Source organism: Phascolarctos cinereus, unplaced genomic scaffold, assembly GCF_003287225.1.
Source record: "Phascolarctos cinereus isolate Bilbo 61053 unplaced genomic scaffold, phaCin_HiC Scaffold_4;HRSCAF=312, whole genome shotgun sequence".
NCBI lineage: Eukaryota > Metazoa > Chordata > Mammalia > Diprotodontia > Phascolarctidae > Phascolarctos > Phascolarctos cinereus.
In genome coordinates, this window is record NW_027555847.1 from 286231036 (window position 1) to 286303124 (window position 72089).

At 36.1% G+C, this 72089-nt stretch overlaps 1 pseudogene; it reads right to left on the reverse strand.

The window, feature by feature from the left end:
• Positions 1–21981: 21981 nt before the first annotated feature.
• On the reverse strand, positions 21982–56859 carry LOC110222117 (pleckstrin homology domain-containing family A member 3 pseudogene; annotated as a pseudogene).
• Positions 56860–72089: the final 15230 nt, after the last annotated feature.

The window sequence follows — 72089 nt, forward strand, 5'->3', positions numbered from 1 at the left end:
AGATTAGGAATCATTCATATTCCTATGCCATATGGGAGTTTTTTTTTCCCAGACAGTAGTAATGTACGATTTGTAGTCATATGACATGAAGAAGAGAATATTGGTGAAAAGGACTGTTGCTTCTATAATCATTATATAAGCACCTTGTATTTATGTAATGCTTTACTGCTTGTAGGTTGTTTTACATATATTTTCTTACATGACCTTCACAATAATGATGGGTAGTGTGAGTATACCTATCTTAGAAAAAGGGAAAAAAGTGAAAACTAGTGAGACTAAGTGATTGCCAATGGACATGTAGCTCATGAGTGGCAGAGATGAGGTTGGAACTCAGATCTTTTGACTCCTAATTCTATACTCTTTTATGGCACAATGCATTACTCTATCCTTGTGTGAGAAATATTGAGACAAAGCTAGGGACTTAAGAGATGCTATTTGATAATGGTAATAATGAAGGTCCTAATGAAACAGATTTAGTGTCATGGTAAATTGTCATTACTACAAGAAGGAGTCAAGCAATAATAAACATTGCCCTATACCTGTAACTTTGGGAAGAAAAAAAAAGGAAGGAATAACAAAGATTCTAGGCCCTCCCCTCTACCAAAGGTTTAGGATTTGGATAACTGTCCATTGGAAGCTATGGTACTTTCAGTCTTGATTAATATCTTCTATTTTACCACACCAGTCTCTTTATCTTCCTGGACCCCATCATAACTCATTCTTGTCTCATTCCACAAGCCTGAAGTTTTCTCCCTAGCCAACTGTTTTCTTACAGCCAATCTTTACCTATTTCTTCGTCCTCTAAGATAAATGAAACATCATTAGAGGACTTTTAAAAATTGTTTTTATGGGGTTTTTGTTGTTTTTGAGAGTTGGCTCTCAATTTCACCTAGGCTGAAAAATCCTAACATTGATTAGTACAGAAGCTTTATTCTGCTCTATTTTTCTTACATGGGCCTTTTGGGCCTTAGGCAATCTGGTGGCCCTCTGCTCCTGGGAACTCATCATATTGGTGCTGAACTTTGTATGGAAACCTTGCAGCCCTCCTACAGCTAAGAACTGCTAAAGTCAAGTAATCCATCAGCCTTAGCCTCCCTAGCCTTAGCCTCCTTAGCAGAGACTATAAGCATCACCACCAAACCTGGCTAAAATTCGCTTTCATGGTGGAATATCGAATGATGACTGAATCAGTCTAACCTGCACAATGCCTTGAAGAACAATGACATAGGAAGGTGCTATCCAGCCATTAAGACTGTTTCTGATTTTGTTTCATCTTCATTTAGCATAAAAGAAAAAAAAACTAAATAATAAATTAAACATATTTAAACTTTATAATAAACTCCACATTTTACTGACTTTTCCTTTCTTTTTTTGTTCTTTGTACTGGAAGAATTCTAAAAAATACAACAAAACATGCAAAAAATGTGAGTTACTGAGGGAAATGTTTCATTTGTATAAGAGTAGTTTGCCTGGCTACACAAAGACTCTCTTTCTCTCTCTCTCTCTCTCTCTCTCTCTCTCTCTCTCTCTGTGTGTGTGTGTGTGTGTGTATTCTTCTGTGAACCACTGGCATGCCATTAGATGGTTGTGTTTAATTGGGCAACAGCTGGTGATAATTGTCTGTGTATGGAGTGAGGAATTTACTGACTGATTTGCTTTCTTTACATTGTGTTCCATTATCTTTGTTTTTGCCCTTTCAGCTTTCATTAAATGCTATAAAGAAGTAGGAGTCTGGAGTCTGAGGAATGAGGGACCTAGGAAGGGGTAGAAGACTCTGATTTGCAAGATGTGCAAAATGTAACATTACCAAACTTAAAACTTTCATCAAGAGGTTTCACAGAATTTTTTAAAAGAGAGAGAGCTAGGAGAGGTTTAAGGATTCAATCCAATCCAACAAGGATTTATTAGGTGCCCACTATGTGCAAGGCACTTTAGTTTCAAAGACAAGGGAAAAATAGTCACTTCTTTCATAGAGTTTGGCCCAAGGACAGGGCTGGGGTGGCAGGTAACGGTTAGTCCTGGAGCAGTCAGAACAAACACATTTTTGTTTGTTGTCTTACATGAGCATGTTACAATAGTAACATCAAAGATCACTGATCACAGATCACCATAATAGGTGTAATAATAATGAAAAAGTTTGGAATATTGAAGGAATTACCGAAATGTGACACAGAGACACAATCTGATCACATGCTGTTAGAAAAATGGTGCTGATACACTTGCTTGATGCAGGGTTGCTATAAACCTTTAATTTGTTTAAAAAAAATGCAATATCTGCAAAGAATAATAAAACTAGACATGCTGTAATAGAATATGGGTTTGGGGGGAGGAAAGGGAGAGAATTGCTCTTTTAGATTTATTTCTTTTTACTCTTGAATGGCCTCATTGCTTGTTGCATCTTAATTGCCCTTGCTACCCAGATAGAAATGTAGTAACAACATCTGTAATTCTTTACTTCCACTGTGATATTTAAATTAGTTAGTGACTTCCTATTTGCTATTACAGTTTGACCTCTTTATTTCAATATATTAGTTATCTTGGATATAAAATATAAATGACAGTATTAACTTTGAAATTTCATTGTCACTCATGTGTGACTGGTAAGGAGATTTGCTAGCCTGATTCAATGAAGTTTGATGCTCTAGTTATTATAAATCTCCAGTTCTGATAAATGTCCATTTTCACCCAAATAACCAGGCAAGTGAACAGAGACTGGTGATCTTAATGTCATCAAAGTGTGTTATTCATGCTATAAAACAATAACAGAACATTTGAGGGATAACTTTACCCCATTTTTGCACAGTAATATATTAGCATTACATTCCAACATTTTCTACTAATGTACCACTCCAGTGCCTCATCTTAACACAAGGGTGACCATGAATTTTCAAAGGCTATGCCACAGGAACAAAAGCTTAGGCAAGACTTGTCAAGCAGTAAAGGATTTAAGTATATGCTAAGTGATGGATTGTCTAAATGTCATCTGAAGACCAGATTAAGTGTGAAGAGGCTTATCACTGAAGCTTTGGCCACCAGGTGATTGGTTTTGACCATAGCATTTCCTGAAGAACATCTACCTAGATTCTGAGGAATTATATTCCGTACTGGTAGAGTCTGTCTATTATTTCATAAATGTTTTGAGGTGTTAAAGCATGTTTAACATGCATACTCCATTGAAAAGTAACCCTTTTAGTTTTTTTTCTTCAAATCACTGTGCATTTATTTTATATATTTTCTGTGGTTACTTACAGGTAAACATATTCTATCTCCCTAATAGAATACGAGTTCCTTTAGAGTAAGGACTGACTTACTTTTGTCTATGCATCCCAACTTTCTAGAATAGTGCCTGGCAGCCGCATAGTAGGAATTTAATAGATGCTTGTTGTTTGATTGTTTGTAAAATGATCAAATCTACAATTATGCTGTTATAATATGCATGAGGAAATTATAATACTCAAGGGCACTGCATTTATCATTAAGATCTTCAGTGATATTAAAGCCAGGGACAATCTTTAAGCAACTACTAGTAATTTTAAGAGAGAAAAAAATTACCTGTTCAGTTACTACTTAACATTCAATGCATTGCATCCTTGAGATGAGTTCCCTTGGCCTTATGTTATGACTGTTTAACATGTGTACTTTATATCTTTGCTCTTATGGCATGTCACTGGAACTTACGGCACCTTATGTTATTTTTAGACATCTCAGTAATTTTGTCTAAAATGTAATTTTTCCTCTCAAAAGCGATATATTTCTGTCTATATGACAAGTGCTGTATAAAGTCTGTGGAATTGAAAGCTATATTCCTGATTTTATACTCCACATTTTATTGAAGTTCAATGGAATGAGATTATATTTTCTTTTAAAAAAATCAATATCTAATTTAATTTAGATTATATTGTTGTGTGCCAAAAGTATTGCTCATAGTCTAATCTGAATGCTTAATGACCCAGGTATTTATTATCAGTCAATTTATATTTCCCACCACTAAAAATGGTCTATAATACACTTTATACTGGATTGCCCATAAACATCTAAAACTCAACATGCAAAGCAGAATTCATTATTTTCCCCCCAAATTCCATTCCTTTTTCAGCTTTCCCTATTTCGAATCTAAATTCACAAGATTGCCATTAATTTATTGTCCTTTTTACAGTGCTCAGCCTTTGATCTTTCTGCAGTCTTTGACACTTATGATCACACTCTTCTTGATACTGACTCTTCTCATTAGATTTTCATGAGACTAATCTCTCATAATTTTCCTCCTTGACCATTCCTGTCTATTCTCTTTTGCTGGATCTTCACCCAAGTCATGCCTGAGGAATCAGAGGTGTGCTGGTAAATATTTAAAAAGAAACAGTTCTATACCTCAAAAAAAATCTATGCATGACACACTTTTAAGTTTAATTTACATTGTTAACATTTTCTCCATTATTTTCTTAAATCTAGGCAATCAACAAAATAATAAATCAAGCCCTGAGTTATGGTGTTTGCTGATTTCTGACACGTAGAGCCTCACACTGAAAATTTTAAAATCTGCTCTTACAAGGATACAAATTAGCTTCAGCAACCCCTGACAGTAAACATGAGTATCCTCTAAGGCTTTGTCCTGGATCCTCTTTTTTCACTCTATATGATTTCACTTGGTGATCTCATCAGCTGTCATAATTCAATTATTATTTCTATGCAGAGGATTCTGACATATATTTATCTAGCCTTAACCTCTCTGCTGACCTCTATTCCCATATTGCCACACATTTTGAATCTTAGACTCAATACACCCAAAACCGAATTAATTATCTTTTCCCCAGAATCTTCTCTGTTCATAAATTTTTTAATACTGTCCAGGTCATAACCATCTTCCCACTTATCTAGGCTTAAACAGATGTATCATTCTTAACTCCTCACTCTCTTATATACAATCTGTTGCCAAGTCCTATCAAGTCGGCCTTCATATTATCTCTCCTATAAGCTTCCTTCTGTCCTCTGATACCACCACCATCCTGGTCCCTGTCCTCTTAACTTCACTCCTAGATTATGACAGTAGTCGATTGCTTGGTCTCCCTGCCAAGCATAGATTGGATTATGTCACTTTCTAGTCCATTATCTCCAGTGGCCCCTATTACCTTTAGTATCAAATATAAAATCTTCTGTTTGGCTTTTAAAAATTCCTAATATCCTGGACTCTTCCTACCTTTCTAGTCTTCTTATATTCTTTCTGAGACCAAAATAATTAGCACAACAATTGGTTATATGGTCATCTCCATGTCATACTGAGTTTCTCACCCTACGACCTTTGCCTCTAATTAATTAACATTCACCTTATCTTGCACAGACTGAGGTCCACCATGGCACTGTTTGGAATAACCATCTATCTCTTCCATGCTGGGACATTCAAGCTCTCACTCCTTCTAACTCTAGCTCTAAGAAAAAAAATATTAGATCAATACTACCATTCTTGGAAATGACTCATCAAGAATTGCCTTATGACTCCAGTCACTATTCACTGTGACATCTCTATTCAAACCACTACTCCCTAGACACTATTTTTTCCCCTAGTGCAATGCCTTCCCCTATTATAATATTATTTCTATGAAGGAAGGCACTATCTTGCTCCTTTGCATTTGTATTTCTACTTATCATTAAGCACACTGCCTAACATATAGTAAGCACTTCATAAAATTCATTCACTCATACTTTGCTTAGTTGGATAACTTGTCAAGCTTTCTTTAAATTGGAGTTTCCCGATAATATTTCTTTCTGCTTTAAGAACCAAACTGCTCATAATCATTATCTTTCCATAGAGTATTTTATAAATTACTTCATAGTCTAACCAGTTGTTGCCTTTGGCAATTCCCTCTTTACCCTTTCTACAAAATCTCTAGTATTTCAAATATTTGCTGAACTAAGGAGCTTTCTGTGATCTTTTGAATGAATGAAAGAAAAGGTATTTGAGTGCTTACTAGGTGCTAAGTTCTATGCTAAGAGCAAGAAATACAATATAAGTGAGCAAGACAGTCCCTGCCCACAATTAATTTATACTGTTGGTGGTGCAGTGAATAGGGCACTGGGCCTAGAGTCAGGAAGACCTGAATGTTCAAATCCAGCCTCAAACACTTACTAGTTGTATGACCCTGGGCAATTCACAACCTCTATTTGCCTCAATTTCCTCACCTAGAAAATGGGGATAAAATTAGCACCTACCTCCCAGGGTTTTTGTGAGAAACAAATGAGATAATAACTATAAAACATTTGGCACAGTGCCTGGAACATAGTAAGCACTATAGAAAAGTTAGTTTATTGTTATTGTTATTATTATTATTATTATTATTATTATTATTATTATTATTATTAAGAGGAGATAATATAAATTGGGCAATGGTCTCCAAGGAAGATTATTTTGATAGTATTGATTTCATACTAATTTTAAGAAGTAGAATAAGAAAGAAGAGAGGGAGTACATATGCAGCAGGATGGGATGAAACTAGTTTGGGAATGAGGTGGTTTGTATGGGTTCAGGCCAGAAATGGTAGACATTCACTGATCAGACCCCAAGGTTACATGACCAGAGCTTGAATTCACTAGATGGAGATGGTGGCTAGAGCAAAGAAGCATGAAAATAGCTGTTGTCTGGATTCCAGCATACATGTGATGCCTTTGAGATGGCAATTAATTTATATTGGTGAAAGTCTATGTAAAATTATCATAGATGTCAATGCTATTTCTGTTATCTGTGTCCTCTTTTTGGTTATAAATTGTTTGTTTAAATAGCTCAAGGTTATATAGCTTCAGTTGCAAGCCCCATCTTTCTCATTATTATTACTCTTGGTCTTTACCCATTCTGATCTTTGCTGTGAGGAGCCATTTGTCTGATTACACAGCCTTTGCATTATCTTTTTTTTAAGGGGCTCCAAAGTAAATTGTTTAAAAAAAAAGTAAAGTAAATTAATTTGCTAAGTAAATTAATAACAGAATGTTTAAACTAATTAAGAAAATAAACCGATTTCAAGTGCCCTCAAGCTTTCAGGCATAATGAATGTACTTGTTTACCTATAATTGTTTTGTGAATTGTGAAGCCTTCTTTTCTCTTCTTTGAAGCTAGTGCCCCCAAAGACCTCTAATAGACAACACTTTGTTAAACTAGTTTCAGTTGTTCTATGTATTTTAAAATAGTGAAACTGTATTATTTAAAATTTAAAAAAACCCTACTGTTAAATGCAAAAAAGCCCAAATCAAGAAGCTTTTATGGTATGACTAATAGTGGTAATATAGAAGTCTATGATTTGATTTCATACTGGAAAAATTTTGTGGCTTGGTGATTTTGACTAGAAATGACAGTAAACCAAAGACAAATGATGTTCCAGAAAATAAAGAACAGGGTTTGAATCAGTACAAATATCCATACCTTTCTTCCTTCCTTCCTTCCTTCCTTCCTTCCTTCCTTCCTTCCTTCCTTCCTTCCTTCCTTCCTTCCTTCCTTCCTTCCTTCCTTCCTTCCTTCCTTCCTTCCTTCTTTCCTCAAGCCTTCAGAGATCTACTAAGAGGATTCCTTTCCATTTAAATCCCACTAAACACTTATTGATTTAGCATCTATTATATGTAGATACCTGTGACCACCTTGTAAGATACTCAAAGTTTAGGAAAGATATAGAAGCAATGATAAACTCTTAAAAAACTAAAATTAAAGGGTGAGAAAGAGGGTTCCTCTGGGAGAAAGGAGAAAAGAGAGGTAGAATTGGGTAAATTATCTCACATAAGAGAGGCAAGAAAGAGCTTTTACAGTGAAGGGAGGGGGGGTATTGGACAATGCTTGAACCTTACTTTCAAAAAATTTGACTCAAAGAGGGAATCACATTCACACTGAAATGAGTGTAGAAATCTATCTTACCTTACAGGGAAATAGGAGCAGAAGACAGTAAGAGAAGGGGGGAGGTGCTGATAAAAAAAAATTGGGGGAGGCAGTAGTCAGAAGCAAAACAGTTTTGAGGAGGGATAGAATGAAAGGAGAGAGAGAGAGAGAGAGAGAGAGAGAGAGAGAGAGAGAGAGAGAGAGAGAGAGAGATCGAGCACAGGACAAAACAGGGAAAACAGGTTGGAGGGACATACAATCAATGTTAATAATAATAACCATAGAAAATTTTTTATAGCAAGTGCCTCTGATAAACCCTCATTTTTCAAATATATGGATAACTGAGTCAAATTTATAAAAATAAGATGGATTTTCTAATTGATAAATGGTCAAAGGATATGAAGAGGTAGTTTTCAGATGAAAAAATCAAATTATCTGTAGTCATATGAAAAAATGCTCTAAGTTACTATTGATTAGAGAAATGCAAATTAAAATGACTCAGAGGTACCCATACCTATCAGATTGGCTAATATGATAGAAAGGGAAAATGACAAGTATTAAGAGGGATGTGAGAAAGAAAATTAGGACACTGAAAGTATAGTTGTTGTGTTGCGGGCTGAGAGGTTGAGAGGTTGTGACCCCTCAAAGACCAGAGTACAGGACGGGCCGTCTGGAAGGAATTCACAGACTAAAGCATTCTTTAATTCAAGGTGGCAAAGATTTATTGTTAAGCTTTTCAGTGGGCAAGGATTCTTAAAGGATCCTGCAACCTTAGAGAGGTACAGTTAAAGTTTATATAGGATAAAATACAATAAAACATGTTCCCAATATGCTAACTAGGTGAATCGGGGTAGGATGAGAGAGTGGTTAAGGAGAGGTTAGTTCTCAGTTGAAACTCAAGATAAGAAAAATCCCATTATTCAAGAGAGTATCTGGTCCCAGACATCCTGGGCCCAGTGATAACAAACAGGAAGAATACTGATCAGCTCTATCTGGTCCTGGAATTTGCTTGACACAGGAAGGGGTGTTTTTAGTTCACTCAGAACTTAAATGATTATCAAGGGACAGTGTTTCTGAGGCTAGGGAGAAATTGGGGTCTGAGTACAAGCACCCAAACATAAGCACCTAAGCATAAGCACCCAAGCACCCCAACAGTTAGACTTGTAAATTGATTCAACCATTGTGCAAAGCAATTAGGAACGATGCCCAAAGGGCTATAAAACTGTGCACACCCTTTGACCCAGCAATAACTCTACTAGGGCTATATCCCATAGAGATAAAAAAAAATAAAAAGACCTATATGTACCAAAATATTTCTAGATCTTTTTTTCTCTTTTGGTAAAGAATTGGAAGTTGAGGGGATGTCCAATTGGGGAATGGCTGAACAAATTGTAGCATATCAGTTCAATGGAATACTATTGTGCTATTAAAAATGGTGAGCAGGGTGGTTTCAGAAAAACCTGGAAAGTCTTACATGAACTGATGCAAAATGAAATGAACAGAACCAGGAAAAGAGTATATACAGTAACAGCAAAATTTTGCTATGGTAAGTTGTGAATGACAGTTATTCTCAGCAATGATCCAAGAAAATTCTGAAGGACTTATGATGAAAAATGCTATTCACCTCCAAAGAAAGAACTGATGGAGTCTGAATGCAAAATGAAGCAAACTTTTTTTTGAACTTTATTTATTCTCCTTGGTTTTTTTTTGTTTTCTTTCACAACATCATATATGTAAATATTTTCCTCATGACTGTACAACCTATATAAAATTGCTTATCTTCTCAATAAGAGGGGGAGGAGGAGGGGGAAGAAAATTTGGAATTCAAAAATTTTTTAAATGAATGTTAATTTTTTACATGTAATTGGAAAAATTAAATATTTAAAAAAACAGGGAGTGACCAAGAAAATAAAGCTCTGTAATGTGAATCAACTTGGAAGCTTAGAGAACTGGTTATGATATGTTGAACACAAACATTTTTACCTGTAAGTGCTGAAGTTTGTCCTCCTGGACATTCTGAGATAAGTCGTATAACTTAAATAAAAAAAAAATTTGAAAGAGAATATAAAGGAAAACAAAAGAAGGAAAAAAAAAAGACACAGAGATATGCCAGTCAAATGGGAGTGGTGGTGGTTGTAGTGAGAGATACAGAGTACTGATATTCAGCTATCTGTAAGTTAAATTATATGAGAAAAATATTAGAGAGAAAAAAGTAAAGTGCCTTGTAAGGTGTGAGGGAACATTATTACCAAAAAGGCATCAGGAAAGACTTAGGTGACTGTGAGGATTGGCCTGCTGCTAGGCCCTAGCAGATAGAACTGCTCCCATGTTGACCACTAATTGTCCTGCCTATTTACTGGGAAGTTCCTATGTACCCAATAACAAGATTAGTCAGTTTCATGTAGGCAAGAAATTCAAGAGGCCTTTGATCATAATCAGTTTAGCAAAATTTTTCCAAGTTAGCAAACTTTGCTAGTCACAATGCCTTTCTAATGAATAAGAGAAGATATGGTCTAAGCTACCGGCTGACTGATTATTTCCAATGTGCTCTCCCCAATTGGTCTCTTTAAACTGGCCCAGAAATAACTATCATATATAAGAGTTCTGTAATTTCTATCAATAGGGGTATCCATCTCAGTTATACTGTGCTTATTCATGGAACTGAAGAGCTTTTCAGCTGTATGCTTGTATGTCCATGACTAATAAACTGCCTGCCTTGTGAACATTGAACATGTATGTTCCTTTTTTGGTATTTCATTTAAATTTCCTCACAGTGACATTTGAGTTGCATTAAAATGATTACTAGGCATTCGTTAGGTGAAAAGAAGACACAAAACATCCCAGACATATGGAAAAGTATAAGAAAAATTAAAAATATATAATTGTGGGATGTGTTTGGGTAATAGTCTTCTGGTTTTTCTAGAATACAGTACATGGAGAGAAACATAATATACAATCAGGTTTGAAAGATAAGATAGCACCAGATTGTAGGGGGCCTCAGTGTCAGACAGATGGCTCTGAACTTTACTTAGAAGGCAATAAGAGCTATTGAAGATTTTAGAGAATGAAAAGGAAGTTTCTAAAACTAGAGATATAGTATCAAGAGTGAGGAAGAGAAGAGTCTTAGTGTCCTTCTGACACAGCCTTTCCAATCTATCCTTTACACCAATAATTCTCGAAGTGTGGTCCAGGGATCCCTGATTCCTTGGTTCCCAAGATGTTTTCAGGAGATCCAAAAGATCGAAATTATTTTCATAATAATACTAAAACACTTGCCTTTTTTAATTTCATTCATTCATGGTGTACAGTGGAGTTTTCCAGGAGCTATATGAACTGAATTAAAGATTTAGCTGGAGTCAAGATGGCGGAGTGAAAGCAGTGACTTGCGTGAGCTTTCCCCAAAACCCCTCCAAATACTCATAAAAAATGGCTCTAAACAAATTCTGAAGCAGCAGAACCCACAGAAAGACAGAGTGAAACAAATTTCCAGCCCAAGACAACCTGGATGATCCATCAGAAAGGTGTATCGTACAGGGCTGGGAGTGGGGCACAGCACAGCGTGGGTGCGCAGGCCGCAGCAAACCTGGACTGAGGACTGAATCGCGGGCAGCTGTGGAGCTTTCCAGACTCCTCAATCCATTAATGCCAAAGACAACTTAGAAGATCAGTGGGAAAAGTCTGTTTCTGTCAGTGCTGAGAGAGGCAGGTGGGGTCTCAGTTCCATTCCCCAAGAGCGTGGCCTGAGGGGTGGGGCAGCTGCTTCCTGAGCTTCCAGCCCACAGACTGAGGCGGAATCCACTGGCTGATCAGAGAGGGATTGCAGGGATCTCTTTGCCAGTGCTGAGGCAGGAATCTCTTTCTTTGCCAGTGTTTGGATCTGGGTCACAGTTCTGGGCAGTGATGCTGGGGTGAGGAGGAGTGCTGGTGTGGCAGAGCTTGTAGTGGCTGTGAAGAGGCACCCCTCCTCACAGTTACAAAACAGAAAGGAATACTTGTGGTCACTGGCCAGGAAAGGAGTAAACACCTCGCCCCTTATCATACCACCTTGGAAGAACTGAAAATTTACAAGTCCCTACAAGCATCTCTGAAAATATCTCTACAAACCCCTGAAGCTTGGGACAGTACATTCTCCACATTGGAAGAAGACTCGTACCTTAACAAAGAGTTTAAAACTCAAGTAATTGGCTGGGATCATGAGCAAGCAGTGCAAAAAGAGTCAGACTATATTATCTTACTTTGGTGAAAAAGAAGATCAAAATATACAACTAGAAGAAGACAACAAAGTCAAAACTCCTACATCCAAAGCCTCCAAGAAAAATATGAATCACTCCCAGGCCTTGGAAGAGCTCAAAAGGGATTTTGAGAAGCAAGTAAGGGAAGTAGAGGAAAAACTGGGAAGAGAAATGAGAGTGATGCAAGAAAATCATGAAAAACAAGTCAACAGCTTGCTAAAGGAGACCCAAAAAAATACTGAAGAAAATAACACCTTAAAAATAGCCTAACCCAAATGGCAAAAGAGGTCCGAAAAGCTAATGAAGAGAAAAATGCCCTAAAAAGAAAAATTGACCAAATGGAAAAGGAAGTCCAAAAGCTTACCGAAGAAAATACTTCCTTAAAAATTAGAGCAATTGGAAGCTAGTGACTTTATGAGAAATCAAGACACTTTAAAACAAATCCAAAAGAATGAAAAATTAGAAAACAATGTGAAATATCTCATTGGAAAAACAACTGACCTGGAAAATAGATCCAGGAAGAGAATTTAAAAATTATTGGACTATCTGAAAGCCATGATCAAAAAAAAGCCTAGACATCATCTTTCAAGAAATTATCAAGGAAAACTGCCCTGATATATTAGAAACAGAGGGCAAAATAGAAATTGAAAGAATCCACAATCCCCTCCTGGAAGAGATCCCCCAAAGAAAACTCCTAGGAATATTGTAGCCAAATTCCATAGTTCCCAGGTCAAGAAGAAAATATTACAAGCTGCCAGAAGGAAACAATTCAAGTACTGTGGAAACACAGTCAGGGTAACACAAGATTTAGCAACTTCTACATTAAAGAACTGCAGGGCATGGAATGTAATATTCCAGAGGACAAAGGAGATAGGATTACAACCAAGAATCACCTACCCAGCAAAACTGAGTATAATCCTTCAGGAGAAAAAATCATTCAGTGAAATAGAGGACTTTCAAGCATTCTGATGAAAAGACCAGAGCTGAATAGAAAATTTGACTTTCAAATACAGGACTCAAGTGGAACATGAAGAGGTAAACAGGAAAGAGAAATCATAAGAGACTTATTAAGATTGAACTGTTTACATTCCTGCATGGAAAGATGATATTTATAACTCATGAGACTTTGTCAGTATTAGGGTAGTTGGAGGAAAAAAATTATTGTATGTATATAGATAGATAGATAGAAGGCACAGGGTGAGTTGAAGAATAAGGGGTCTTATCAGGAGAATAAAATTAAGGGATGAAGGAGGATTATACTCGGAGAAGAAGAAAGGGAGAGGTAGAATGGGGTAAATTATCTCACAAAAAAAACAGAAAAGAAAAGTCTCTTACAGTGGAGGGAAACGGGGAAGGTGAGAGGGAATGAGTGAATCTTATTCTCATAGGATTTGGCTTAAGGAGGGAATAACATACACATTCAATTGGGTATGGAAATCTGTCTTACCCTACAGGAAAATAGGGGAGAAGGGGACAAGAGAGCAGGGGATGATAGAGAGGAGGGCAGATTGGGAAAGGGGTAATCAGAAGTAAATACTTCTGAGGAGGGACAGGGTCAAAAAAAAGAATAGAATAAATGGGAGGGCAGGATAGGATTAAGGAAAATGGAGTTAGTTTTTCACAACATGTCTACTATGGAAGTGTTTTGCATAACTGCACGTGTACAACCTATTTTGAGTTGCTTGCCTTTTCAATGAGGCGGGGTGGGGAGGGAGGAAGAGAGAAAATCTGAAACAAAGTTTTAAAAACATATGTTTAAAAAAATGTTTTCACATGCTGCTGGGAAATACAGGAAATGGGATACAGAAGTCTATCCTGCCCTACAGGAAAATAGAAGAGGAAGGGGATAAGAGAAGGAGGGGGAAAGAGGTAGAAGAGAGGACAGACTAGGGGAAGGGATATTCAGAATGCATGCCATCTTGGGGGGGGCGGGGTGAGATGGGGTGAAAATTTGGAACTCAAAGTCTTGTGGAAGTAAATTTTGAAAACTAAAAATAAATAAATTTATATTAAAAAAATAAATATTTAGCTGCAAACATGAAGTTTGAGTTAATATCTCATCTGCATAATTCTATTTCTGTTTTATAAATGAGATTAAGCTGCAGACATGGCTAGACTTGTTTTGCTTGTATTCATTCAGTATCAGCACCAACTAATTCTCCGAAAAAGATCTTATTTAATATGAGATCTTGGCCACAAACACAAGTGATGATGAAATGCTGAAAGTATTGAATAAAATCTTTTTTTAAATCTCATGGTTTATATTGCAAAACTGGTGACATTTGTGCTGATTGTACAAAAGCAATGGTGGGTAAAACTTAGTGTCTTAGCACAAATTCATCCAATGGCATCAATTGTACCAGAGGTCATTGTGTTCTTCACTTGCTGCAAAAAAAAAAAAATGCTGGTTTCACCTAATATTGTTCTTGATGTAGCAATTAAAATATTAATTTTATTAAGTCTGAGCCCTTCAATACACATCTTTTTTTTTCTCTTCTGGGTAATAAAATAGGAAGTCCACATACAGTACTTCTTTTGTTTATGGAAAGAAGTACATTGATTGTCTTGAGGAAAAACACTTATATAATGCTGAGTTCCAAGCTGAACAAGCTACTAGTTTTCATCAAACATGGAAGAACAACTGAAAGGCTATGGTTATTCAGACTTGGACGCTTGGTAGACATTTTCATAAAAACTAAACAAAGCAAAACACAAACCATGCACCAAGTGAGTTTATCACTGCAGGGAAAACAATTAAAATATTTGTTGTCAATGAATAAAATTCAAGCTTTCAAATGAAAATTAAAATTTTAGAAAACTTGTGTACTCCACTGTGAACTTGACAGAGTCCAGATATTTCAATATTTTTTTTTCTGATGGCATTAATGATAATATTAACAATTGATTTTTAATATTGTATCATTAAATATCTCAACATTTGGAAGATCTGCATAATATAGTAAACCAATATTTTCTAAATAACCAATGCATGATGTTGCATAATCCTGAATGGGTAAGAGATCCATTCAAAGTACAAAACAAATCAATGAATTTTAATGTAGCAGAGTATGAAAAGTTCATTGATATGGTTTCAGATTTCAAATTTCAACTAACCTTCAAAAAACTACCACTTGTTGAGTTTTGATGTAGTATCAAAGAAGAATATGGACAATTACTTGTAAAGGCTGTTAAAATAGTCCTCTCTTTTTCACCTACCCATCTATGTGAAGCCAGATTTTTTTCCCCTATACTTCAACTGAAACAACCTATTAAACAGACTAGAATGCAAAAGAAGATATTAGAATTTGAATTTCTTCTATTAAGCCAGACATTAAAGAGATTTCCAATAAAATAATGTGCTGTCCTTGCTTTTTTTGTTTTGGAAAATATAATTATTTTTTGTGAAGTGTTATTTTGTTAATATGTGATAGGTTTATTATTGTTATCTCAAAATGAATCAATACATCTTTTAAAATATTATCAATTTTAATTTTTCATGTATTAAATACAATAGATATAACCCCCATAAACAAAAGTTCTTTGGAGTCCTCAAAAAAAATTAAGTATATATAAAGATCCTAGAGCTAAAAACTTTGAGATCTGCTGCTCTACAGAACTGCCAAAGTGATATTCATAAAACACAGGTTTAAACATGTCATTTCAAACTCAATAAACCTCATTCGCTCCCTATTTCATGTAGGATCAAATAAAAATTCCTGTCCAGAATTTAAAGTCTTTCATTACCTGGCTTTAATATGCCCTTTTAGACTTGATTTACATCATTCCCTTTCAAAGACTCATTGGTTTATCAAAACTGGCCTTTTTGCTATTCTTCATAAATGACATCCAGTCTCCTTTCCCTGTGCCTTTCATTGGCTATCTCCATGTCTGACCCCCTAGTTTCTTTCCCACCTCATATCAGTGCCACCTACTAGATGATGAGGCCTTTCCTGATCCTCCCACTGCATCCAGTTCTGAGAATCATATTTCAACAAGGAAACTGATTAGCTGTAGTGCATCTATTGAGGGCAACCAAGGTGTTGAGTGAAGAAACTGAGGGAACCAAAAAACTACACGAAGACTAGTTAAAGAAAATTGGAAAATTTATACTGGAGAAGAGAAAATTTAAGCAGAACAAAATAGCTATTTCCAAGTATTTGAATTCAGTCACTGAAGTCAGATAAGACTTGTTCTACTTGGCCACAGGGGTGCAGAACTAATAACAATAGAGTAATATTACAAATAAGTAGAATTTAACTTGATGTTTTGGAAAACTTCCAATTAAAGTTATTTTAAAGTGAGATGGGTGCCTTTTGTTGGTAGAGGGTTCTCCCTTGATGGACATCTTCAAATGGAGGCTAGATGACCTCAATCAAGGGGATGGTACAAAGGTCGTTCTTATTCAGGAATGTGTTCAACTACATGGACCCTGGGTCTCTTCCAACTCTGAGTTTCTGCAATATTCTTTTCCCACTATCCTTTTAAGAAACTTTCTCACAATGAATTGCTCCATAGTGTCAACCAGAAGAATAACATGATATTTGGGATCAGGAGCAAGATAAGTGTCATGTATTACTATAGAGTATAATAGAAAATTATTTGGTAGCTGATAGACTGGAAAAATTGCACACTTAAAGGAGGATTCTTAGATTTTTCTTTTTCTTTTTTTAACCTGACCTGATTTCATTGCCAAACACTTTCTTTAAACTTTTTTGATTACATACTGAATTAATTAATTGAGTATACACCCTAATATGTGTATATTTTCTTAATTATAAATTACATGACTGTACTACTGTGCAAATAGTTACACACATTATAACAGTTATACAAAAATATAGATAATGATAGACAGAGACAGATAAACAGAACATTTACTATGTCTCAGATACAGTTTTAATCTGAGAGCATAGGTGTGAACAAACCAGCAAAAAGACAGTCCCTACCCCACAAGAAATTTACATTCTGTTTGGGGGAAAGATAACATATAAAAGGGAACTGGAGTGGAAGAAGATAAAATAAAGACGGAATAATGTTTAATTCTAAAGACAACAGTGAACCAGTAGAGTTTACTGAAGAGGGTGTTGATGTGAGCTTTCCTGAGCTTTAGGAACATGACTTTGGCAGCTGTATTAAGTATGTATTGAAGTGAAGAGAAGCTTGAAGCAGAGAAAAAAATGGAAGTCTATTATAATTGTCTAGGTTATGATGTCCTAGACCAAGGTGGTCAGTCAGTCAACTCACACTTATTAAATCCTTCATTGTGTGCTGAGCACTGAGCTAAAGCATCCATGTGAGTATAGAGGAGTAAGTTGTTAGAGAAGCAGTAGAGATAAAAATAGCAAGATTTGATTTGATTGGATATGTGGGGTGTTGGGATGAGGGAGAACGCTGATTTAAGAATAACAACAAGGTCATACAGCTGAGTACCTCAAAATATAGTACTGAATTGAAAGAAGGAGGATCCAGAATAGAAGTGGGTTTGAGAGGCAAGTTTTCCTAATGAGATATGTGATACAACTTCTGTTGTTGTTTTTCTGTCATTCAGTTGTGTCTAACTGTTCATGAGCCCATGGACCAAGGCTTGCCATGCCCTTCTATCCTTCACTATCTCTTGAAGTTTGTACAAATCCATGTTCAGTGTTTCCACGACACTATCCATCCAATCCTCTGCTGTCTCCTTCTTCTTTTGCCTTCAATCTTTCCCAACCTCAGACTCTTACAATGAATCCTTTCTTCTCATTATGTGGCTAAAGTATTTAAGTTTCAGCTTCAGTATTTGATCTTCTACTGAATAGCCTGAATTAATTTCTAATCCATGCCAAAGAGCAATGGAGTAGGAGTTAATTGACATGGGGTCAAATTTGCTTATTCTGTGCAATTAACTTTGTACCACACAAAACGAAGAGGAATGTGGCTGTTAGTCACTAGTCAAATGACTGGGCTACAATTTATCTACTGCTAGACAATTTGTATAGCCACAAAATCTGGGGGAGATGTGTTTATTGAGCGGAAGACAGAGAATTTGGCTTGTGATGCTGCCATTGGATTTTACGTAAGGTCTAACACCCTGAGGGAGCAATATTTAGTAAGGCAATATTTAGTAAAGAGAGGTCAGTGGTAGAAAAGAGAGGCATGGGGAATGTAAAGTGGGGGAGTGTTAAGGCAAGGATAGGGAATGATAAAAAGTGAAGGGGGTGATGCATTTGTATTGTAGATAAGCCTATGATTTGCTATCATGGGGAGGATGAAAAGTAATCCAACTTTCCACCCTTCAGTTGGCATACCCCCGGGATACCCAATACTGTCCCTTGGGCCATGACACTTTAGAGACTAATGATGAAGGTAATTCTCTGTGAGGTAACTTTCTTTGCAGATCAGCAACTATTTCAAGATTTAGAGAGCTCCATTGAGGAGTTAAGTGACTTGCTGAGGATCACTCCACCAATCTGTGTCAGAGGCAAGACCTGAACTGAAATCTTACTGTCTCCAAGTCTGTATCTCTATTCACTATGCCTTAGATGTTGATAATGTATTTTATCTCTCCTGTGCATATAAATTTTCTTTGGGAGAGGGCTTATGAGATAATAGAAGATTGTTGGATATTTTATTTACAGTAGTATTATGGAAACAATTGCGTTACCATGGAAAGAGTATTGGATTATGAGTTAGTTGACATGGGTCAAATTTTAACTAACATTATTTGATCTTGAGAAAGTCACTTCACCTCTACAAATTTCAGTTTCCTCATACACAGGCAGTGGAGTGCTCTTCTTGGAGTCAACTAAATCTGACTTCATTCTTGACTCAGACACTTACTAGCTGTGACCCTGAGTAAGTCACTTAACTAGTCTGCCTCAGTTTCCTCATCTGCAAAATAGGGATGATAATAGCACCTACATCCAAGAATTGTTGTCTGGATAAAATAAGATAACATTTTAAAGTGCTACATTAACGCTAGCTATTATTATTATTATTATTGTAAAATGAGGGAGTTAGACTAGGTAATCTCTAAGGTCTCATTTAGTTCTAAGAGCCTATAAATATCATTTTTACCCATTTGCTTTTCTATGTTTAATACTACACTTTTCATATTTTTCTTAGGTGAAAATTAAGGTTAGTCTGAATTGTAGGAATTTGTCACTCTAGAATTTTTTCACTCTAGAAAAGTGAAATGATTCTCAATTATCTCATTAAACTTTCACCTTTTCTGGTTCTTTACCATATAATGATGTCATTGTCAGCAATGACAACAGTCTTGGGAAATTTGGAATGAAAAGAATGTCTTCTCTGACTTGATTATTTATCATCAACCCTGAAGGCACTTAATTGCTGGAATATATTCTCAAAGTGAAGTGAAACCAAAAGGTCATGTGAATTTCCACTGCAGTAGTAGAGATTATGTGAGTACAATATTCTCTTTTCAGGGGGACTTAAATGTTCAGGAATGACAAGACCTTTTCACTCATAATCATTTCTGTCTATAGATGGTTTTAAATCTTACTTTCCCATAGTATGAGTTTATAACTCCACATATTTGTAAGTCACACACAGCAAGTTGAAATATTTTGTAGATGACAGAGGTTCAATATATACTTTAAAATTATGTATTATTAGAACTGGGATGGAGATTACAAATTACTAAATGAAATCTGCTTAGTCAGGGGTAGTGAAACTATGGCCTTGAGGCCACATGTGACCCTCTAGGTTCTTAAGTGTGGTCCTTTGACTGAATGAGCCACAAAAGGCCACTTGAGGATCTAGAGGACTACATGTGGCCTGAGGCCACAGGTTCCCCACCCCTGTTTAATAGCAGGGATGGGTGTAGGGCAGGGGTAGAGGGAGAGATTCCTTTGAAAATCTCTGATTAATTAAGTTCCCCTCAGTTTCCTTGAAGAAATCACTGGAGTTAAGATCTTGTAACAGAAACAATGAGGTGTTAAAGAAGTGTTATTTACACCTTTTAAAGGGTGGACCCCTTTCAGATTTCTAGTAGATTCTTTTTACCATGTAAAGGGTACACCTTCAGTGGCTCACATCCAAAGACAACTGTTCATAGATTATAAAGGATGTTTACTTTGAGTGGCCTCTTAATAGCTTGTAAAGGAAGTAGAAGCATTTTTCATAGTGTAGTCCCTTTAAGTGATATGAAGAAGTTCCTCCCCAGCTGCTATGATAAGTCAGTCTATAATGTCTGCCAGAGAAGGAAACACTCAACTATGAAGTAAGACCTGAGTTCTTGAATACTCTTTCATTTCCAGCAGAGTGCATCAAGGGGGGGTGGGGAGGAGGAGGAAATTATTCTCCTCTAAATGCCTCATCAGCAATTATTCCTTGGAGTAGAATAACTCTCTGATAGGAGGTGCTGCATTCATTAGACAGCTGTTGTGGGGGGTTCTGGTGGTCAGGAGTCTTGAAATTCAGGAATGAAACTGTGAGAGGAACAAACACTAAGACTTGTCCAGCGGGGACATTGAGTCCGGAAGGTGAAAATGAGAACACCACTAGGAGAGAGGTACATCAGGGACCTTCAAGGGCAGAGATGTGAATTGCCTTGGCCAATGGTTAGGTGTGTATGTGCATTTCTACTACTATATACTCTCCTTGGGTCCGCTTTTTCCACTGATGTTGTGTGTATTGACAAGATAGTAAACTTCATGTTTATAGAGTGATTTTTTTAATACTCCTGTTCTTGCTATGCCATTTTAGTCTATTCTATTATTTTGAGTTATTTGTATCAACTGACGTACTATTGAAGGTAAAACCCATAAGTGGGGGGTCATGAATTACAGTTTTAAAAATGTTGACCCAAAGAGCACTCTGATCTTAGGTCAATTATCCCCTCAATGGCTCAGCCTGCAATTTTTCCCCCCCACAAAAACATAATTTTATTTCTCTCTTTTAAAATCAACAAATTCACTGCAACATTAACTTCTTTTTCTGCTACAATGCAAATAACAACAAATGCATACCTTAAATTTGGTTGGTCACAAATGAGAATGCTATCTTCTCTTTTTGATGCAGCAGAAAGTAATAAATAAATGGAAATTAAATACTTCAGATCAACAGTTTGGTATCAACAATTCAGGAATGCCATTCCAACATCTGAATGACAACACAGTCTGGGTTTATTAAAAAAAAAAAAAGATACTTGATATTTCATGCCACTCGGGCTAAAGATATGTTAAGATATTATTATTTGTTCTTTTTTGTCTTCAAGGAAGACAATGTGATTATTGCCCACTGATGTCGGTAATACGTTTTTAATGGGGGTAAGTAACTAGTTGGTCCATGGAACAATAATATATTTCATACCCCTGTCAGAATGAAACCTATGCAAAAGGCTCCATGTTTATAAAGCAACAGTACAAACTGACAATGCCATCAGTCCTTCACACTTATTTTTAATCTATATTTATCTTCATAAATGACTAATCGCAGGTGGGGAGCCTGGGGCCTAGAGGCCACATGTAGCCCTCTAGGTTTCAAGTATGGCCTTTTGACTGAATCCACACTTCACAGAACAAATCTCCTTAATAAAAGAATTTGTTCTATAAAGCTTGGACTCAGTCAAAAGACCACACCCAAGGACCTAGAAAGCCACATGTGGCCTCAAGGCCACAGGTTCCCCAGCCCTGGTAAATATCAAACCACCACTTGTTCAAAGAAAGAGATACACATTAAAATTGTGAAGTTATTAGGAAAATACTCTTGCAAATAAATTATATAAAGATAAAATATACTTCCAAGGTTTTTTGTAATTTTTTTTTGCATTATTCTATAAAGTGCAGAGAAATCCTTCTAATTAAAGGGGGAAAAATCTTACTCCCTATAACAACAATATAACTACAGCAGCTCTTGCATAGCAATACTTAGAGAAAGTTGGACATTTCAGTTTCCTCAGGAAGAGAAGGATGGAAGAACATTTTCCAATTCAGGTCTTTTTTTGAACATAATTCTGTTTTCTTCAGGAATGGCTGCTGATGCCAAATCTCCATTGAGAATGTTTTTGGAACAGTGAAGAAGAGTTCAATGATACTCTGTTTACAGTAGCTTCTTCTTCACCTTTGGGACATTCAGTGAAGTGAAGGCCCTGGTTCTTTCACAGTGCGACTACTCGTCTCCCAGCTGTAAAGAACCAGGGTGGCTGATGGAATGTTTCATTATTTGAACAGATGAAGGTGATAACAGGAAAAACTAAAGGATCTAGATGAGGCAAGTGGAAACATCTCTGGTTTAAACTTGGCATTTGCTATCGTCACACATTCTTTGAGTGTGGCAATGAATGTGTTACATGTGACACTAAGCAGAGATGAAGCTTTGTTCACGTTCTCTACAGTGGGGGTTGAATGAATGTCATCATGATGGACAAATTCTTGTATGCTATGAACTTGCTGTATTAAGAGGTCACAGTAGAGGCAAACTTCAGACATTTGGGTTTTCAGAGAATCATTGGTTTCACTTATTTCTTTTTCCTTTTTTGCTCTAGTGTCAGTCAAACAAGCTTTCACACTGCCCAGACCGACTAGCCCTCTGCCTCTCAGCGGCATTCACAGCTTCCACGTACAAATGCTGCTCCACCGGAATGATTAATTCCGTTCTTGAATTGTCTGCCGGGTGGACTTTAATTTCACAAACTGCCATCTATCTGCTTGCTTTGCTCCCCTTGCACACATCATCCTGTGAATCATAAGATAATATCCCATCATTTAAAACAAACCAGCGAGGTTGCCAATCTGGGAGATAATTGCTCCACTTGTACTGAACCCCTTCCACCCTTCAGAGCCCGGGTGCTGCGCATCCTCCTCGCAGGGGCCCTGGGCTCGGCCTGCTCCTCTCCAGGCACTGCTGTTCCCACTCTGGCTGCCCCTCCCCGGGATCTGTACCTTCAGTTGGGGCAGAAGCTGCCGCGATCAAAGTTAACCTAGCGCACTGGGAAGGTCTGTGCAGTCTCGGCCCCCGGCAATAGCAGCTGGGCAGCAGAGGGGCGCTGGCCTCATCATTCCCCTCCGTGGCTCGCGGACTGTGGGCAAGCAGAAACCTGAGCCTGCGCACCACTGCTGCCGCATGCCCTGAGCCAAAGTGCCCTAGGCGCTTCCCTGCCTGCCTGCCCCTTTCCCTTTTTCCTTCCCAACCTGCAAATTTGAAGAGGCAGCTCTATTAAAGAAGTAGAAAGTTGCATTCATATTTTTCTTGTAATTTTCATATTTTTAGTTTAAAAATAAATTTAACTTTAAAATTGAAGGGGCAGGTAGGTGGTTCAGTGGCCCTGGAGTAAGGAGGACCTGAGTTCAAATTCGGCCTTAGACATTTACTAGCTGTGTGACCCCAAACAAGTCACTAAACTCCAATTGCCTCCAAAAAAAATTAATTGAGAGGTTTATAGTGAACAAATGAACTTCCTGTTCCACTATCCCATAGTTGTGGGAGACTAGAGAAGTAGAACACAGACTCCAATTATAAAGTATGTTTTTGCCTTGAGAGGGTGGGGGGAGACGACTTTTGCCCCAGATTCCTGTTGCAGGAGTAGGACTCCACCATACTGATTGATGACAAGACCACAAACTATAACATAAACTAACCTCATTTCACATTTTTATACCAGTATTGGATTTATAAATCATGAAAATGACATTACAAAGTATGGTTGGACTTCAGAAACACGTTTTTACAAGGTCCCTCATGATATCATTGTAGACAAATGAAGAGATGTGGGCTCAACAATTTTAGGGTTTGGAAGGTTTAGAATGAGTTGAATTGTTTCATCCAACGAATGTTGAATAATCAATCAATGTCAGCCTAAAACTAGGATTCCAGTAGATACTTATTTTTGGCTTTTTTCTGTTCAACATTTTGATCAAAAATTTTGATAAAGACAAATTTTTATTAAATTTTACATGATGCAAAGATGAGAGGGATAGCTAATAAATGAATGATACTAGATATAGGATGCCAAAAGATTTTGGCTGATTTAACCAATGGGCCAGGTAATTTCCCTTTTAATCTATTTTCTTGCTATCTTTTGTTTTTCTTTTATCTTCATTTCTGAGTTTATGAGACCTCCCCAGTACAGCAAGCCATCAGTTGTTAAAAATGTTGTAACACTAGGTGCCACAACAGGTTAGGCTTGTAGTTTGATGAAGGCAGATGAAAAGCATAAATTTGTAATAATTCTGATCTTGGGAGTGTTGTTATCAGTATGAGTGGCTACTTTGAGAAAACTCTCTAATAATGGACTGGGGTTGGTTATTCCAGCCCTGCACTAGGGAAGGTTCCAATCCTCTATGTGGCTTCCAGAACTGTCTCAAGCCCTGATACAACAATCAAAGAGACACAAGGAAATGCGCAGGATGAGGTCTGCCACTGGTTCCTCCACATTCCCCACAGTGTATTATTTCTTTTTTTTTTTTTCTCAGAATTCCTTTTGGGTAGATGAGTGGCCCTAACTAAAAAACAAACAAACAAAAAAAAGTCTTTTTGCTTGCCACTTTGCCCCTTTAGCTTTCACCTCTCAAATTCCCTTTGAGGCATGAATCCAAGGAAGGAAATTGTTAAGCTGCTATCACAAAGCTGACTCCTGTAGTCAGCATCATTGCTGCCAATATGGCTGGGGGCAAACACTGACACCTCCTTCCTATCAGTATATCTTCTCCCTCCAATTACTCTTTCCATAGTTTCTTACAACATTTTTAATTGTTTCTATAGAAGAAAACTTTTCTCTCCAATTCTTATTACAGTAACAGTTTTCTGTCTTCCTGAGTTGAAGAGAAATATGCCTCCCAAGGACTTTAGTGACACACAAAAAGCAGTTCAAGCCTTGCCATAAAGATAATAGAAGAATAAAAAAGAAAAGGGGGAGAGGGGAAGCTAATCAGTATGTCAATTGAGTCAGATAACATAAACAATATTCCAAACCTATAGTCTACCACCTCTGAAATGAAGTTACATTTTAATTCTTCTCCAGAGCCAAGTTTGACCATTATAATTAAATAGCATTGAATTTTATTTTACTATATATTGTTATTATGAATTTTATTTTGCTGTTTATTTATTCTGCTTACCTTTTCTAGTTATCACATATCTAGTTTTCTGTGTTGGGCTTACTTCACTCTGCATAAGTTTATAAGTCTCCCCATATTTCTTTTAATTCTTCAAATTCATCATTTTTTAGGTGCAATAATTGTGTTCCATTAAATTAATGAACCACAAATCATTTAATCCTTCCCCAATTAGAGGACATCTCCTGTGTTTCAAGTTATTTGCTACTAGAAAAGAGGTGCTATTAATATTTTGGTGTATATTGGGACCTCATTTATATCTCTGACATTTTCACATATATTTACATCTCCTTGGAGAGGTATGTCTGACGGTGAAATCTCTGAATACAAAAGTACAAACATTTTGGTACTTTTTTCAGTATAATTGAAAATAGCTTTCAAGAATGATTGAACTACTTTACAGCTCCACCAACAGTAAATTAGAACACTTTTGTATCTAAAGCCCCCACAATATTATTTATTTTCATCTTTTTGTCATCTTTGCCTCTTTTCTGGGTATGAAATAATACTTCAGTGTGGTTTTGATTTGCATTTCTTATATTAATAGTGATTTGTAGAAACCTTTCAAACAGTTAAGAGTTTGCAATTCTTAAATTAACCTGAAATTCTTTTTTGAGAACTGTTAGTCCATGCCCTTTGACTATACATTGAGGGATGCCTTTTACACTGGGTCTTGCATATTTCTGTTAGTTTGTCTGATACATGTAGTGTTCCTTTGAGACTCACTCTTTCAACTTCACAAACACAAATCTCAGAGATTTAGCTGCATGAGGAACAAATGAGCTACTGCTTCTTAATCACTTTGTAAAGCTTAAAATTCTATATTAATGTAAATGGTAATTATTATTTCTGATCAAGCATCAAAGACTTTTCATCTCTCCTTTGCTCATGTTTGTTCTGCCAGGGAGCTTCTCTTCTCCATCTCTGACTATCAATCACATCCATTTTCATGACCCTTCTCAAGTGTTACTGCCTCCCTAATACCTATCACCATCATCAAATTTTCCTTCTTCTGAATCATGAACTTTTTGAGAATAGGGGCTATATTTGCTCATCTTCTTATCCCCTGAAGGGCCTAGCACATATTTAGTTAATTCTTTGCATTGGGTACAACATGAGGATACAAGATGGACAGGATGCAATTTTCCACCAGCAAAGAATTTATAATATAATAGAAGTGTTAAGACGTTAACAACAACAACAACAAGACCTATGGGCATACAAAAAAGTACCTCTCAGGCCTCAAATGGGTCATATTTACGGATTAAAAAGCCAAGTTAAGCAAGTTGAGGTAACTTGGAATTGTTTTCTTGACATTTCCCCTCCCACTGTCTTCTTGAGAGAAAGGAAGAAGCTTAGGATTTGAAAATTGGGGCACCTTAAAACTCAAAGCTCTTGGGGGCAGCTAGGTGGAGTAGTGGATAGAGCACCAGCCCTGAAGTCAGGAGGACCTGAGTTCAAATCTGAACTCAGACCAAACACTTTACACTTACTAGCTGTGTGACCTTGGGCAAGTCACCTAACCCCAATTGCCTAAAAAAACCCCAAAAAACCCCTCAAAGCTCTTTAGTAGGTAATGGACAAATAACTATTATCTCTTTTATAGTCTAGCCTTCAGAGACCATTCATTCATTCATTCATTCATTTATTTATTTATTTATCTATTTATTTATCTATTTATCTATCTATCTATTTATTTATTCATTCATTCATTCATTCATTCATTTATCCATTTATTTATTTATTTATTTATTTATTTTCTTGTTTATTTATTTATTTATTTATTTTTGCTCTGAAGTGGTATTGTTCATGGAGAGTCCAAGCCCAGAAACCAAAAAGTTTAACCAAAAGAAAATATGAAGCCTAAGGGCACTAATTAGCTAGCTGGGAAGTTTCTGCTCTTTGATCTGAAGATGTTCATCCCTGAGTCTGAGAATCTCCTGTTGGGTACATGAGAGTCTTTGAAGCAGCAAGCCAAGAGACCCCAGTGGGAGATTTTTTGCCCAGGCAAGTTCTCCACCTAAATTGTTGTTCCTCAAAGACCTATGGCAAGAAAATTCCTTTTCATCTAAATCCAAAAAACCTAAACCTAAAAAAAAGTGGAGCAGAAGTAGAGTATACAACCACCCAAGTCTGATCCAGTGTAACAGCGTCTGTCTCTAGTCTCCCATGGAAACTCTAAGACTGGTGAAAAGGAGGCAGGTCTAATTGAGGCAGCATTATGACATCACTAGAAGACAGCAAAATCCTGCAGCATGGAAAGTGCCATTTAGCTTTCTCCAGGTGTGCCCTGTTCCATTGTATTCTTCTTCATATGTAGTCTAGCAACATGTGTTCCTCGTATCTGTACCCTTCTATGTCTGCTTTTTATGTCTGTCTATTTCCCATTGATATTTGAGGGATACTGCATCCCATTTTTGTGGGGGAAATATGTTGTTGCTATTTTTCTTAATTATGTCATTAATTAAGTGTCTTTGCTTCGAAATAATTTATCCGCTGGCTGACTATTAAAAGTAAACATAATGCGAATACAATTTTAGAGGATGCAAACCCACAAAGTGCCTTCAGTCTAAGCAAGTCATTCTCTGGGAGACCAAGTCATGTGACGTGGGAGTGGTGGTCACTAGGCACAACATATAATAGTAAAAGGCAAAATATGAAAGGTATGTCATGCAAAGATCAGTTAATAGAAGTAAGGATGTTTAATTTAGAAAGGAGAAGATTTAAGAAGGTCATTAAATTTGACTTCAAATATTTAAAGGAAGGGCTGTGATATGGGAAAAGATATTAAAGTTTTTGTTATTGGCCTGAGGGGGTAAGATTAAGAGCAATGTTTAGAAGTTGAAGAGAAGCAGATTTACATTTTTAATTGGAGGAGGCAGGGCAAGGATTCCTAATGATTAGAGCTGTGCAAAAATGGGTTGTACTACCTCAGGGTGTAGTAGATTGTCTCAGCTAAGTGTAGAAGACATTCTACATGGTAGCTAGATGGTGCAGTGGATAGAGTAGAAGACCAGAGTTTTAACATGGGCTCAGACACTTTCTAGCTGGATGACCCTAATTAAGTCAACTTTTTGTCTGCTTCAGTTTCTCTATCTATGACATGGAAATAACAATAGCACATACTTCCCATGGTTATCATGAAGATAAAATGAGACAATATTTGCAAAGTACTTAAAGTGCTGTATAGACGCTAACTGTTGTTATTATTATTAAGATCAATGTTGGTCTATTATAAGTTAAGCTTGAGGGCCTCTGAAATCCCTTCTTACTTTTAGGTTTTGTGACACTTTGGACACAGTTTTCTGTGTCTAAAACTGGAGACAGTTTTCTCTTAAGAAATAAATTTCACTTGATTAGAATTATCCAAAAATGAATTCTCAGATTCATAAGGTAATGAGAAGCCATTACTTCAAGTGTTAAAAGAGAAGCTGAATAATTACTATCAGGTAGTTTGTAGAATGGATTCCAATATTGGGAAAGATGTTGGCTATATAATCATTAACACTGTTTCCAGTTTGTGGATGACTTAAAGTTGGAAAAAAGAATTAACACAATATGTAACAACTGACATCCAAAAATACCTATGCATCATAGAAAAATGGTCTGAATCAAGGAATAAATTCACTTGCACTTCAATACTTGAAAGTTTAATGGTTTTGTAAATGTAGCTACTTTTTCCTACTAGTGCAGGCTAGTAATATTCTCAATGCCTTAGGGGACAGTTTTCATGAATTTTTTTTACTAAAAAAATCATCATGTAATGGTGTCTTGGTAATGACCTCCTCAAATTCAACTAGTCTTGTTTTATGACAGTAAGTATATAGCTTGTAGCTATGCTTATAGGTGAAGGGATGCCAGTTTTGTGCAACCTGTCAGAATTTATGCTTGCTTGGCATACACTTTATGAATCAATCTCAAAGTCATACTAAAGAAGAAGGGAAATGTATGAAATTTGATATAGGGATAAATGTAAAATCTTCCACATGGATTCAAATAAAAGATATGGTTATACAGCTATTCATCTGAACAAAGACCTAGAGGCTGAGGAGGTGGCAAACTCAACATTATCATTATCAGCCAAAAAGGCAATGAAAACTTGGACTGCACTAAAAATAATGGCTCACATTTACTTATGACTTTTGGGTTTCTAAAGCACTATCTAAACAATGAATCTCTGAGGTATGTATTACAAATAATATCCTCATTTTGTTGATGAGGAAACTGAATTTCAGAGAAAGTGACTTGCTCAGGGTCACACCATTAACAAGTATCAGAAATAGAATTTAAACACTGTATTTTGATAACTCCAAATCCATTTCTCTTTCCACTATACCACTATGAATCTCTTAACTTGATGACCAGAATGAGATAGGTTTTACTGTATTATAGGTTTTGAAGTATTATGTTAATTTCTCTAAACCACATTTTAAAGCCATTGATAAACTAGGGTATGTGTAGGATCATAAGTTCATAAATCTAGAGGTGGAAAGGCCTTCAAGGATCATCTAGAACAACCCTCTTATTTGATAGATGAGGTTAAGTGTTTTAGTCAAAGTGACACAGAGAAAGTGCTCTGTCCACAAAAGGGCAACCTGTTTTGTCAGGGTATCCAAAAGCACAGCATGTAAGGATTGTTTGAAAGAAAAAGAAACAGAAGAAGTAGAGTCAAGATGGTGGAGAAAAGGCAGTGACTCACTTAAGGTCTCCCTCAAACCCTCTGAATACCTTTCAGTAATGCTATGAAATAATTCCTGGAGCAGCAGAACACACAAAATGATGGGGTGAAATAATTTTCCAGCCTCAAACAACTTAGGAGGTGAGTAGGAAAGGTCTGTTGCAACAGGATGAGAAGGGAGCACAGTCCAGCACAGGCCATGCCAGCAAAGATTCAGCCCTAGCAAAACAGGAGCAGGCCTTGGGAGTCACTGAATCAGCAGCAGCAGCAGTTGCTTGTAGAACTCTTAGCCCACAGATGATAAGGGGGTCAAACACTGGTCAGAAAGAGATTAAAAGGGTCTGTTTGCCAGGACTAGATACTCAGATCCAGGTCACATTCGTGGGTGGTGGTCCCAGGGTGGGGAGGAGCACTAGCAGACCAGAGCTTGTGGGCCACCAAAGAGCTCAGGTTCTTATCACAGTTCAAGGATGGAAAAGAATGCTTGTGGTCACTCATAGACCAGAGCATAGTCCAGGACAGTGGTAAATGCAACTCTCCTTAAATCATACCACCTTGGAAAAACTGAAAACTTATAGGTCCCCAGAAGTATTCCAACAACAGTTGCACAAAATCTCTGAAGCTTGGGACTGTGTGCCCTCTACCCTGGAAGCAGAACCCTACCTTAACAAAGAGTTAAAAAGTCAAGAAATAGAGTGGGAAAATGAGCTAACAGCAGAAAATATTCCGTCCATAGAAAGTTACTATGGTGTCAAGGAAAATCAAAACACACACTTAGAAAAAGATAACAAAGTCAGAGATCCTACATCCAAAGCCTTTAAGGAAAAAAAATATGAATTGATCTTAGGCCATGGGGGAGCTCAAAAAGCATTTTAAAAATCAAGTGAGAGAAGTGAAGGAAAGTTGGAAGAGAAATGAGACTGATAGAAAATCATGAAAAATGAATCAACAACTTGGTAAAGGAGATACGAAAATTACAGTAGAAAATAACACCTTAGGGGCAACTAGGTGGCAGAGTGGATAGAGCACTGGCCCTGAAGTCAGGAGGATCTGAGTTGAACTCCAGCCTCAGACCAAACACTTGACACTTGACTAGCTGTGTGACCTTGGGCAAGTCACTTAACCCCAATTGCCTAAAAAAGAAAAAGAAAAAAGAAAAGAAAAGAAAAGAAAAGAAAAGGAAAGAAAAGAAAAGAAAAGAAAATAACACCTTAAAAACAGACTAGGCCAAATGGTAAAAGAGGTGAAAAGCCAACGAAGAAAAGAATGCTTTTAAAAGCAGAATTGGCCAAATGGAAAAGGAGGTACAAAAGCTCACTGAAGAAAATGATTCTTTAAAAATTAGAGTTGAGCAAATGGAAGCTAATGATTTCATGAGAAATTAAGAAACAATAACAAAACCTCCCCAAAGAACTGAAAGACAGAAGACAATGTGAAATATTTCATTGGAAAAACAAGTGACCTGGAAAATAGATATAGGAGAGATAGTTTTAAAATTACTGGAGTGCCTGAAAGCCATGATAAAAAAAAAAAAGGAAAAGAAACTAGACATCATCTTTCAAGAAGTTATCAAGGAAATCTGACCTGATGTTCTGGAACCAGAGGGTAAAATGGAAATTGAAAGAATCCAGTGACCACCTGCTGAAAGAGATTCTAAAATGAAAACTCCCAGGAATATTATAGCCAAATTCCAGAGTTTGGAGAAGCAAGGAGAAAATATTGCAAGCAATCAGAAAGAAACAATTCAAGTATCATGGAGCCACTGTCAGGAAAACACAAGATTTAGCAGCTTCTACACTGAAGTATCAGAGGACTTGTAATGTGATATTCCAGAGAGTGAAGGAGCTAGAATCACAACCAAGAATCACCTACCCAGCAAAACTGAGTATAATCCTTCAGGAGGAAAAACAGATACTCAGTGAAATAGAGGTCTTTCAAGTATTCTTGAAGAAAAGATCAGAATTGAATAGAAAATTTGATTTTCAAATACAAGAGTCAAGAGAATCATAAAAAGGATAAACAGGAAAGTAAAATCATAAGGGATTTAATAAGGTTAAACTGTTTATATTCCTACATGGGAAGATGATACTAGTATCATCTTAACTAATAAGAACTTTCTCATTATTAGTTAGAAGGAGTGTATATAAACAGAGAGCATAGGTGTGAGTTGAATATAAAGTGATGATGTCTAAAAAACTAAAATTAAAGGGTGAGAGAGGAATATACTAGGAGAAAGAGAGAGAGGTAGAATGAGGCAAATTATCTCACATAAAAGATGCAAGAAAGAGCTTTACAGTGGAGGGGAACATGGAAAGTTGAAGAGGAGTAAGTGAACCTTACTCTCGTTGAAATTGGCTCAAAGAGGGAATAATATATCCTCTCAATTGGGTATACAAATCTCTTACCCTACAATAAATTAGGAGGGGAAGGAGATTAAAAAAGGATGTGTAGTGGGAACAGCAAATTTAGGGAGGGGTAGTCAGAAGCAAAATACTTTTGAGGAGGGATAGGGTGAAAGAAGACAGAAAATAAACAGGGTGGGAAATAAGATGGAGAGAAATATAGTTAGCAATAGTAACTGTGAAAAAAAATCTTTTTGAAGCAAGTTTCTCTGATAAAGGCCTCATTTCTCAAATGTGTAGAGAACTGAGTCAAATTTATAAAAAATAAGAGCCATTCCCCGATTGATAAATGACCAAAGGATATGAACAGTTTTCAGATAAAGAATCTAAGCTATTTATAGCCATATGAAAAAATACTCTATTGATTAAAGAAATGCAAATTAAACCAATTCTGAGACACTACCTCATATCTGTTAGATTGGCTAATAGGACACAAAAGGAAAATGATAAATGTTGGAGAAAAATGAGACGTTAACACACTATTAGTGGAGTTGTGAATAGATTCAAACATTCTATAGAGCAATTTGGAACTATGGCCAAAGGGCTATAAAACCATTCATATCCTTTGACCTAGCAATAACGATATTAAGTCTGTATCCCAAAAGGTAAAAAAAAAAAAAGGAATAGGGCCCATATGTACAAAAATATTTATAGCAGCTCTTTTGTGATGGCAAAGAATTGGAAATTGAGGGGATTCCCATTAACTGGGGAATAGCTGAACAAATTGTGGTATGTGATTGTGATGGAATACTATTGTACCATAAGAAATGATGATCAAGATGCTCTCAGAAAAACCTAGAAAGACTTACATGAGCTGATGCAAAGTGAAATATACTGTGTACAAAGTAACAGCAGTATTACAAGATGATCAGTTGTAAATGACTTAGCCAGTCTCAACAAAACAACAATCCAAGACAACTCGAAAGGACTTATGATGAAAAATGCTATCCATCCCCAGAGGAATATGTGTCTAAACACATATTGAAGCATGCTTTTTTTTCATCTCTATTTTTCTTGAAGTTTTTTTTTTGTTCTATTTTCTTTCACAACATGACTGATATGGAAATGTTTTGCATGACTACACATGTATAACCTATATTGAATTGCTTGTCTTCTCAATGAAGGGAGTGGGGAGGCAGGAAGGGAGAGAATTTGGAACTCAAAGTTTTAAAAATAAATGTTAAAAATTGCTTTTATGTGCAACCAGGGGAAAATAAAATACTAAATAAATTCAAAAAAAATTAAAAAAAGAAAGAGCAAGAGATGTTTGCCCTGAAAAAAAATAAGACTGGAAGTGAGGGAGAAAGATCAGGAGGATTGGCACAACATGATAGCTGTCTTGAAGTATTTGAAGGGATATAATCAATTATAGACAAGTTGTGTATTGAATACTTATTATACATCAGGCACTTTGTCAATGGATACAAAGGCAGAAATGAAACTCTTTTAGTTCTTAGTTATTCTGTCTGGTAAAATAACATGTGTGCATATAAGTACACATAAAATATTTTAAAAATAAATAAAAGGTATTGTGGGGAAAAAGCACTATCACTAAGGGGTTCAGGAAAAAAGTCTCACATGGGAAACAACCTTTGTTTCAAAAAGTATTTTTTTTTTATTCTTGGTCCAGGAAGATTAAACTAGGAGCCATGGACAGAAATTTCAGAAATCAGTTATTTGATGTAAGAAAAACAAACAAACAAACAAACTAAAACTTCCTAAACATTAAGAGCTATGTAAAAATAGAATGGGTTGCTTTGAGAGCTAATGAGTTCTTCAACATTGGAGGATTTTCAAAAGAACCCAGATCATCAGTGACAGTATAGAGGAGATCTTTATTCAGGTGTGAGTGGAAATACATAGATTTTAGTACACTTTCAGCTTAGAAATTACATTATTTTATTGTTTTAGTATGAATATTTCATCTTTCCACTCCTTGAAGATAAAAAACCACTCCAGCATCTTTGCCAAGAAAACCCCAAATAGGATCACAAAGAGTTAGACATGACTAAAACAAGTGAACAACAACAATTCAATAAAAGCTTACTGAATAAATTAAGGAAATGAGTTTATTTGTTCCCATAGTATAAATTTCTCCTGATGGTATAGATAACATAATTCTGATATTATTTAGTGCATTCTATACCTTTCCCCCCTTCTCTGACTGTAATCCTCCCTCTAGGTTGCTGACCCTTCCATCCCTCTTCTTGATTCTCTTGTTCATTGATAATTATGAGTGGAACTAACCACTTCTCTCTTACTCTCACAATGAACTCGTCTCTGAATTTAGGTTCCTTCCTAACCACATTAAAGGATGTACAGTTCTTGGGCAACCAAACTGTGCATACCCTTTGATGCAACAATACCACTACTAGGCCTGTATTGTAAACAGATCATAAAAATGGAAAAATGACCCACATTTACAAAAATATTTATAGCAGCTCTTTCTGTGGTGGCAAAGAATTGGAAATCGAGGTGTTGCCCGCCAATTAGGGAATGGCTTAACAAGTTGTGGTACATGAATGTAATTGAATACTGTTGTGCTATAAGAAATGATGAGCAGGCAGATTTCAGGAAAAACCTGGAAAGACTTACATGAACTCATGCTGAGTGAAGTAAGTAGAACAAGGAGAACATTGTACATAGTAACAGCCATGTTTTTTGAAGACTAACTTTGATAGACTTAATTTTTCTCAGCAAAGCAAGGATCTAAGACAGCTCCAAAAGTCTCATGATGAAAAATGCTATCCACATCCAGAGAAAGAACTACAGAGTTTGAATGTAAATCAAAGCATACTATTTGTTCTTTTTTTTCTTCTGTTCTGTTTTGTTTCTTCTTTCTTGTGGTTCCTCCTATTGGTTCTAATTCTTCTATGCAACATGATTAATGTGAAATTATGTTTAATAAGAATATATACATAGAGCCTATATTGTATTGCACACTGTCTTGGGGAGGGAGGTGGGAAGAGTGGGGAAGAAAATTTAAAGATGAAAAGCTTATGGAAGTGAATGTTGAAAACTGAAAAATAAATAAATTAATTTAAAAAAAGATTAAAAAAAAGAAAAAGCTGCTGAACCCAGAAAAAAAAAAGACAACATAACTAATTATCTTTGGTTGCTCTGATGTAGTTTTTCTTAATAATTAACATTTCTGAGGTCAAACATGAAAGCCAAATGTTTAAAAAGCAAAATGTATTTGGCAGTTTCAACTGCCTAACAAAAACTATTATGTAACCTATCTACTATTTTTCATTAGCCAACATTCTGAACTTAATTGATTGAAATTCTTTTCAGAGTGAGAAACCACCACCATAAACCTCTGAGCATTTTTTATTTTGTTTTGTTTTTCTTATGGCAGGTAATGTGCATAGGGTTGGGGAAAGTCACAGACTATGGAGACTCTTCTTGCATCAAAAATAAGTTTGACAGTTGCAATTTTCTCCAATCACCTAATTTCATTAAGAAATTCAAATCATAGGTCAGTCAGTCAATAAGTATCTGTTAAGTGATTACCACATTTTAGGCATTGGGATATATTCTGGGGATATAAAGAAAGATGAAAACAGCTTCTGCTCTCAATGATACATTCTACAAAATGCAAACAATTATATAGACACAAGTTGTATACAGAATGAATTGGGCGTAATCTCAGAGAGAACACACTAGTAATTGGGGAAGAAAGGAAAGGGTTCTTGTAGTAGATGGGGTTTTATTTGAGACTTGTAAGAAGTTAAGAGAAGTTAGAAAAGCCAAAAAATGGAGATGAGGAGGAAGAGCCTCCCAGGAATGGAGGCCTGCCAATGAAAATACATGAAGATGGGAGATTGAATGTCTTGTACAAGAAACATCAAGAAGTTCCATGTCAATCAATAGCAGAGTACTGTCAGTTCTGCTATAACATGGCATATGTATGTGTTCCTAAAAATCAATGCACAATGCAAAATAATATAATAAATACTGTACAGCTAATGGGAAAAATGAGGTTAAGGGCACAATACTGAAAAAAAAACTTTATTAGTAACACATAAAAAGGATAGGAACATAATAAAAGGGCAGTACAATTTTATATATATTAAGTGCTTAAGAAATACATAAATACTATAACAAATAGTGGTGGTATTTATGTCCTTGAGCTCTGCTCAGCCTGCACCTGCCACCACTGGGGTGCAATTCAGGACCGTGGCCAAACTGTCCCCTCTACTGTGATCGAAGGGGAAGTGTAGTGTGTGGGTGTAGACCAGCTTTCCGTTAACTACAGTGCCTACTGTACCAGAACATATGTGATAAATATGGTACTTAACCTTGAGAGAAACCTGAAGTTTGTTTGTGAAAGCAAATGGCTGAAGGGCTACAACTTATAAACTATTGTGCAATTGTGTAGTTTTCTGCATTCTCTGTCTCTTGCTGATGAAATAATGTCTAAGCAAAATTGAAATTAAAATTATGTTCAAATTATTCTTTAATATATTAATCATAGAACAAGTTCACATTTTCAAAACAAGTATTATAGCATAACTGACTTACATGGAGAGTGAAAGGGCAGAAAAGATAGGAAGGGGCTAGGTTATGAATTTAAAAAGCCAAACATGATTTAAAAGTTAAACAAAAGATTTAATATTTGAGACAATTAGGTGGTAAAGTGGGTAGAGGCCTGGGCTTGAAGTCAGGAAAATCTGAGCTCAAATTTGTCCACAGTTGTGTCATTTTCCTTATCTGTAAAATGAATAATAATAACTACACCTACCTTGTATGGTTGCTCTGAGAACCAAATGAGATAATAATTGTTAAGTCCCTGGAAAATAGTAAACACTATACAAATATTAATTGTTATCATCATCACCATCATCACATTCTAGAGACAACTAGAAGTCACTGGAGTTTATTGTGTAGGGGAAGAATGATTAAACATGCTTCCAGATTGATTTAACAGCTGGAAGGAAGATCAACTGTAATGGGGAGAGAAGTGAGGCAGAGGGACCAAAGAGAATGCTGTTGAAATAAATCAGGTGAAAGGTGATGAGGGTCTGTATCAGGGTGTATCAATGGAGAGAAAGGGATTGCATTGGAGAAATGTGACAAAGAGGGAATCACCTAGATTTGGCAACAGATTGAATATGAGGGTATGAGAGATAATGAACTCCTTGACGTCAGTTTATACCTAGTTAAAGAATTGCCTTTACATCTGAGACTTTAGAAAAAAGTGTTTAGCATAGTGTTGCCATTCCTAAACATAACATATTTATTAAATAGTTATCATGAACAGAGAGTAATTCTAGATAATTTAGGCTTAAACACAAGAAATATGAGACCGACACCATTCTTTATTTCAACAAGCTTGCAGTCTATGAAGAAAACAAAACAAAACAACAATAACCCAATGGAAAAAGTTCAAAAGACAAAATGCTATGTGTAGACAATCTGCCATTTTGTTGAAAAGCCTTAGTTTGAGAACATTCTTTACTAATGCAAAACAAAACTAATGAGTCCCTTAGTACTTCAGAGATGCCACTTACTACTCAAGGCTTTTTAGGATCCCTCCTAGGGCTAGAGTCTCTATCCTTCCTAAAATTACCTCATATTTTCTTAACATATATAAAACTAAACTATCGCTCTCATAGGGGTGTGGAGATGCTTTCTCCCACGATGGGATCCTGACTTTAGGTTTACATTATGACTGAATCCAGCTCTGGAAAACTTGGACTCTCAAAAGAGACGTCAGGTTTTTCCTTTTGTTGTCTTTGGCTCTTTACAGCCCTATCCAAGAGCCTTAGAAAAATTCATTTTAACTTTAAGTTTGGCTTATGTTTAGGGCAGTCCCTAAAGGGATAAACAAGGTTCCTTCTTAAAAAAAATAATAGTACTGGGGGCAGAGCCAAGATGGCAGAGTAAAAGCAGTGACTTGCTTGAGCTCTCCCCCAAACCCCTCCAAATACTTGTAAAAATGAGTCTAAACAAATTCTAGAGCAGCAGAACCCACAAAAAGGCAGAGTGAAACAAATTTCCCACCCAACACAACCTGTTGTTGGGTGGGAAAGGTTGTTCCAGGCTGGGCGAGGACAACAGTTCAAAGTGGATAGTGCCAGCAAAGACTAGGGCCCAGCAAACCCAGAGTAGGCCTCAGGAGACTGAATCAAGGGGAACTGGGTTGATTTCCAGACTTCTCAATCCACAAATGCCAAAGACAGCTTAGAAGATCAATGGGAAAGGTCTGTTGTACCTGGGTGAAAGAGGAGCGTGGTCCAGCCCTTGTTGCTAGCACAGCCCCAGGATAGTGGCCACAGCAGCAGCGGCTGCTTCTGGAGCTCTTAGCCCACAGATGGTGGGGGGATCAAGCAGCTAGCTGATCAGAGGAGGCTTGCAGGGATCTTTTTGCTGGTGCTGAGACAGGGCTTTCTTGCTTTGCCAATGCTTGGATCTGGGTCCAGTCCTGGGTAGCAGTCCTGGGGTGAGGAGGAGCACTGGCATAGCAAAGCTTGTGGCAGCAGTGGAGAGGGAACATTCCTCTCATTTCCAGGGCAGAAATGAGTGCTTCTGGGTGAATCAGAGACCAGAGCACAGGCCAGGAGAGGAGTAAACACCTCTCCTTACATCATACCACCTTGGAAGAACTGAAAACTTACAGCTCCCTAACAACAGCTGCACAAAATCCCTGAATCTTGGGACAGTACAACCTTCACACTGAAAGCAGAGCCTACCTTAACAAAGAGTTTAAAAGTCAAGCAATTGGCTGGGAAGATGAGCAAACAGAGGAAAAAAAGTCATACTATAGAATCTTACTTTGGTGACAAGGAAGATCAAAACTTAAAACCAGAAGACTACAAATTAAAAGCTCCTACATCCAAAGCCCTCAAGAAAAATATGAATTGGTCTTACACCATGGAAGAGCTCAAAAAGGATTTTGAAAAGCAAGTAAGAGAAGTAGAGGAAAAATTAGGAAGATAAATGAGAGTGATGCAAGAAATTCATGAAAAACAAGTCAATATCTTGCTAAAGGAGACAAAAAAATGCTGAAGAAAATAGCTCCTTAAAAAATAGACTAGATGAAATGGCAAAAGAGGTCCAAAAAGCCAATGAGGAGAAGAATGCCTTGAAAAGCAGAACTGGCCAAATGGAAAAGGAGGTCCAAAAGCTCACAGGAAAATAATTCCTTAAAAATTAAAATGGAGCAAATGGAAGGTAATAACTCTATGAGAAATCAAGAAATTATAAAACAAAAGTAGAAGAATAAAAAAATAGAAGACAATGTGAAATATCTCAATGGAAAAACAACTGACCTGGAAAATAGATCCAGGAGAGAGAATTTAAAAATTATTGAACTATCTGAAAGCCATAATCAAAAAAAGAGCCTAGACATCATCTTTCAAGAAATTATCAAGGAAAATGGCCTTGATATTCTAGAACCAGAGGGTCAAATAGAAATTGAAAGAATTTACTGATCACCTCCTGAAAGAGATCCCCAAAGGAAAACTCCCAGGAATATTATAGCCAAATTCCAGAGTTCCTAGGTCAAAGAGAAAATATTGCAAGCAGTCAGAAAGAAGCAGTTGAAATATTGTGGAAACACAATCAGGATAACACAGGATTTAGCAGCTTCTATATTAAGGGACTGGAGGGCTTGGAATATGATATTCCAGAGGTCAAAGGATCTAGGATTAAAACCAAGAATCACTTATCCAGCAAATGAGGGGAAACATTGACTTTCAATGATGTAGAGGAATTTAATGCATTCTTCAGAAGCCAGAGTTAAATAGAAAAAGTGAATTTCAAATACTTCCAAAGACTCAAGAGAAGCATGAAAAGGTAAACAGGAAAGAGAAATCATAAGGGACTTAATAATGTTGAACTGTTTACATTCCTATATGGAAAGATGATATTTGTAACTCATGAGACCTTTCTCATCATTAGGGTAGTTAGAGGGTATATATATATAGACAGAGGGCACAGGGTGAGTTGAATATGAAGGGATTATATCTAAAAAAGAAAATTAAGGGCTGAGAAAAGAATGTACTGGGAGAAGGAGAAAGGTAGAGGTAGAATGGGGTAAATTATTTCACATAAAAGTCTCAAGAAAACGCTTTTATAGTAGAGGGAAAGAAGGTGAAGGTGACAGGGAATAAGTGAATCTTATTCTCGTTGGATTTGGCTTAAGGAGGGAATAACATACACACTAAATTGGGCATGGAAATCTATCTTGCCCTACAGGAAAATAGGGGGGAAGGGGATAAGAAAGGGAGGATAGCAGAAGGGAGGGAAGATTGAGGGAGGGGGTAATCAGAAGTAAACACTTTTGAGGAGGGACAGAGACAAAAGAGAGAATAGAATAAATGGGGACTGGGATAGGATGGAGGGAAATATAGTTAGTCTTTCACAACATGACTATTATGCAAGTGTTTTGCATGACAGCAGTGTAAATCCTATATTAATTTGCTTGCCTTCTCAATAAGGGTGGGTGGGGACGGAGGAAGGGAGAGAATTTGAAACTCAAAGTTTTAGAAATGAATGCTAGAAATTATTTCTGCATGTCACTGGGAAATAAAATACACAGGCAAAGGGGTATTAAAATCTATCTTACCCTAAAGAAAATAGAAGGGGAAGGGGATAAGAGAAGGGGGGTGATAGAAGGAAGAACAGATTAGGTTAAGGAGTAATCAGAATGCAGGCCATCATGGGGTTCGGGGAGGAGAGGGATGGGGAGAAAATTTGCAACTCAAAATCTTGTGGAAGTAAATGTTGAACACTAAAAATAAATAAATTGGAAAAAATGAATATTATTCAACGTTCAAAATAGATAAGATATATGGGTTAGTTATTGATTTCCTTTCCATAAAATAAATGCTTGAGACACTAAAGGGCTCTTAAGTGCATTGAATAAAAGATTTAAAATATGAAATATCAGACTATAATTTCTATTATACTCTTCTATGTAATTGATGTTTAAGATATGAAAACATGAAACAATTAGTGGATTCCTGAATATCCATTTCATCTTCAAATCTGTTATTCACTGAATGAACAGCTTTCTCAAGTGCAAATCTTCTGGCTAACCATTTCATGACTTAGGCTCATCCTTTTCATAGGACTCTTCACTAAGAAGGTTAGAGCTGCAGATAACTTTCCCTGTTTTCAGCCTGCTACAATGAGAGTTCTAGAGACTACTTGAGCTCACAAGGTTGCCTTCAAAGACAGAAACATCCATCTGATGATCACTATCCAATCACATATTCTCACAGAAGGAAGCCAAAGAAGAAGAAGCACTTCAGGGTCTAAAGTCTAGGATCAGGCAGCAAGAGTGACCATGGCCACATACAAACAGTCACCATTGGAAGGGAAAGGGGATCTTTTCCCTTTCTGAAAGTTTAAGAAAGCAAATCTTACAGAGTTCCTGCCCATTTGGCAGATGGAGAGAGAGAGGAAGGGAGAGAGAGAGAGAGACAGAGAGACAGAGACAGAGAGTGCAGTAGAAGAAGATGGAGTTACTCCTAAATTTATTGGGTGGTCCCTTCTTTCTGGATCAATGAATAATTATCTTTGATGAAGTAACTCTTCCTTTTCATCACAGGGACCAAAGGACCAATAAGGAGATTGCTTAGTCATCCTAAATCACAAGTCCTTCAGCATTGAGTTTCATGTGTCATTGAAATTAGCCAGAGAATTCAGCTTTGCATGTAGCCCCCTGCTGGCATATTCTCAAACATACTCCATAGTATATATTGAGGTATGTATATGTTTTCTTTACCTAGTAGAATATAAGTTCCTAAAGGAAAAGAATTATTTTATTTTTGTCTTTGTATCCTAGTTCCTAGAGAAGTGTCTGGCATATAGTATAAATCAAATAAATGTTTATTGCTTGATTGCTAGATAGATCTGTACACCAAAGTTTTATCATATTATGGCTGTGGGAAATTGGCTACATAGATTTCAGGTACAATATATTTAGCCATTTTCAGAGTTCTTATTTTTCTGTATGAAAATACAAGCAAGGAAACCACTATTCAGAGATATCTCCAGTAGGGAGTAACCAGGGTATTTGTATGCCTGTGTACATTTGTTGAACTGATTCAGGATGGAGTTTCAACCAAAAAATAAATTTTTCTTCAATTGTGACAATTATAGGGAAATATATTGAAATACTAAGGATTGTTTATTTTGATTAAATTAAAAATGGATGTATGCAAGATGCAATTTTGAAAACTGTTATAAATTTTTAATGCAAGTTAGTGAATAAGAGGGAAAGGTAAGATTGAAAGGTATATGAAGAATTTGATGGTTATATATGTTAAAGAGATCACCACATTTCTGCAAAATAAAAACAAAAACAAAAACCCTTGCTTAAGAGTTCTTCATGGATTCCTAAGAATCTTTGAACAGAAATAATTTGTTCATTAGTTACATTTTCTAGCGTAACAATATAGATTGCCTATGTTTATTAATTTACTATAATTTAAAATGGGAGACAAATGTTCAACTGCAAGAGCTGAATTTGAGCTGTACTAAACAAATATGTTAGCTCTATTGACAAAATCATTGTTGGCAGCTGTCTCAGCATATAAAACAAACTAAGTTGCATTAAATACAAAATTATTAAAATTTTTCAGTTCAAAACAAAAAAATCTTGTTAGGAATATTATATGAAACAATTGTGTAGACTGTGATTAGTTATTACTTTCCTGCAGATGTCAGTTATAATTTTAATTTAAAATCCCTTGTAATAATTGTATGAATTGTAATTATTGACCCTATGAGTTGTAGCATTTATTTCTGAATAATCAGCAAAAATGAATTAAACTAAGTTGCAGATGGGATTTTCATATATTTTTAAAAATATTCTTGGAAACTAAAAAAATTTCCAGGCATGAGGAGATCAATATATTGTTAACAGATTTTCATAAAATAGTTGTTTACTTCTTTGTTTGTACAGAAATCTGAGGGGAAAAAAGAAGATTGACAGAATTTTTCTTTCTTACAAGATAACTTGTAGAAATCATGATAAAGAAGATAAAGGATACCAATTTTATAAACTATTTGACTAAATAAAAATGATAATAATATATGACTTTATAAATCTAGACTCAAAATGCTCAGATAAATCATGTATACAACTAAAAGCACATGTTGTTAAACATTTATCCTCATACAAATATATAGGCTTTTGGTTTATAGTGGTAGAATTTCTTTTTTAAAAAATATTTTACTTTCTCCCACTTACATGTAAAGACACTTTTTTTACATTCTTTTTTTTTTAAATTTTGAGTTCCAATTTTTCTTCCTCCCTCCTTCCCCCTCCCTAAAACAGCAAACAATTTGATATGCATGCCCAATCATGCAAAAATATTACCATATTAGTCAAGTTGTAAAAGAAGACACAGACCCCAAAAAATACACACAAAAATAAAGAAAATGAAAAATATTACTTTTTGATCTACATTCAGATTCCATCAGTTCTTTCTCTGGAGGTAGATAGCATTTTTCATCTTGAGTCCTTTGGAATTGTCTTGGATTATTATGTTGCTGAGAATAGCTACTTCATTCACATTTGATCATTGTAAAGTATCACTGTTACTATGTACAGTCTTCTCCTGGTTATGCTCACTTCACTCAGCATCAGTTCATTGTAAGTCTTTCTAGATTTTTCTGAAATCTGACTGCACATTGTTTCTCATAACATGATAGTATTCCCTTCATACAATTGAGAAAAGATTTCCAATTTGAATTCTCCTTTTTCATTTTTTTTATATTGGCAACTTAGTTTTTCTCTTTTGTATTACATTAAGTAAAGCATTATGTTATTTTTAATTTTTGACTTGTGTTTTATTTATTTCAATTATTTTGGTTTTTTTCAATGTTGTTTATACCTTCTTTTATTTTGAGAATTTAAGTTATCGTGTTTTATTGAATTTTTTTTAAGTGTTTCTTTTCAATTTTCTTGAGCTGCGTGGCTGGGGCCTATTGCTGGCCAATCAATAAGAACCAGAGTAACTTGGGTTTAAGGTATGGTCCTCAAAAAAGAAATTTAACCTGTAAACCCCAAGATATCTTGTGAGGTTTCAGTGATCAAAATTTATATTTCTCTGGAGAGACCACTTGCAGGTAAGGGAATGATTCCCTATGTAGGCAGAGGGAGAGAGAGGAGAAATGAAGAAGAGGGAAGGAGGGAAGGAAGAAAGGAAGGAAGGAAAGAATAGTTGTGCTGACTAACTGGAACTGCACAAGCCTCATTTCATCATTGTTTGGGCTCTGATGGTTCAGAAGGAGTGTAACTAGCAATTGTTTGTATTTTGGCCAGATGTCTTCCACTCCAAATTTTATTTGCTTTTTTGTTTGTTTGTTTATTTATTTAGAATAGGTAAAAGAGGACATCCTTTGTCTCATTCTTATCTAATCTTAATCACTGCATGAACATTGCCTCAGACAAACTGAGATCTGAGAAAGGCCTTGGCTTAAAAAAGTCAAGGTCTCCCATGGTATCTAGGCCATCTCCAGTCATCCTGATCTATATCTTGCCACTGGGCTCCGATGACTTCAGAGAAGAAAATAAGGTTAGTGACTTTGCATAACCCTCCCTCACTTAAATCCTATTCACTTGCAAGCCATGGCATCATCTTCCTAATGTCATGATCTTCTTCAAGAATGAAGGACAAACAAGAACCTAAGGGTTGTGTGAGCTGCCCCACTGGGGACCCAACTGTCCAGTTCAATTGGGCAATGCAGCTCCTACCTTTCTCCTCTCCTCTTTTCTTCTCTCCTTTCCTCCTTTCTCCTCTCCTTTCCTCCTTTCTCTCCCACTGTCCACATAAGGTATCATACCCTTACCCGTGGGTGCTCTGCCCAAAGGAATATAAATTTTGATTACTGAAATCTAGAAAGAAATCTTGGTATTTATTGACTAGATTTCTTTCTTAAGGACCAAGCCTTAAAGCCAAATCACTCTGGTCTCATTGATTGGCCAACAATAGGCCCCAACCCAAGTCCCACCTGGTCATTGTTTGAGACCAGATGGCTCCAAGTGAATGTCAATAGCAATTCTTTTTGTTTTCTGAGCATCTTCCCCTTCAAGATTTATTTATTTTTGATTAGGTAAAAGAGGTCATTTTTTGCCTCATTTCTTACCTAGCCTTAATCACTGTATGAACATTGCCTCAGTGAAACTGATACCTGGGAAAGAACTTAGCTTCAAAAGGTCAAGGTCTCCTGCTGCATCCAAGTCCATCTCCAGTTATCCTGATCTATGTCTTGCCACTGGGTCCAGATGGCTCCAGAGGGGAAAGTGAGGCTGGTAACTTTGCACAGCCCTCCTTTACTTAAATCCAATTGGATTGCAAGTCATGACATCACCTTCCTGATGTCATGGTCTGCTTTGAGAACAAAGGACAAACAACAATTCCAAAACTTGTTCACACAGTACCTCATTGATGGGAATCTCCTCAATTTTCTAATTCTTTGCCACCACAAAAAGACCTGCTATAAATATTTTTGTACAAGTAGGTCTTTTCCCCTCCCCCTTTTTGATCTCTTTGTGTATAGAACCATCCCCAGTAGTTAAACCATAAAAGTATTGGAAAATGTGATCCAAAATACTGATAGTCAGTATTACATTTGTGTATCTTTCTGTGATACTTGGGGCACTGCAGTAGTGGCATTAAAATATAAATATTCTGAGCTGACTTCGATGTTACCTTTCTTAGGCCTACAAAAAAGCAGCACACTATTTTGTTAATTGTTTCATGAGAGAATGCAACATTCTTGGTGTCACCAGGTCATGTTCTCCTTGAATCATCTACTCAGTACCAACTTCAGGTCATTTCTGGCCTATGAGTGGTACAGCCCTCCTAAAGACTGTAGTAAAGAGAATTCTGGGAAGATGGCGGAGTAGGTTAGAAAATCCCAAGCTCTCAAGAATTTCCCCAACTAAAGAGATAAAATAGCACCTTAGGGTGAACAATGTGCAGGTAAAAATAAATAATCATAGGGGCACAACAGGGGTATTCCTGAGACAATTTGAGAAGATGAGAAGAAAAACCCTAGCATGAGGTTGGTCCCTGTGAAGAGTAAACATCTCCAGGCTGGCGTCTGGGTTAGCAACAAGCAGCAAGTTGCTTAAACAAGAGGCAAGGTCTGAGGTTAGTTGGTTTGGGAGACTACCTCAGCCCCAGCCACAGAAACTTTTACCCCCATGATAGTGAGGAGAGTTGGGCATCTGAGCAGGGGAAGATCAAGGCAACCTCTGCTGACAAGGAATGCCAGATCCAGATGTGCTGTGGAGAGCAGTGGGGATGAGAAGGAACCAGCACACACATGCCTGGTGAGTAAAGAAGCATGGGGGAGAATGACCCTGGCTGTGGGCACTTACAGGAGCCTAGAAGTCTAGCTTTGGTTCCAGGCTAGAGGGGAGAACTGAAGATCTGAGGCAAGAGGTACCAACCCCCATAACCCAGGGCTAGAGGTGATTACAAAAATCAAGCTATTACTACAAAAAAAAATGTACAGGCAAAAAAGAAAGAATCCAACCATAGAAAATTAATTACAGGAATAGAGAAGACTGGGGTTCATCTTCAGATGAGTATATTGAAGCAAAGAAACCCTCTTCTACCCCAAAGAATAACATAAAATGGTTACCGGCCCAGAAAGAATTCATAGAAGAACTTAAAAAAGAGTTTGAAAATCAAGTGACAGAGATAGAGGAAAAACTAAAAAAAAAAAAGAAAGAAAAGAATAATCCAAGAAAAAGAAGAAGATTATGAAAAGCAAGTAAACCAATTAGAAAGGGAGATCCAGAATCTTGCGGAAGAAAATTGCACCTTGAAAATTAGAATTGAGCAATGTGAAGCCAGTGAATTATGAGATCAGGAAATCATTTAATATAACATGAAGAATGAAAAAAATAGAAGAGAAAGTAAAACACAAGAAAAACACTTTATCTGGAGAACAGATGAGGAAGAGAAAATACAAAAATAACTAGACTACCTGAAAGCTATGATCAAAAAAATATACTTGATACAATGATACAAGAAATAATTAAAGAAAATTGTCCTGAAACATTAGAATGGCGGTGAGGTGGGGAGTGGAAACAGAAAAAATCCACTGATCACCACTTGAAAAAGATCCTATGAGGCAAACTCATAGCAGCATTGTAGTCAAATTCTGAAATCCCCAGCTCAAGGATAAAATATTAAAAGCAACGAGAAAAAAATGTAAATATGATGATGCCACAATTAGAATCACACAAGGCCTAGCAGCAGAGACACTAAAGGACCACAGGTCTTGGAACACTACATATATCAAAGAGCAAAAGAACTCAGGCTCCAGCCAAAAATATCATACCTAGCAAAGTTAAGCATAATCCTGAATGAAAAAAAAAATGGACATTTGATCAACTGTCAGACTTTTTTTAAAAAAAAAGAAAACTGAACTTAATAAAAGATTTGACATACAAGAGCCAAGAAAAACATAAGGTACATACCAAAGACTGATTACAAGGGGTACAATAAGGGCAGACTACTTACTGTTTATATATTTAAAAATGTATCTCTAAGATTGCCATTGGTAATTGGGTTGTTTGTAAGAAAGATTGGGGTAGACCTGAGTGTGATATGACTTTAAAAAGTAAAACCATCTAGGAACAGCTAAAAAGAGTAACTATTATACAAATGAGGTGGCAGAGGAAGAACTGATACAAAGGAATTAGATGGGGGAGGAGCGCTGGTAACTCTGGTAACCTACTTTCACAGGGAATGGGTTTAAGAGGGAACAATACATATATATCTAGAAGGGTATAAAAGTCTTCTAAATTCAGAAGAAATAAAGTGGTAAGGTGATGGGGGGGAGAGTACAAGGGAGGAAACTCTAGAGGGGAGGTAAGAGAATTGGTTAAAGGGGTATATAGAAGGGTATTTAGATCTATGGGAATGGGAGGATAAAGGAGTGAACTCTAGAAGGGAGGATGAGGAATAGGTTATGGGGGCAATAGAAGGTTGTTTAGGTTTATGCAAATGGGAGGATTGGGGAGGGATTCTTGGAGGGGGGAAGGCTAAGTAATAGGAAGTCAAGATAGCAGGTAGAAGTAAAGTAGAGGAATCAGTAGGTATAGGAAACAAGAGATATGCACAAACATAAAAACAAAGATCAGGAGCAGAATTTGTCAAGGAAAGAATATGTCTAAATATGTATGTATATAGGTGTATATATGTATGTATATGTGTGTGTGTGTGTGTGTGTGTGCACGTATATATATACACATATATATATACATATATATATATATAAAATCTATGTAGAAATATATCCACAATTAATTGTAGCTTTTTTTGGGGGGGGGTGAGGAGGGAGGAAGGGTGAAAGAAAGAATAAAGTGGAAAATGCACAGCAGAGAACAAAAGAAAACTTACAAGAAAGCGCAGATGGACACAATGTGTAGTATTTATCATGCAGGCTTTCTCATTACATATTTTGAATCCTTTCTTATGCTCTATGCACATGACATGCTTTTTTTTCCTTTTCTTACTTTTCATTCAAGTTCCAATATTTAAGTTCATATTTTTTTCTTTTCTCTATTCTGATTTGTGTTCTAGTATTTGAGTCTAAAATAAAATTTAAAAAAGAAAAAAAGGTTACATACCCCAATTAACCATCAGATGGAGTCCATCTTGTAAATTCTTTGATTCCTTCCTGGTGGTAATCAGTTAGGAATTATCTACTTGAAATGAACTCTATAACTCTTGAGTCCCCTCCTAGTATCTAATTCCTCTTTATCACCATAATCTCACACATTTACAGGACCTAGCTTCTCAATACATTTGTGGCAGCATAGTTTATTGAAAATAGCAAAAATAGAAGGAAAAAGAGTTAGTAATATATAGATCCTTCAAGCCATATCCCCAAACTTTCTTCCACTTAAGCTCACAGCTCTTCAGATTTGGCAAACAAATTTCTTTAAAAAAAAACAACACAAAAAAACCCCCTAAACAAACAAAAAACTAAACAAAACACTGGTGATAGAAAAGGAATGAATGGAGGCAAGGGAAAAATATATGTCTTGGGGAATTCTAGCTATGGATCATAGACAATGTCAGGTTCAAAATGGAGTGAGTAGAATGAGGAGAACATTGTACGTGTAACAGCAATATTGTAAGGATGATCAACTTTGAAAGACTTAGATGCTCTGGTCAAGATATTAATCAGAAACAATTCCAAATTTAGAATTCATCAGATTGAAGCATACTTAAAAAAACCTTTATTTTTGTTTTGTTTTGTGTATGTGTATGTCTTTTCTTTTGCAACATGGGAAAAATGGAAATATGTTTTGCATGACTTCACATGTATAATTGATAAACTGCTTGCCTTCTCAAAAGGTGGGGGATGGATTGGAGGGAAGGAGAGAATTTAGAACTCAAAATTTTTAAAAAATGGATGTTAAAAATTCATTGACACATAATTTGGAAATATTTAATGAAATAAATTAAAATATATTTATTTTTCTTTTAAATTCTTTATTGATATAATTTGTTGTTATGTTAACTAATTTATTTTAGTACTCCTTTCATGGGAGTCACTTCATGTAGCAAAGACTTTTTTTTAAAGTAAAAAAAAAGAATGAAGAGGGGAAAAAATAACTCTTAAAACTAATAAGCTATAGATTTTGGAGTTTTGTTTTCTTATTCAATTTGTAACTCATTTTATTGGATTATTTAATACGTTCATATGTAAAGTTATGAGTTAGATTTATGTTTTATTCTTCTCTCTAATACAACTTTCTAAATTGGGATTTTTAAAAAAGCCATCCTCTTTAAAGATATTATTGTTTCTTAAGTTATTTTTGCTTAAGTTATTTTAAGGAAACCCTATTTTCGTAGGTTCTCTTGTCTTCACCCTTAAATTCCTCCCTCTATTCCCAATTGACAAATGGAAAAAGGAAACAGGCATTTTTTTAGGAGAAATCAAAGCTATCAATCAATAGTTGAAAAAGTGCTCTAAATCACCACTGATTAGAGAAATGCAAATTAAGACAATTCTGAGGTAACACCTCACTTATCAGATTGGCTAATGTGACAGAAAAGGAAAATGACAAATCCTGATCAGGATGTGGAAATATAGGGGCACTTATGTGTTGCTGATGGCGTTTTGAACTGGTCCAGCCATTCTGGAGAACAACTTAGAACTATGGCCAAAGGCAATACCACTAACTAGGTCTCTATCCCAAAGAAATCAAAGAAAAAGGAAAAGGACACATAAGTACACAAATATTTATAGCAGCTATTTTTATGGTGGCAAAGAATTGGAAATTTAAGGGATGCCCATTAATTGTGGAATGGCTGAACAAGCTGTGGTATATGATTGTGATGGAATACTATTGTGCCATAAGAAATGATGAGCAGGACAGTTTCAGAAAAACCTGGGAAGACATAAGCAAACTGGTAAAAAGTGAAGTGAGCAGAACTAGCAGAACATTATACACAGAAACAGCAATACTGAAATGATGGTCAACTATGAAAGACTTAACTACCCTGAGCAATACAACGATCCAAGGTAATTCCTAAGGACTCATAATGAAAAATGCTATTTACCTCTAGAAACAAAACTGATGAACTGAGTGCAGATTGGAGAACACTCATTTTAATTGTTGTTATTTAAGTGACATCACAGGTATAAGGGGTTATCATATTGCTTGCCTTCTCAATGGGTAGGGGAGGGAATCTCAAACTCAAAATATAAAAAAAGGAATTAATTCTTCCTTTTACATAATTTAATTCTCTTTTTTCTTCATCCATTAGTTGATTAAAATTCTCCCTTCTCTCCTTTAACTTATTTTGTTAGTTTTTTAAATATTTTGTGTCTTTCTAAAAAGAATTTCTTCACTTTGTTATCTTCATTAATTCTCTTTTCTCTCTATTCTAAACTTTCAGTTTTTCATTCATATTCTTTATACATCTTTGTTTCTTTCTCAGTTTGTGTTCCTTATGGAATTAAAGCTTTTTTCTCTTTTGCTTCTTTGGAGAGATTTGCTAAGACAGATTCAAGTTCTCCAATTCTGTCAATTATTTCTCCTGTATAGGCCATACATTCTTTGAAGATTCTTATTTCTCTCTTGTACCATTTGGGAATATCCTGCTGTGATTCCATACTCTCTTGGGAATCCAAAGTTTTTGCTGCCTCATCACGTGTTGTTTCATTTTTCTTTGTCTTGTTATATTTACTCAGAGATTTCTGGGTTTGTTTAGATGCCATTTTCCCTTCTGTTATTAATAGCTAAACTGTTGACATATCTGTGTGCACTCAACTTTTTAAACAGAATTTTCTTCTGAGATCTCTGATAAATTCAGTCTTTTTTCTTTTGTTCCTTATCATTCAGTTTCTTTGTTTGTTTGTTTGTTTTGGTTAGGCAATGGGGTTAAGTGACTTTCACAGGGTCACACAGCTAATAAGTGTTATTATGTGTCTGAAGCCGGATTTGAACTCAGGTCCTCCTGAATCCAGGGCCAGTGCTCTATCCACTGTGCCACCTAGTTGCCCCCATCATTCAGTTTCTGATTCCTTTTCTTTTGATGGCAGATCCCCTGAAGGTTGGAACTCAAAGGTGTCTCTGCCTCTTCCCACACCACCCTGGGGAATTCACGTTTCACTAGCCTCAGTCCCTACACCAAGTGACTTTAGTGAGTACAGAACTGGTCTTAGCTAGATTCTAGCCTCCTTTCCTTTCTGCCTGGTGTAGCACTCCACACTGTTACCCTGCTCCAGTTCTCTCTGTTCTTTAGTTCAATGGCTGAGATGTCACAGGCTGACCAAATTTCTGATTTCCTAGACCTCCACCTCCTCTGTGGCCATTAATCACCAGTCTCCCACAATGCTATATTGCCACAGGATGTCTAATTTGGAACCAAGTCTCAATGCCACTTGGGAAAATCCAATTTCATCTTAATCCCCCAACTGGGTGGCTGTCACTCACCCCTCTGGGAGGGCCACAGCAGCCGGACCTGTAGGTCCTCTCAGGGTGGATGAGATGGGGTGAATACCCCAGGGGCTCAAACCTTCAAACTGCTCAGCTTGCTCTCACTTCCTGCAGCCAAGATGCCTAGAAATAAGTTAAAATATAAAAAAAAAATATTGGGAAATCAGGAAAATAGCAATGAGGAGCAGTCTCCCCCTCTAGCTTGCAAGCTTGGTGGGAGTCACTGTATCTAACTCATGTGAAAGGCCAAAATCACAATCAGAGGTGGGGAACCTGAAGCCTTGAGGCCACATGTGGCCTTCTAGGTCTTTGGGTGCAACCTTTTGACTGAGTCCAAGTTTTACAGAACAAATCCTTTTATTAAGGGGATTTGTTCCATGAAATTCGGGTTCAGTCAAAGGGATGCACTTGAGGACCTAAAAGGACACATGTGGCCTTGAGGATGTAGATTCTTCACCCCTGGAAATGGAAGAAACATTTGCACACATCTAAGGACTCATAAGAGAGCCTCAAAGTCTCAACAACAAAATCAGCTGACATTGGTTGGCATGGTGTTTAGTTCGCCTGGCTTCAAAGGTAGCCATTAAACATGGTAGTCCCCTGAGTAGTGATCAGGAGATCCAAAATTCAAAGACAGCAAAGGGAAGCAGCAATCAATCTGAATGCCAGCATTGATATCTGTTCCCCTCTAACTTATCACTCAGCTTCATGCACAATGTGGCTATGAACCCCTCATACACCCAGGTGGAGAGGGGGAAGAGGAATCATCAAAATTCCTCTTCTAGTCACTTCTATCTGTCTATTTCTCTCTCTTAATTGGAAACAGGAAGAAATAAAATTCCAATAAATAATAAATACCCAAACACAGATTACATAAGAAAAATGCAAATTATCAAAGACGATCAAAAATTGGAACAATCAATGTTGTGGGGGGAGGTACAGGGTGGTTTAGTAGGTAGTCACACAATTAAATAATATTGATAGGTTTCTAAAGTGGTCCAACCATTTTGAACATGAATTTGGAGTGATCTAAGAAAAAATGAATAGTCCTTGTTACTTACTTTATTTTTAGGAATATGCCTCAAGAAAGTTAAAATATAGCCATAAGCAAGACACACACACACACACACACACACACACACACACACACACACACACATTCTTTGTTGTAGCAAAAAAATAGAAAACAGAAAAAATTTCTGCCCATCAATAGGAGAATAGCTAACTAAAAACTATTATATATGAATGTAAATGGAGTATTACTGTGAAGGAAGAAATAACCAGTGAAAAAATCCATGGAAACTCGAACATTTACGTAAGCTTATAGAGAATGCAATAAGTTGAACAAAGAGAACAAAATGCATTTTGACTACAATGAGGTTAATGAAAACAAAACTAAAGACAAAATATATGCCCATCAACTAGGGAGTGATTTTCTAAATTGTGGCACATGAATATAATGAAGTTGTAAGAAATGACAAACTGAGAAAAATGTGAAAAGTACATACACTGATGCAAAGTAAAGTAAGTGAATCCAGGAAAGTATCATGCACAATGTCTAGAATGATGAAATAAAAAACAACCAGAAAGTAATAGAATCTGAATGTTGCAAAATTTCTAAGAACAAGCTTATCCCCAAAAGGACATACGAAATTACATTATGATTTTTTTATATATTGATATATTTTCCTGATTATTTTTTCTTTTTCTCTTCATTTTTTTTGCGTGTGATAAGAACTAGGAACAGAAGAAAGGATAAAGGTGGAGAAGTGAGTAGCATAGGAAAGATATCAATAAAATCAATTTAAAATAAAATGAAAAGACTGCTGAAAGGAAGCTAATCTCTGAATTTGAAAACAAAAACAAAAACTAATGAACCTCCCAGGTTAACATATCATACAACTGTTCTCCTAATGTCAGAGAGTCAGGAGACTATTAAGGAATAATGTGTACATTTTTAGATGTGTTCACTGTATCTGATAATTTTGTTCAATTTTCTCCCTTTTATTATTTATTTATTTTGCTTTTTGGTGAGGCAATCAGTGTTAAGTGACTTACCCAAGGTCATACAACCAAGACCCTCCTGACTCCGGCCTTCAGGTCAGAACTCTATCCACTACATCACTTAGCTCCCCCTAATTTTCTCCTTTTTAACAAGGAAGAACTCAAACATCAGGAAGGAAAACTCTCCCCCATACATAAACAATTAATTATGACATAAAAACAAAAGGAATTAATAAAAAAACAAAAAATAAGCCATGTACAAATTATCTGATGAGATTTAAATACATGTAGAAAAGTTTAAGGAACAATGATAGATGAATTAACTTTATTATTATTAAATTAAGCAATTCAAATAAACTTCATTTTTAAAAATTTTCTTTAAAGTATCATCAAAGTGGTTTTCAACTATTTATTTATAGTATACTTAATTCTTTTTTTAAATTAAAATTTGTTTTTTAAAAATCAAGAAAATTTCATCATTTAATTTTATCTTTAAGTTTTGAATTATGTGTATAATCTCTATGTGTATGCCTTATGTGAATTTTCAGATGGCTATATAGAAATAATTTTGTTTAGTTATTTCAATTGTGAGTGACTCTTCACAACTCCATTTGGAGCTTTATTTTTTTTTTAAATTTTAAAGTCTTTGCTTTTTGGTGAGATGATCAGGGTTAAGTGACTTGCCCAGGGTCACATAGCTGTAAGTGTTAAGTATCTGAGACTAGATTTGAACTCAGGTCCTCCTGACTCCAAGGCCAGAGCTCTATTCACTGTGCCACCTAGCTGCCTCATTTGGAGTTTTCTTGACAAAGACATTGAAGTGATTTGTCATTTCATTCTCCAGTTCATTTTACAGAGGAGGTGCTGAGGCAAAGCAAGGTTAAGTGACTTGCCCAGGGTCACACAGCTTTTAAGTGTCTGAGGCCAGATTTTAACTCATGAAGATAAGCCTTTCTGATTCCAAGCCAAATGCTCTATCCACTATGCCACCTATCTACCCTATATAAAAAAAAGACCATTTTTCTAAACATGGATTTAATGTTTTACAAACATTATCTCACTTAACCCTCACAGCAATCCTATAAGGAAGGTGCTATTGTTATCTTAATTTTAAAATTGTGAAAACTGAGGCAGACAGATTAAATGACTTGCCCAGAGTCACATAGCTAGTCTGAGGCTCAAATCTTTCTAATTTCAGGGGCAATGATCTATCCCTTGGGATACCTCTTAGCTTTAAAAGTTTTAGTAAATTTGGAAGGAGTTCTGGGCTCCAGTCAAGTACTGATTCTGCTATTATCTGTGTCCTCTAGAACAAGGTAATTAATCACTATCTCATTTTCCTCAGCATTATTGTGAGCAGCATTATGAGAATAAAATGAGATTATGCATGTGAAACACTTTAAAAAAGTGCTATACAAATAAATGCAAATTGAAAATATTATTATTAGTTGTATTATTGGAATTATTTTATTATAATATATCTATCTATCTGCTCAGAGGAACTTCTGAGTATAGTCCTATGAAATCCAGAAGTTAACGTTTGACTTTTGAAATAAATACATGTGAAGAAAATATAGCTATTGTAATGAAAATTTTCATTTTTTCAGAATATTTTATGTTTTAGCAATCTACCAGAAGCTGTATTAAAAGGGATTAATGAAGCGGATTCAGACAAGTTAAGTAATATTAATTACACTGATTAAATGACTAATTATAATTATGAAATGTTGATGGAAGGGTAGAGATACTGTGTGTGTACATTAAAGATGTGTCATATGTGAGGAGGTTTTTTTTTTTTGTTTAAGCATCTTTTTCGTAACTTGAAAAGTCTTCAGTCTGATAATTATTGACAAGAATCAATCATTCATACTCACATTTCTTTGATGCTTTGACACCACAGAGGATTACATAGTTCTCTGTCTACTTTCTTCACTGATATTTCTATGGCATTGTAGTAGAGGGAGAAAAAAGGGGGGAAACACGGGTAAAAAAAAGATAATTTGGTACATTATAGGCAGTTTCAAGGAAGTCATTTTTGTCTATACTTGTCCCAGTCTTGGAGTACACCTATGGCTGGAGGAGTGATATAAATGATGAACCCACAAAAGAGCATGAAGAGGGACCAGACAAGAAGTGGGAGAACCAATCACTGAAAAACAAACAAACAAACCAGAGAATAACTAAGAGAGAGTGATCTGCTACATCAAATGCTGTGGAAGTCAAGAAGGACGTGTAATAGAGAGCATCATAGAAGATAAAATGGATGATTTTTGTTGCATTAAATCACAAAATGTTTTGCTTAAACAAAGCCAACCAACTAAAATTGTAAGGAAAATAGTTAGCTTGAGGGGGGAAAAAAAAGTCTTTGCAGCAAGTTTCTTTGATAAGCATCTCATCTCCAAGACACATAAAAAATTGTTTCGATATTATAAGAACATGATTAACGGATATGAACAGACAGTTTTTAAAGAAAGAAATCTAAACCAACAACCATATGGATGAATGGTCCAATTCACTAATAATTAAACACAACTTAAAGCAACTGAAGTTCTACCTCCCACCTATTAAATTGAGCAGGATGAATCTCCAGTACAAGTCTTGGAGACTGGTGAAAAGAGATCCCAGCCTCTTGAGACTCCTGGGACTTTCCTGTCACTCACCTCTCCCTGGATACAGTACTGGCAGTAGTGCAGGCATCGCCCTTTCCAGGCTTTCCTTCTCTCCTCATAGGTGGTGCACAACTCTGATCACATCTATCCTTTCTCCTTGTCAATCATATTTCCTTCTATTTAGACAACCTATGTAAACATGCATATCTTACATGGGTTTAGCACTCATCCTGTATGCATATGGTCTGCAATTTTATTTGCTAATTTCATTTTGCCAGATATATCTAATCAAAAATATTCTTTCTGTTAGTTCCAAAACAGTAGAAGTCCATCCTTAATATTTTAAGCACTAGCTGACAAATCTGTTGCAAAAATTAAAAATACATTATCTTCTATAGTATTTTTATTGCTTTTTTTCCCTCTTCACAATAGAGAATATATACATACATGCATATGTGTGAATAAAGATTCTTTCTCATATCTATATTACATTTGCAAGAGTTTTTTTTTCTGTTTCCTACAGATATGGAAATGAACTAAGGTTTTTTTTTAATTTTCAGCTTTGTAAATATACTTTTCTGCCATAAGACTAAAAATGGTAAGGTGTATAGTTTTAATTTAATGAGCAGGAATTTCTATGCATGTGCTCTCCCATTAATGTTAATGGCAATTACATGAATAATCGCTACGTACTCAGAAGCAAATAAACCCTTTAGTATTTTTTCAGCAAGGTACCTTTTTATAAACGTTTTCTCCAAAGCACTGAGCTAATTAAATGAAAAATTATTACATCTCAAAAATGACCAGGTTTGAAATGTAAATACCTGGTTAAAAAAACCAAAGGATTAATATCTATTAAAAATGATAGCTCCAAAATGAGTATAGCTTTCTGCTTTTTAAGTTTTGCTCTTAGCTTACCATTTTCCCATCAATGTTAACTGTATTTAAATCTTTACCCTCCCACCTGAGGATATCATCTTCCTTGCCTCCAGCAACTATTTAGTCAGTTAATGATAATAAACTAATGATAGCAATACTGTTATACTACAGTAATCTCTGACATTGTTCTTTCCTCCAGTGCATTTCAGAAACCAGTGTCAAAGTCTTCAATCTTTGATAAAGCTTTGACTTTGTCCTAAGATCATAGAATCATAATTTTGGAGTTGGAAAGGGCTCTGGAGATTCTCTAGCTTATCATCATTCTATAGTTTCATTCTCTTTTTTAAATTAACTTATTTTTACTGGTACTCTTTATATCATACTCATTATCAAATAAATAGTAATAACTGACATTTAAATAGGGCTTTAAAGCTTACAACACATTTTATGTATTTTATCTCAGTGTATCCTCAAAAGAACCTTAAGAGATAGGTGATACTATCTCCATAATAGAAGGGAGGAAACTGAGGCTAATAAAGCTTAAACCCATAATCACAGCTAGTTTCTGAGGAATATTCAAATTCATTTCTTCCTAATTTCAAATCCAGTTGCTCATGCATTGCACCATCTAGCTGTCTCTGTATATTAAATATATGCCAACCAAACAAGCTACTCCATGTGACAAAGATTTAAAATGAAAGAGAAAAAAAAGGTAAAAAAACTATTCACTGAATTGACGTTTTGAAAAATATTATCTTCCCCTCTTCAAAACCAGATTTAGCAATTAAAAGACCATTGATCACTTTGGAGAACAGTTCCAAATACGTAGTGAGGTTTGCAAGGAATTTAAAAGTAAATGGGAGAATTTGAGGCGGTTGAGTGAATGTGATGCATTTTAGATGTCTGAGGGAAGTGATATGCAGAGAGTTCAAGTTATCTATCCTACGTCCTATGTCACACAAGTGGTTAAGTGAGAGAACCTGGAGCTCTCAAATTTCTATTGCATTCAGATTTAATTCCCAATTGAAGTTTTAAGGCATGTACTATTCCCTAGTTCTATCCTGCTGACTAATTCTTATCTCTCCATATTCTCCAGTAAGATCATCCAGCTAGTTGAACTCAGTTGCATTTGAACTCTGGGAAGGTTGTCCTTTGTAGATGGAACAGCATCATTTGTATCAATGAAGTTCCCTGTCCTTTAGAATAAAACACAGTTACCTCTCTTAGAAAACATTACTTCTAAAGTCAGAATATATTTTTGACATGCTATCAATTCCTATATAATTACAATAACGTGTCTGTCTATCACCATTTCCTTCTCCTATTTTTAGCTAGGTAGCCACACTCTACAAATATTCATATGTCTATACATATGCTTAAAATCTCAATGGGGATTCATTATCTGATCTGAGTGGGTACTCCCTCTACCAATGAATATCAGCATCCATCCATACTCTCTAATTAACAACAATTATTAACCAGATTTTTTTCATAATTTCTTCATGGCGGAAAATTTTATTCTCTACACTGGAAGCTTTCCTGTATTTCTGCTAATGTTGCAACATTAATATAATGATCTATTTTGCTTATCATTGCATGTCTTTGACAATAGATCTTGTGAAATTTCTTCATAAGCAAGCCATCCTCTGAAATGCACTGAAGACCAGTTTACACTTACCATAAATCTTTCCATTATTCTTTGTTTAATATAAATTTTTGATTCTTTCGAAAGCATAATCATACCTAAAGCTTTTATGGAACTTTAAGTTTCACAAAATCAAATAGATATATAGATTTATGTGCATACATACACACACACATACATGTATGTGTGTATACATGCACACATGCACATACATGTTTATATACACACGTGCATGTGAGTACATATATGTATGTGTATATGCACATGTGCGTATGTGTACATGCATGTGTGAATATGTGTGTGTATGTATACATGTATATCTATCTATCCATATCTCTATATTTATCTATCTATCCAGTTTGATAAATACCCAGACCACCTAAAATGGTGTCACTTACAGTGGGAGATATTTGAAACCTGCTCTAGGAGATAGGAGAAATTAAGAATGTGTGGACATTCTGTGTTAGCAGCTTCCTTCCCTCTCCCACCATTGGTTATGTAACCAGAAATGTCTGTGTCTTTAAAACTACCTGAATAAAGCCCAGTCACAATCTTACATGCATTCCTTTCTACAGGTGAAGAACTCCTTCAATCATAGCAGGTTATTCCATCTGGAAAAGGAAGAAGGCCTGAGGACCATCCCTTCCACCTTGGTCCAAGAAATGGACTTGAGGTTTTAGTTTTATTTCTTTTTGTCTTTCACAATTCCAGGTTCAAGGAAGACAACCCCTGACCTGGGATGGGATCTTGGAGATGAGGATTCTAAGCCAGATGTTGTTGCCAGATGAGCAGGGGTCTTTTGAGGGGCAATAGTCTGAGATAATAGCTTAGTGGAGCTTTGGACTTGAACTCTGTGGGAATGATGATATGTAGGAACTAAATTAATCCATCAATCTAAACTCTTTCTCTCTCTCCTCTCTAGAGATTAAAGTGTTGTAAAGAGTATTAGACTGAAATATTGATGGGAGATGTTTATGTTTTCTTTTTCTATAATTTTGAAATGAATATTCCTTTTTAAAAGTTAATCTGATATTAAGTAACTGAATAAAACTATGGTGCTAGCTACTGGGGTCTTAAAATTGAGTGGAATATGATTGTTGGGGACTCTAGCCAATAGTATTAGGAGAGAAATCTCCATCCCTCTCAGGCTACTATAGGACCTGGTTGTTGTTGTTTTCTTCAATTGTTTCAGTCATGTCCAATTCTTTGTGACTGTATTTGGGGTTTTCTTGGCAAAGATGCTGGAGTGGTTTGCCATTTCCTTTTCCAGCTCATATTACAGATGAGGAAATTGAGGCAAATAAGGTTAAGTGACAAAGGGTCACACAGTTTGAATTCAGGAAGAATATTCTTTCTGACTCCAGGCCTGGCACTCTACCCACTGTGCCCTTGAACCTGGGTGGGGAGGGTAAATGTAACAGGCCTAGCTTTCTCTCTCTCTCTCTTCTCTCTCTCTCTCTCTCTCTCTCTCTCTCTCTCTCTGTGTATATGTATATGTATGTATATATATGCCCATATATGTATATATACACATGTATAAAACACATATGCATATATATGTATATATAAACTTCATTTGATCTTATGATGTAGATACTATAGATATATAGTATGATAGAAGACCATTTATGAGGAAACTGAAACTGTTAAAATTTAAATGAATTGCCCAGGATCACACAACTTAGTAGGATACTTCAAATTTTTTGAGTGTAAGTTCAGAGCTCTATCCGAAAGTAAAGTTTAAGCTTTATAGACTCCTTTTATTAGAACAACATTAGGGAATACACAGTACAAGTACTATTATCTCCAATTTACAAAGTAAAACATTAAGTTCTAAAGAGTTGAGATGGCTTACTCATGTTAACAACTTCTCATAAGTACAATTAAAATACAAAAGAATAACTGAGATAATTTAAATTTCTTCAATGTATTTATATAAATCTAAGTGTCCTTGCAGAGGTACAGGGAGGATGAGCTAGGTGTGCTAAATATGTATCTTATTTAGATTCAAAAATTTGCTTGCAGAAGTATATGAGGAGGGAGGTTCTTGGTGACCACAAACTCAAAAGGAGATAACCACAGATATTATATAAAAACAATACAATCTTTAGATATTTTAGAAATTTTATTGTCAAGATCAAGAGACAGGATAATGAATGAAAAAAAAACCTATGACATTAGGCTGAGTAAAAAGTTTTAGATTCTAGAATAGAAAATTCTGTTTGACCTTGAGAAAATAGAATGGCTTGGCTATACTTCTCCAACTAAAAACAGGTTTAGTAATATGTTATCTGATTTTCATGGCAGAATTATTGTGAGGATACTTGAGTGCTCAATGGGCCTTCTATCTCAGCGATCCAGGAGTTCCCTCCAGTGATGTAAACTGCAACCTATCCAGGCCTGGTTCAGGTCCTTTCAACAGTTTTCCCAAGAAGGTTCACCCAATGTGCTGGAGGCCTTCCTCACTTCCTGAAATTGTAAGGGCAGAAGTAGAGCACTATGTTGCTTCACCTGCCACTCCTTATTCTGGCCACATGACTATTCTGTCTATAAGATAATTAATTCCTTTTCATGAGGATGTATATAGATATATATCTACATACACATATATATGCTTGTACATGCATATTCATATAGTATATATACACATATATTTAAATAAGCAAGCAAATTGCACCACTTCACTTTCTTTGGACAAATGGTTATCATTTTTAGTTATTATAAATTCAACATAGTAACATTATTTTAGTTATTACTATTCCTTAGCCTTATTATAATGTATTGTCTTTATATTTACATTTTTAGCTTTTGAGAATTTCTCCTTCTAATATGTGTGTTTCCACAAGAAAACCAACAATGAAACCACAAATCTAAAAAAAATGCTTATTTAAAATCTTTAATAAAGAAAAGATCAGAAGTAACTGATGTATATTCTATGCAGTGCTTCTCAGGTACATTCCACATCTCACTTATTCAGTGAGAGAACACTAGTCCTCCAGCTAATCTTGAATGAATAAATGAATATAAAACTATTAAGTACTTACTAGGTGCAAAACACTATTCTAAATACTGTGGATACAAATAGAAAAGCTCTATAATCACTATTCTAAAGCAGCTAACATTCAAATGGGGAAGACAGCACATATGGAAGGTTTCATCTTCACATCAGGTGAAAAGGTCCCATGGTCTGTTGTGTACAGCAGCAAATTTGGTGATAATGCTTCTCCTTTAGTGTCATTTTCATTGATAAAATAATATTATTCTCTGATGTTGAAATGTTTGACAGTGCCAAGGACCTTGGTTGCAAAAGCTTTCTTTTTTCAGTCTTTTTTTTTCAGTTTTTTTTTTTTTAGGCAATTGGGGTTAAGTGACTTGCCCAGGGTCACACAGCTAGTAAGTGACAAGTGTTTGTTCTGAGGCTGGATTTGAACTCAGGTCATCCTGACTTCAGGGCCGGTGCTCTATGCGCTGCACCACCTAGCTGCCTCTTTCTCAGTCTTTAGTAGCTGTGACAGAAGCCACCGGCAAGAGTAGTTATCAGGCTGCATCTCTTTAGGAACTGCTTCACAGCACGATGATGGAGGGTGTCAGGCTGGAAGCACTGCTATTCCCAATATTCTCAGATTCAGCATCCTGGGACATCTACATTAGAGTCTGAGGGTACATGGTGGTTGAGGAGGTGGCGATGATTTGACTTGTCTGGCACATGCTGCTTCCTAACTCTCCCTCCTGGTGCCTTGCTGCTTTAGCTAGATTTTTACATTCTTTGTGGGTAGTAAGTGCTTGGAAGTATGTGGGGATTGTTGGCCCCATCATTAAAGTAATTGCTTCGGCTGGAAGTAGGACCAGTAGTGTGAAAGATGCTGACACTCCTAGTGTTTTTGTGTCCATCTTTTTATTCTTACTTTCCCAGTGATCTTTTGAATTTTCAGGCTCTGAAAAATTAACACAGGTTAATAGTTCTGCTTCTATGGTAGATGGGGAGAATTCAGGGTATCTTTGACTTTTGCAATCAAAATTTTTTGTAAGTTTCTGCATAGAAGAAATGAATTTTTAAGGTGTCCAAATGTTAAGCCCCAGCTCACTTGCCAACAATATTCTTATATCACTTTAAATTGGCTAGAGTTCATTCTAATCAATACTGACACACTGCAGATGTTTGTCTAACACCCATGACTTCCTGAGGGAACAACAAACTCACTACAGTGGGTTAAAATCTCAAGCCCCTCACAAAGAAAGGTGGCATGAGGCTAGTGATCAACTGCTTGGAAAAGAGCATACTGAACAAGAAGGGATAAAGTTAACCCAAGCAGGCTGTGCTTGTAATGAATTGTGCCTTAAGATTTAAAACCCTTTCACAGCTTCTGGATAATAGCCATCTTTTATCCTAAGTTATCTAGCATTACATAATGCCTAGATGATAGTCACCCTTGTCCTGAAACAGTATAAATTAAGTTCTCAACCCAGAGCTCTCCCTGAACTGTGACAATGTGAGACACTCACTCCTACAATGATAATCATTTGTCCCTCAATCCAGAAACCCTGGAGCCTGAGACCTGTAAGGTTATCCATTCCCAAGGACATGATTATATTAATCTTTTATTTGTGAATTTTTCTTCTCTTTCATTATCATTTAAAATAAAATTACTTTCCATTTTAATACAGTTTTCATGTGTGCCCTAAATCTTTTATGAACCAGCTGACACACATATATTGAGGCAGCCCAAGTATGAGTAATCATTTTCACTACACACACAATGGCTGAACCCCTACAGAGGATTAAAAGGTATAATTTCTGAGCTCCTTCCATAAAATGAATAGGGTGTAGTCACCACTTCAATTGCGCTGTCCTACACAACAAAATACTCTAGATTTTCTATTTTCACTTCTCTGTCGCATAAGTCTCTTTGAGTTAAAGTGCAAAGAATCCAGTTGGGCCATGGTTTAATTTTTCTAGGGTTTAAATGATCCCCAATTCCCAACTCTATTATTGTTTTCTATTGTCAATTTGGTGCTATTCACCTTCTGGCACAACAACTTTAAATTTCTCTCTTGAGTGCATCCAGCACTCATGTCAATTCAATCAATGGGTGTAATTGAATATAGCTCTGCATCCGTGATTGGTATTGTTCTTGTATCAGGTTTCTTCAACTTCTGATCCCACACTTCCAGAGGAATAGTTCTGTTCACTGTCTTATTTCGCAGAAGACTTTACTGGTGCTCTAGCTTTGGCATGTAATTGACTCAGGATGGCTTCTCACTTTGCATCAATGGCCCATTGTTAAATAAATATCTTGTAGTCAGTTGATACTAGTAGTACTCCTTATTGCAAGACTTTCTCTAGTCTTCTGGTTTCTACTCAAAGAGCTTCACTTTCTGGATAACTGGGGACAACCAACCTGCTGTTCTGTTCTTTTAAGTAAGGCCAGCTATTTCAATAGATTTTTCATGCAGTAACTTTTAACCTACTTGGGATGATCTGACCCTGCATGTCTGCCCTCAGTGATCTCTTGATTAGCATCCTCTAGAGCGGCAGTGTCAGACTCAAAAAGAAATGCATCCCTGGGGCCCTTATTGACTTAGAGAACTACACATTACATTTTCTATGTTGTATCATAATTTTTAAAGACTTCCCAATTACATTTTAATCTGGTTTAGGCTACCCTGGAGAGTTTTGTACCCACGATTTTGATGCCTCTGCTCTAGAGGAGTTTTTCTTTTCCTATGAGAAAGTATTAACAAGCTAGGCTCAGAAACCAATTTGATAAATTTCATTTCTAATCTATGTGAGCATTTCCACACTGTGACCTCAGGATTCTACATTTCCAAATCCATAAAGGAAAAAATATATGTTTCTCAAGCTTTCCATCATCCTCTTTCATTTTCCCATATCAATTGTCCTTGCTGGTGTTCCATATTGTGTTGCAGTGATATTTCCTATCCAAGACTCTAAGGGAGCCTTCCCAGAGGAATGGGAATATTTCCTGTAGAAAGCTCTTATTTTTATGTAGTGGACTTCTTCAATTTGTGCACAAAAGCTTACATCCTATTCTCTATCCCAAGTGTTATTAGGCTCAGTGTTGTCTTTCCTACTAACAACTGCCCCAGTTTATCCTTCATCCAGTCCCCTCACCATCCCCTTGTTCTCAGTGGGAAAGCTAACCTCGTTTTCAGATGTCCTTTCCAATATGTATCTCTACAGGATGAAGGTATATACCACTTGTTTAAGAAAACTAAGCCAAGAGAAATAGAGCTTTGGCCTCATCGTTTTCTGCTTTATAAAATACCTGACATTTCCTCAAATTCTTCCCAGAATTACGTAACACACTTTTGATATGAGTTTTTTTTCCCACAAAATCAACAGGGTCTAAACCATGAGTATCTAATCCCATTGCTGAATGCTAATGTTTCAATAACTGGATGACTGTGTTATTTTTATCCTAAATCATAATGGCACTGTACACAGCAAAATACAGTGCCAATATTAAGTAATACAACATAGAAATGATATTAACACAATCACACAACAGTGCAATTATGTTAATAATCCATAAACTTTAAAACACTATAAGCCACTGCACAACAAATTGGAATTTTACCACCATGGAAGGGATAGTGAAACAACAGCTGGTCTGTTCAAGCAAAGGTACCAGTGGGAAATACAAAATGTTGAGCTGTCAGTTATGGCCTAGAGAAAAATTGAGGGGGAGCAACCATTCAGCCAAAAGGATATGTCCTTAGGCTATTCCAATTCTCAAACATTAAAGGGAAAAAAATACTAAGTAGAGAAAAGAAAATAGAAACCAACCTCGCTCAAATACAACATGTTATCCTGTGTTTCAAGTGTTGTTAGAAAAAAAAAATGTATAAGCCAGCCTCCCTCCTCCTGATTCAGCCCCTGTGGCAGTAGATTTTATTTTGTGAGTCTGTCTATTGTTTCCCAGACTTTCTGTCTAGAGTTACCTCATTAATTGTTGACTTATATTGTTCTCCTCACCTTTAAGCAACTGACTCCCTCCCTTAGCTCCAGGTTTTGATGCTTAATTATATTAGATATAATATATTAATAATATACAGTTATGTTAATCACACACACATATGTGTACAAAACTTTTCTTGCATCTATATGTGAGAGACAAATATCCCAAGTTTTACATGTTGTTGTTTATTATTAATAGCACCTTTCTTTTTCTAGGTCATTAATAGTTAAATTACATAAAACTTAATCCTTAACTGGATGACAGTTTTCTTGTCACCTCTTTCCAACCACTCAAAATCATTTTCACTGTCATGAACCATTTCCTTTTCACATTTTCTCAGGATTGCTCTCTATAAACTTACCCTGAGATATCACAATTATAGACTCTGTAGATAAGTCTTTTGTGTGTTGAACTACAATGGAATCTTCTTCAAAGTTGAGGTAAATTATGCCCACAGCTTTTCTCTACTGACTTTGTACTATCTTTCCTGAAATTGTCAAATTTATTAGGCACTCTTCTTTCCTTTGTGAACTCATGTCACGACTATCTTTAATCATACATTTTCTTATTAGGAGTATGGTCAGCAGGATTTTAATTGGAATTTCCACTATTTTCTCCTTCTAAAACTTCCTTAGAATTGAAAAGACATATGACTGATTAAATTATTTTAGTCTAGATGTCATTCACCATTTTTGGGTGGGCTTACTAGGTGAAGTCTATAGCAATTGGGATTTAGATGAGCGTGGTGAAGACAGGGTTCAACTAAAAAGCCTGAATAGTTACTCAGAGACTTTGGTGAGGCAAAAGGGGTCAGGATTGATTGAATGGGCCAATGGTTCCCGGATTCTGACAGTAGGGCTAAGGTAGGAGCACTATCCTAACATCTCCTATGCAAGTTAGACTATTTTTTTTTCCTCAGAAGGTATTGAGACCTTCCTTGAAATGTAGTTGGTTCAGAAGACTGAAGACTCAGACTATCAAGAATATTTCCTCAGTTCCAGAGTATAAAAAACAAAAAACAAAAATACAAAAAAGCAATAGGGAGCTCCATGATTGCTCTGCGGCTTGATTGGTAAATAAAAATAGATAACTTGAGCAAGGTACCTTTGCTCAGCTGAATCATCTCAAAGTGTTGTCGTTGCCTATCTCTGACCTACCTTGATTAACTCACTCTGGGGAATACATACAGTTGGTGATAGAGAATAACCAAGGATATGTGTAGCTTGAATGTTGATGAACAGAATCTGTCTTCTCAAGCATGAGCAAAAAATTATTTTTTGTACTGAAAATATTCCAGAAATATAATGCAGCTTGTGAAGACTGGATCCTTCCCTCCTCAGTTATGAAAGCTATTAGATCAGAGGTATTTAGTAGTTAATTGCAAATTTAAAATCAGATAAAAAATATGTGATGGCAACCATATGGGGTGTGGGGGGAAAGCATAAGTTTAATTTAATTTTTTTCCTTCTTTTGTTTCTTTTTGACTGATTCTCACTCTCCCATAGAGTCATTAGCTTCCATTTGCCTGATTCTAATTTTTAACAAATCGTTTAGATTTTGCACATCCTTTTCCATTTTGCACATTTTATTTTTTTAGGAGTTTGTGTGTCCCCTTTTCTCTTTGGCCAATTCTGCTTTTTAAGATGTTTTCTTCAGTTAATTTTTGTCCTTCCTTTTCCAAGCTATTGACTCTCTCTTGCATTTCTTTTCCCTCATCTCTCTCATTTCTTTTCCCAATTTTTTCTTCTACGTCTCTTATTTGACTTTTACAATCCTTCTTGAGCTCTTCCAAGAATGCTTTTTGGTCTTCAGACCATTTCATATTCCCTTTTGAAGTCCCAGATGTGGGTTTGTTGACAATGTTGTCCTATTTTTTGTCACTTAAAGATCATCTATTCCTATCTGTGTAGTCTTTTTTTATATTTTACTCCCCTTCACACAAGCTATGACCCAGCTAAAGTGGCCTTCCTACTGACCACTTATTCCTCACATATAATGCTCCATGCTCCATCCCAAATCTATGACTTTTCACTCGTTATTCCTCATGCCTGAAATGCTCTCTAATCTCTGACTCTTAGATTAGCAGTCTTCTTTTAAATTAAACTTATTGGTTCCACTTCTGGGAGCCAAGATGGTGGAGTAAGAAGTAAGTCACTCTTGCCCTCTCTTATTAACCTCTGAAAGCCTGGAAAATATTGCTTTAGGAAAAATCCTGAAATAGCTGAAGAAGCATAAAGACAGGATGCACAGACTGGTAGCCCAGGCAGCTTGAGGGATTAACGGGAAAGGCTTCTTTTGCCTTGGTGGAAGGGGAGCAGTACAGAATGGGAGGCATCCCAGCAAGCTAGCAGAAAGCCCAACCTCAGCATGCCAGGTGGAGATCCTGAACCTCAGATAGTGGAGTAGGCAAGCACCAACAGCAGGACCCATGACTGCCTCAGGATGGGCAGAGGAACCAGTGGAAACCACCTCAGAAAACCACCACATGCCTTGGTGTTCTATAGCAGCCAAATCACCCAGTGCCTCAGCAAAACTCTGGGAAGTGCAGCTCCAAGGGAGAAAGCCCCAGATGGAGAAACATCTCACAGCAGTAAAACATCCATCTGAAAGGAGCTGATGAAAGAAGAAAGAAAAACCTGGGTGAGTACGCAAACTCCAGGGGCCACACCACCCAATCCTACCCCTAGAGTTCCAGTGTTGCTGAATCCAGCCCAACAGTGGATAAGCTGCCAGAATCCTACAGCCTCCAACTGCCAGCATCAGAGGACCCATCACACAAAGCCAGTGACCAGGCCACAGGCTCCCAGCACAAGAAGTTTCTGTCATTGCCCATTGTTCCCTAGCAGGAGAGCTCTATCTTTTTAAAGACCAGGAAATAGGCAAACACCATGATCAAAAAGAAACGTAGGATAGATTCTTCTTATGTGAGCAGTGAAGATCAAGGCAGAAATTCTGAACGGGAGAACATTGGTAAAACATCAGTTGCTCAAGGGTAGGCCAAGCTAATATAATAAAAACGACAACTCTACCTAAGCTAATTTACTTATTCAGTGTCATACCAATCAAATTACCAAAAAATTATTTTATGGAATTAGAAAAAATAATAACAAGATTCATTTGGAATAACAAAAGGTCCAGAATATGAAGCAGCAATCATCAAAACTGCTTGGTACTGCCTAAGAAATAGAATGGTGGATCAGTGGAATAGGTTACGTTTGCAAGAAACAGTAGTCAATGAGTACAGTAAGCTATTATTTGATAAACCCAAAGACCACAGTTTCTGGGATAAGAACTCACTCTGACAAAAACTGCTGGGAAAACTGGAAAAGAGTATAGCAGAAACTAGGCATAGAACAAAATCTCATATATATGAAAATAAAGTCAAATTGGGTTCATGATTTAGATATAAGGGCTGATACTGTAAGCAAACTGGGAGAGCAAGGAATAGTTTACCTATCAGATTTATGGAGAACTGAAGATTTCATGACCAAACATGAGATAGAGAACATTATGAAATGCAAAATGGATAACTTTGATTACATTAAATTGAAAAGTTTTTACACAAAGCCAATGCAACCAAGATTAGAAGGAAAGTAGAAAATTGGGAAAGAATTTTTACAACCAGTGTCTCTGATAAGGGCCTCATTTCTAAAATATAGTGAGAATTAAGTCAAATTTATAAGAATACAGGGCATTCTGCAGTTGAGAAATGGTCAAAGGATATGAAAGGGCAGTTCTCAGATGAAGAAATTAAACCATCTATAGCCATATGAAAAAATGCTCTAAATCATTATCGATTAGAGAAATGCAAATCAAAACAACTCTGAGGTACCACATCACACCTATCAGATTGACCAACAGGACAAAACAGGAAAACAATAAATGTTGGAGAAGATGGGGGAAAATTGGAATACTAATGCATTGTTGGTGGAGTTGTGAAATGATCCAACCATTTTGGAGAACAATTTGGAACTATGCCCAAAGTGGTATAAAAATGTGCATACCCTTTGACCCAGCAATAGCACTTCCAGGGCTGTATCCCAAAGATATCATACTAGTGGGAAAAGGACCCACATGTACAAAAATATTTATAGCAGTTCTTTTTGTGGTGGCAAAGTATTGGAAATTGAGAGGCTGTCCATCAATTAGGAAATGGCTGAGCAAGTTGTGATATGTGAATGTAATGGAATACTATTGTGCTATAAGAATGATGAGCAGGCAGACTTCAGAAAAACCTGGAAAAACTTGTATGGTCTGATGCTGAGGGAAATGAGCAGAACCAAGAGAACTTTGTACACAATAACAGCCATGTTGTGTGATGACTAATATTGATAAACTTAACCCTTCTCAGCAATACAAGGATCTAAGACATGTCCAAAGACATCATGATGGAAAATGCTATCTACATCCAAAGAAAGAACTATGGAGTTTGAATAAAGATTGAAGCATACTATTTGCTATTTTTTTCCTTCTGTTGTGTTTTGTTTCCTCTTTCTGGTGGTTCCTCCTATTTGTTCTAATTCCTACTTACAACATCAATAATGTGAAAATATGTTTAATAGCAATGTATATGTATAGCTTATATCAGACTGCATGCCATCTTGGGGAGGAAGGGGGAGAAAAATTTAAAGCTCAAAAGCTTATGGAAGTGATTATTGATAAAGCAAAATTAATTAATACAAAAAGTGAAAAAAACCCAATAAAACAAAGTCAAAACAATGGAAAAAAGAAGATGTGAAGTATCTCATCAGAAAAGAAGTGATGTGAAAAATAGGTTGAGGAGAGGTCATTTAAGAATTATTTGACTAACTGAAAATCATAATAGAAGAAAGAGCCTAGACAACATTTGAAAAATTATCAAGGAAAAATGCCTCAATATACGAGATCCAAAGGCTAAAATGGAAATTGAGAGAATCCAGCAATCACCTCCTAAAAGGGATCCTGAAATGAAAACTCCCAGGAATATTATAGAGAAATTCCAGTGCTCCCAGGGGAAAGAGAAAATATTTAAAGCAGACAGAAAGAAACAATTCAAATATCTTAGAGCAACAGTTACAATCACACAAGATTTAGTGGCTTCCACATTAAAGGAGCAGAATGCTTGGAAAATGATATTTTGAAAAGCAAAGGAACTAGTTTCCAGGCCAAGAATAACCAACCCAGAAAAACAAAACTGAGTGTAATCATCTAGGGGGAAATGGATATTTAATGAAATAGACTTTTAATCATTCCTGGTAAAAAGACTAGACTTGAACAGAAAATTTAACATTTAAACACAAGATTCAAGAGAAGCATTAAAAACGTAAACAGGAAAGAGTAATTGTAAGAGTCTAGATTAAGTTAAACTGTTTATATTCCTATGTGGAAAGATGACCTATGTAACTCCTAAGAACTTACTCATTATTAAGGCGGTTAAAAGGAATTTATAGTAACAGAGGGCATGGCTGTGAGTCAGTTATGTTGGCATAATCTTCAAAACAAATGAAGGGGTGAGAAAGGTGGGGGATCCTCGAATAGAGGAAATTTTCTCACATAAAAGAGACATACAAGGAAGAAATTTTATAATGAAGGGGAAAATGGAGGGGATATTGAACAACATTCTCATTATCATTGGTTCAAAGAAGAAAGAATATGCATATGTACATACACACACATATACACACACATATACACATATACTATATATATGTGTGTATATGTGTACATATATACATACATAAATATATATATGTGTGTGTATATATATATATATATATATATATACTCAGTTCTATAAGACATAATTTACCTAATAGGAAAATAAGAGAGGAAGGG